Source organism: Channa argus, chromosome 15 (assembly GCF_033026475.1).
Source record: "Channa argus isolate prfri chromosome 15, Channa argus male v1.0, whole genome shotgun sequence".
Taxonomy (NCBI): domain Eukaryota; kingdom Metazoa; phylum Chordata; class Actinopteri; order Anabantiformes; family Channidae; genus Channa; species Channa argus.
The window spans coordinates 9,953,475-10,024,919 of NC_090211.1; the positions used below are offsets into that span (position 1 = coordinate 9,953,475).

At 39.0% G+C, this 71,445-nt stretch overlaps 3 protein-coding genes across 14 annotated transcripts; all 3 read left to right on the forward strand.

The window, feature by feature from the left end:
* Positions 1-2,858: 2,858 nt before the first annotated feature.
* Positions 2,859-28,403, forward strand: ints1 (integrator complex subunit 1). Of its 10 annotated transcripts, XR_010910775.1 has the most exons (51): positions 2,898-3,126; positions 3,505-3,564; positions 3,667-3,957; positions 4,267-4,463; positions 4,620-4,757; positions 4,874-5,033; positions 5,132-5,237; positions 5,421-5,607; positions 6,611-6,756; positions 6,842-6,983; positions 7,122-7,298; positions 7,392-7,500; positions 7,583-7,703; positions 7,813-7,890; positions 7,977-8,134; positions 8,282-8,378; positions 8,459-8,550; positions 8,648-8,708; positions 8,794-8,991; positions 10,021-10,150; positions 10,366-10,545; positions 10,704-10,853; positions 10,930-11,109; positions 11,201-11,305; positions 11,419-11,586; positions 11,819-11,930; positions 12,024-12,182; positions 12,275-12,421; positions 12,519-12,617; positions 12,835-12,959; positions 13,076-13,330; positions 13,428-13,587; positions 13,672-13,803; positions 14,066-14,234; positions 14,864-14,990; positions 15,100-15,215; positions 15,330-15,417; positions 15,546-15,796; positions 17,183-17,312; positions 17,929-18,062; positions 18,179-18,371; positions 18,478-18,602; positions 18,707-18,816; positions 18,977-19,090; positions 19,176-19,246; positions 19,344-19,435; positions 19,621-19,730; positions 21,165-21,312; positions 22,514-22,554; positions 26,413-26,524; positions 26,824-28,403. XR_010910775.1 is itself a non-coding variant. In XM_067476773.1 (49 exons), exons 2-48 carry the CDS (start codon positions 3,510-3,512, stop codon positions 21,278-21,280), a joined length of 6,561 nt encoding a protein of 2,186 aa, XP_067332874.1. In that variant the 5' UTR covers positions 2,859-2,879; positions 3,505-3,509; the 3' UTR covers positions 21,281-21,312; positions 22,514-28,403. The 10 variants fall into 10 exon arrangements, 4 of the variants coding, with proteins under 4 accessions (XP_067332874.1, XP_067332875.1, XP_067332872.1 ...); XR_010910774.1 differs by having other exon boundaries at positions 26,413-28,403; XR_010910776.1 differs by lacking the exon at positions 26,413-26,524 and having other exon boundaries at positions 27,104-28,403.
* Positions 28,404-29,281: 878 nt separating this feature from the next.
* Positions 29,282-31,967, forward strand: si:dkey-43p13.5 (visual system homeobox 2). Its single transcript, XM_067476775.1, has 5 exons — positions 29,282-29,408; positions 29,569-29,625; positions 29,856-30,090; positions 30,380-30,537; positions 31,126-31,967. The coding sequence occupies exons 3-5, from the start codon at positions 29,862-29,864 to the stop codon at positions 31,537-31,539; spliced, it is 801 nt and encodes a 266-aa protein (XP_067332876.1). The 5' UTR covers positions 29,282-29,408; positions 29,569-29,625; positions 29,856-29,861; the 3' UTR covers positions 31,540-31,967.
* A 1,721-nt stretch (positions 31,968-33,688) lies between these two features.
* Positions 33,689-44,576, forward strand: micall2a (mical-like 2a). 3 transcript variants are annotated; one of them, XM_067477918.1, is made up of 17 exons: positions 33,689-33,921; positions 34,139-34,187; positions 35,422-35,578; positions 35,741-35,907; positions 36,047-36,177; positions 36,488-36,997; positions 37,131-37,303; positions 38,050-38,110; positions 38,566-38,738; positions 39,431-39,538; positions 39,730-39,794; positions 39,972-40,095; positions 42,384-42,486; positions 42,766-42,839; positions 42,920-43,034; positions 43,156-43,202; positions 43,299-44,576. In XM_067477918.1, the coding sequence occupies exons 1-17, from the start codon at positions 33,779-33,781 to the stop codon at positions 43,376-43,378; spliced, it is 2,280 nt and encodes a 759-aa protein (XP_067334019.1). In that variant the 5' UTR covers positions 33,689-33,778; the 3' UTR covers positions 43,379-44,576. The 3 variants fall into 3 exon arrangements, with proteins under 3 accessions (XP_067334019.1, XP_067334022.1, XP_067334021.1); XM_067477921.1 differs by having other exon boundaries at positions 35,741-35,886; XM_067477920.1 differs by having other exon boundaries at positions 33,690-33,921; positions 35,422-35,563.
* Positions 44,577-71,445: the final 26,869 nt, after the last annotated feature.

The following is a 71,445-nucleotide window of genomic DNA, read 5'->3' on the forward strand; positions in this document are numbered from 1 at the left end:
TCTACAACAAATGGTGTGGAAATAAATGGTAAAAGGACAGAATTATAAAAACAAAGAGTGAAGATAAGTGTGAGAGCTGTTGCTTGGCTCTTCCATCTATGATATGAGATGGCAGAAAGTATAAAAGAGAACCACAAATAGCAAACATTTTAATTGAATCCCAGCACTGGTATATTGTGTGTATGTTGTCTGTTTCCTGCAGATTCTACCATGAGTCAACACAGAGAAAGAAAAACCTGCAAGGCAAAGTCTCTCCAGGAGGACCACTAGTATTTTAGATCAGTCAGACATCCAGCTGCAGCCAATGACATACCATCTAATTACTGTCCATCTGGCAAACATGTACATAAATGACCTGAAATACACTCTGTTCAACAAAATAAAAACAGTGGACCATGTGCAGTAGAGTTGTCTGCGTGTTCGTCAGATCAGCATGCTGTGGGGTCTGGGTTCTTACAGGCAGTTTTAGATTACAGGAAGCAACACTGAGTCACTGAGTTAGTTCTTTCTGACTCAGAAATCTGATCTGGCACAAAGAGGCCCCCTGTTGTAAGGAGAAATTTTCTTTTCTTCTGAATGCTCCAAAATAGTGAGTAAAACCATGCAGATTGTTTAAAATCTAAACAACATCATGGATATTAAGTCTACAAAAACCAAGAGCTGAAAGTATTTGTAAAAGTAATTGTACATTAGTTTTTCTTCCTTCAAGTGTTTTCATATTGTTCAGGAATAGTGAATGCCTGACATATTAGACAGCCACCTCTGGCACTGCTTGAGCTCTACGTAATTTCAAAAATAAGACAATTGTTTTTGCAGATTTATAAGACTTCCCACATGACAGAAGATTTAATTTGGAACACTGACTGAACATTCCACTGACTTCACCAAAATGTGTTTCATATGAAAACATTTTACATAACCAACTGGCAGGTTAGAGCTGCATGGAAATGAACCTGGTGAAGTTACAGTAGTAGTGGTGGCAGAAGGTGAATCGGGAGATGATGGACTAACATTTATCAGTCATAAGATAAGATTTTCCTACTGTGTCACCATACTGATAACTATTTGATTGCAAAATAAAATCTTGGGGATTTTCAGGACAGCATGCAAATTTAGTTCTGCTTGTTGAACACAGGGGTTGAGCGCTGCACATTTCTATACTTGATAGTCTTGTCAGAGTTGAGCAATGTTCTAGGAATGAACAAATCACTGCTGCTGACCAAGGGTGGGACTAAATATGGACATTATTAATGCTGGGAAAGCTTTGATGGGCCAACTTTACTTCCTTTAAGGCATGGCAAGTTTTAAAGAATGAAAACAGTTGTCAGGTTGAAAAACTGCTTCAAGTACTTGTTCAGAAAACCTTAATTTACATGGCTTTACTGTGAGTCTCACTATCCTGCAGTTCTTAGATTTTCTACTTTGTTAATGATTTAAGAATAAAAAAGTCTGCATCAAGGTCCGTTTGAGATTTCACCTCATCTTATTCTGTGTACTAACATGTCCGCTGTCTGTGTTGCATTGCATTGCTTTATGACAATTAGCTTTTTCTGATTAGGCGAGTGGTCCTTAACAAAGACACCAGTGTAATCATGGAGGACAGTTCTTGGTGGATTGTAGACATCTCCTTGTATATGTTTCATATTTTAAATTCTATTAGGTTATGATGGTAATATACAGTGTAGCATAGAGACTGCTGCCGCCATGTGTTAAATCACTGGAATTTAAAGGCAGCATGCAAGTGTTAAGGTTGTCCACTGTGCCCTATTTTGGCAAGAAACTAGACGTGGATGTGTTGAGATACACTGTTGAGTATCTGCCTGTCATAAAATGACAGTGCCAAAATGTATATTAATTAGGAAATGATAAGTTGTTCATACACGAACACAGACAAGATTTAAAGAATAAGAGTTGAGGTCAAGTAAATGGATCAATTTCTCATTCTTCTCAGTCTGAAGCTGAAGTTCAATACAATGTGTCAAAATTGTAATGACTGTAATGAGTAGGATGATTATAATGATCATGAGGTGACAAAGTATGTGCTGACACTGACACTAGTTGTGGGGAAACTAAGCTCTACCAAGACTGAAGCACTTTAAAACAACAATGCTCTAAATGATTCATTGTTTAGAGGGATTTTGTGCAACTAAACTGATGACATCTGCTGAACAATTAGTATTGCGTGTTTACACATGTAATAGAACAAAAGTGTTCAGTGCTGTGCATTATGTTTTCTTTCACTATAGGTCCAACTTTATTAGTACTTTGAAATAGAGCACTTCACATTTGAAAGCTCTGCTCCTAGACTTTCAGTGCAACTACAGCTCTGTCTGTTTCTAAAGTTGACTTCATCTAAACTTACTATAGTGAATCATCTGTCCATTATACATTTATTGTTAGAAAAAGCTTTTATTTCAGTAGTCTGATATATTAACATTTAACATGAAAATATCTATTTTGTAAACGAGCAGTGCTGTTAAAAAAATAAAACTGGAATCTTCAGGCCCTGAAGCGAGCACAGTGGGTAACCACATCCCTACATGTTTGGGTTTTAAAGGGTCTACGCTTTGAAAGTGTTACCCGGAAGATGTGCTGTGTTATAGGGGCTTCCGTGATAATATTGTATCCACTGTGACCAGCGGCAGATTCAGATTTTATTTTAATGCTAGTAAGTAAATAATTAAATAATAGTCAACATGCATGGAATCAGCAGCTTTTCTGCCCTCTGGTGATCACAGCGATTAACTACAATCTAGACAGAGGGAAACGTTCCGGTTGAGTATTTCAAAGTAAACTGTGACGTAAACGCGGGTCTTGCGCGTCAGCTGTTGTGCCAGCTACTGTGAGGTAAACCCGGAACTCCCATGCGCTAGATGGCGGTGAGCGCTTTTATATTTGTTAGAAGAACTATAAGAAGGAGAAGCCGTCGGTGTACAGTCCGTCTTTTAGGTTTGAGTTGGCTTAAAGTAGCGTTGCAGTTTGTCCGTAGTGGAGCGTTAAGGTTGACAACGGGAGAGTTATTAAACCAATTTAGCGCGTAAGCCGCTTCTAGCGTTAAGTGAATTCAAGTGTGTTAACATGCTGGCCCATTAGCACCAATGCCTGTTTGTACCTGACAGCTTCAAGGTATTACAAGTTGCTAGCACTCACATATTTAGCCTAGCTTAAACGCTAGCGTAATCATTAGGTTAACGTTAGCGCTAACAATATCACAGCTGTACATAACAACATAATACACAGAATGCCATAGGAGGCTGGACACAGGGTTTGGCTGCGTTTAGTTTGTAAAGCTAATACTATGGTCTTCATTTAGTTGTTATTAAATATTTTTAAGTTACTGACCATTGACTAACGTTAGCTAAAGCTAATTAGCGCTGCTAATAATGAGTTTTACGTTTGGCCGTTTTGTGTTTTTCGTTGATTTCTAATACATACTCTATTGTACATATGGTAATGACACCAGCTCGACATGATTTGAATTTTGTTTTCATTTGTGCTCGTTAGACAAGATGAATCGTCCAAAGCCGACCGCTCTCAGACGCCCGAGTGCTGCAAAACCTTCAGGTATGATGCCTACATCTTGGTGTTATTACCTTGGTCTTACATATAGATAACGTTAACTAATAGATCAAACGGAGATCAAACATCTGTAACTGCGTTTTGCAGGTCACCCTCCACCTGGAGATTTTATCGCTCTTGGATCAAAGAGCCAGGGAGGAGAGCCCAAAGCCCCTGCTGTCCTGTTGAAGCCAGCAACCACAGGTTTACCTGCGGACCGTAAGAGAGAGACCTCTTCCGCTTTACCATCATCGTCGGGTCTATCCAGCCTCGCCAAGCGGCCCAAACTGTCCACCACCCCGCCAGTCAGTGCCCTGGGACGCCTCGCTGATGTCGCAGCTGTAGACAAGAGGGCAATATCACCCTCAATAAAGGAGCCATCAGTGGTACCTATAGAAGGTACATAAAGTACTTTTTGACTGACTTTAAAAGACTTAGAAATGGCAACACATAAATGCTTAAGGAGTTCATGATTGGAAGTATTTGAACATGTATCAAAGAGCAAAATAATTTGTGTAGGTTTACCTCACTGTAGATAAAATTGTATAGGCTTGGTAGGACACTCAGTTTCATTACCTCTTTAGATGTGCTGATACACAGAGGACACACAACGTTTGTAACTCTCCAAATGTGTATGTATTATATATTTCACAGAGTCATAGTTTTGAGGAAAAATTACAATTCTTCAATTTTTTTTTAAAATTCTAGTTTCACCTGCGTTGTTGCTGGATGAGATTGAGGCTGCAGAATCAGAAGGAAATGATGATCGCATTGAGGGGCTGCTTTGTGGAGCAGTGAAACAACTCAAAATGAATCGAGCAAAGCCTGACATCACATTGTACCTAAGTCTCATGTTCCTGGCCAAAATCAAGCCCAATGTTTTTGCCACTGAAGGGATTATTGAGGTAAGACTGCTGATGCAGTGATGCTGAATTATGTATGGAATGTGTATGCCCGGGGAATGATTGATGTATACACGTACATATGAGAATGTTTTTGTTTGTTTTATTATTTTGACTGGGTTCATAAAGCTCTCCTACCGTGTCACCCATTGTCATTAGGCTTTGTGTAGCCTCCTGCGTAGGGATGCTTCAATCAACTTTAAGGCAAAGGGAAACAGCCTGGTGTCTGTTCTTGCTTGCAATCTTCTGATGGCAGCATATGAGGAGGATGAGAACTGGCCAGAGATCTTTGTCAAAGTGAGAGTCTCCTAAAAACTCTCACCAATTTTAATAATCTTTTGTTGTAATTTAGTATTTATTATAGATCTTTATTCATCTTTTTTGCACCTTCTTAATCTAAAATGTTCTTACAGGTGTACATTGAGGACTCACTGGGTGAAAGAATCTGGGTGGACAGTTCTCACTGTAAGAATTTTGTTGACAACATCCAGACTGCTTTTGGCACAAAGATGCCCCCAAAGAGTATGCTGCTGCAGGCTGACTCTGGCCGTTCTGGTGGAGATCTCAGTGCAGGTATAGTGCGTTAAAAAGATATACTGGATTGTTAGGAGTTAGGATTTCTAATGCTGTAAACAACTACTACTTGGCTGTACTGGTTTTGGCTCTTCTAGGTAGCAGTCCTCATCCCTCAACCCCAGATGAAGATGACAGCCAGACTGAATTGCTGATAGCAGAGGAGAAACTCAGTCCTGAGGATGAGGGGCAGGTTATGCCCAGGTATAAAAACTCTGCTTAGAGATTTAAAGGCCGCTACAGTGCTCACTGTGTTTGAAGCTTTATACATTGAGGTTATATTTGATTCTAAATGAATTAACTATGTTATTGTGTTATTATGTTAAAAATATAATAGCAAGTTTTGTATAATTTTGTTATTTTGTCCTACCATCTTGTACATGATAGGTATGATGAATTAACAGAGAGTGTGGAGGACTATGTTCTGGACGTCCTTAGAGATCAGTTGAACCGCAGGCAGCCAATGGACAATGTGTCCCGCAACCTGTTGCGTCTGCTCACAGCTACATGCGGTTACAAAGAAGCGCGCCTCATGACTGTGCAGAGGCTAGAGATGTGGCTCCAGAACCCAAAGGTGAGAAGTGTAACACTGATTCATGAGTTACTTCCAAGTTGCTCTAACTATAAAGCATTATGGTGATTTGAATGGTTAAAATGCTACATAAAATTAATAAGGGCTCATAACTAACTACACGCATTGATCTTTTATCTGACAAGTCCCCCCCCCCTTCGATTATCACATCTTTGGAGAGAGAACTGAGTGAACTGAGAGGCGGTTCACTCTCCAAACCATGAAATTGGTCCTTGTTGTGCTTACAGTCTGCTAGTGATAGATGCTAGCATTAGCTGCGTATGTTAGCAGACTGTAACTGGGCGTGCCTTTTAGTTTAGTTTCCACATAGCGTGTTACCATGGCAATTTGATTGTTGATGATGATTGATGATTCACATTCTTATACACACTTATGACAGCAACTGCCATGCGTGGGGCTGACCTGACCCACCCGGAGCAACTTGGGATTCAGTGTCACTCCCAGGGGCATTTTGACATGTTGGGGGGGAGGTTTCGAACTGCCTACGATTGGTGGACAACTGTTCTACCTCCTGAGCTGCTGCTGCCCAATACAGTTGTTCCAAAGTGGGGGGTAATGCTCCAAAAACAAGTGCTCTGGCGATTTGACAGTTGTGCATGCACACACCTCAGTGACTTTGCTGAAACAATCTATCATGCAGCCTTATACTGATATTATATGAGCTGTTTTGCAGTCAAGATTTATAGGTTGTCGTAGTATCTGTCGAATCAGAAATCAAAACATGCCCCAAATAGCAAAATAGGATCCAAAACAGCATAACTTTAACATCACAAGACCGTGTCAGACAGGGACAGTGTTGCTCTCTTTGTACACATGTAAAGAAAAGAAATAGTACAGAGTGAATATATCCGCCAGCATCGTCTTTGTTGTATGTGCGTATTTTGAAAAGCTGAATTATCACTAAGCATGCACAAATGAGCAGATATTTCAAGTACTGTACCCAGTAAGTATCATCATGCTGTTTGATTTGTGTTTGTGCATACAGCTGACTCGACCAGCTCAAGACCTCCTCATGTCTTTGTGTATGAACTGTAACACCCATGGAGCAGATGACATGGAAGTGATCTCCAACTTGATCAAGGTCCGGCTTAAGCCCAAAGTCCTCCTCAATCACTACATGCTGTGTGTCAGGTCAGCTGAGCCTCCTCATCTTATCTCCATCTTTTTATTACACTCAATGATAACACTAACTGGTGTTTTGGATGTAATTCTCCAGGGAGCTGCTTAATGCTCACAGAGACAATCTGGGCACTATGGTGAAGCTGGTGATTTTTAACGAACTGTCTAATGCCAGGAATCCCAACAACATGCAAGTCCTTCACACGGTGCTGCAGCACAGCCCAGAGCAGGCTCCCAAGGTGAAAATGCAGACTCTGGAAACAGGAGTGTTCGCATTAAATAAATGATCAACATCTGATTTATCTTTTTCGAATTGTGTTTTCAACTTCTATTATTTTCTTAAAATCAACATTTCCTGTGTCTCTTTGTATCTGTAGTTCTTGGCAATGGTGTTTCAAGACCTGCTCACCAATAAGGATGATTACCTCAGAGCGTCACGAGCTTTGCTGAGAGAGATCATTAAACAGACCAAGCATGAGATTAATTTCCAGTCCTTTTGCTTTGGTTTAATGCAGGAGAGAAAGGAGACCAGCTATGTGGATATGGAATTTAAAGTGAGTGCACATGAAACCCTGGCAGTAATTTCAGCTCGATCTCTCAGGTATTTATACAGTAATTTCAACTGTTTCTCGTGGTCTCTCCTACAGGAGCGATTTGTTATCCAGGTAACAGATTTGCTGACTGTCTCCATGATGTTGGGCATCACTGCTCAGGTCAAAGAAGCTGGTATTGCATGGGACAAAGGAGAGAAGAAAAGTGAGTGATGTCTACCTGATGTTTTTGTTTATTAACAGTACTGTGGGGGTCTATTTCTGTCTTAAACTTTGTTTTGTTTCAGATCTTGAGGTCTTGAGGTCATTTCAGAATCAGATCGCTGCCATCCAGAGAGATGCTGTGTGGTGGCTTCACACTGTGGTTCCCACTATCAGCAAAGTTGGTGCAAAAGACTATGTCCACTGGTCAGTAATAGTTACAATGTTCCGTATTAGGTGTTTGTGTGTTTTATGCATAAAATGGACTTTTTAACAAGATTAAACAAGAGTGATCTCATCACTTCTATGTCTCCAGCCTTCACAAAGTGCTTTTCACAGAGCAACCTGAGACCTATTACAAGTGGGACAACTGGCCTCCTGAGAGTGATAGAAAGTGAGTCTCCCTCTATGATTTAGCAGTGAACGTTTTTTTATGCATTGTTGCTTTTGTAAACTGTTATTTTTTTTTTCTGTCCTCAGTTTTTTCCTTCGCCTCTGCTCTGAGGTGCCTTTGTTGGAGGACACTCTGATGCGCATTCTGGTGATTGGACTGTCACGTGATTTGCCCCTGGGCCCAGCTGATGCCATGGAGCTTGCAGATCACCTTGTTAAAAGGGCTGCTGGGGTTCAGTCTGATGGTATGTGAAACTGTATTGTACCTCAGTTGTAAATATTAATGTTTTGGTGTGTATTCAAGGGGCAATATTTACTCAAAAAAGTCTGCAAAATATTGCTGGTAATGAATAAAAAAAGGAAATAGAATTTTTGTGTTTGTTGTTTAACAGATCTGGAGGTTTTGAGAGTGGAGAGGATCCAACTCATTGATGCAGTTCTAAATCTCTGTACATACCACCACCCAGAGAACATTCAGCTGCCAGCAGGGTACATCAAATGTCTTATGTAAGCATTTGCACGTTGTATAGTTTATTGTCTAAAATAACAAAGGATTCTTAATGTTTTAGGTACCAGCCTCCGAATTTGGCTATCTCCACACTCTATTGGAAAGCATGGCTCCTGTTGCTTGTGGTGGCTGCATTTAACCCTCAAAGGATAGGTACAATGAAATTTATATTTCAAATATAACATTAAGTGTTTGTACATATTCCAAGTAATTTATATTTTATTTAAATACATGTCATGGTTTGCTTTAGGTCTAGCTGCCTGGGATGGCTATCCTACTCTGAAAATGCTGATGGAGATGGTTATGACAAAGTAGGTAAAGGTTATCATTTTAAATTAAATTATTTTAAGATAATAATGCTAAACAACTAACTTGTCTCTATTTTTGTCTCCATAGTAACTATAGCTACCCCCCTTGCACCATTGCGGATGAGGATACAAAGACCGAGATGATTAACAGAGAGCTGCAGATCTCCAAGAGAGAGAAACAAGAGATTCTGGCCTTTGAGAGCCACTTGGCAGCAGCTTCAACCAAACAGACCATCACGGAGAGCAACAGTTTACTGTTGTCTCAGCTTACAAGTCTGGACCCACAGTAAGTTAATGCTCTAGAAATAACTTTGCAGAAAGTGTAGGAATTAACAGAAATAAAACCTGTGAAATGAATTTATCTTCATAATAAAATGTACTGCTTTCTATGAACAGTCAGTTTAGTTTATCGTTTACCACTAGGACAATATTTATATACAATGGTGTGAAAAAAGTACATTTTTTAGCTATTTGTAACACTGAAATGATTTTGATCATCAAACAAATTATAATACCAACAGATGAAATATAAAAAGCAGTTTTTAAATGATGATTTCATTAAGGGAATGTGAAAAAGCATTTGTCCATTCTTGCTAAATCATAAATTAAATGTGATTCAGAACAGAATAGAACAGATGAGGGAAAAAGTACTTGACATGTATCAGTCTGGAAAGGGTAACAAAGCCATGTTTAAGGCTTTAGGACTCAGGGAACCATGGTGAGAGCTATTATCCACAAATAGAGAAAACTTGGAACAGTGGTGAAAACCTACCAGGAGTGGCCAAATAACTTCTTGATTGTCCCAAAGACCTTGGGGCAAATATTCTGTGGACTGATGAGACAAAAACTGAACATTTTGGAAGGTGTGCGTCCTGTTACATCTGGGGTAAAACTTGCAGAGCATTTCATAAAAGCACATCATAGGATGATGATCCAGGGCTGCTTTGCAGCTTGTCGACCTGGATGACTTGCCATGATTGATGGAACCATGGCTGGATTGCAGTTGTTGCCACCAGGGTGAAACAATCAGTTATTAGGTTTAGGAGGCGATTACTTTTTCGTATAGGTCCATGCAAATTTGGAGACGTTTTTCACTTAATGAATAAAATCATCATTTATCAATCATTTATCATCATTTTGTATTTACTTGGGTTATCTTTGTGTAATATTAAAATTGTCTGATGATCTGAATCATTTAAGTGTTAAAAATATGCAAAGTAACTCCTTTTTCACAGCACTATTTTAAAATCTTGATACAAGTATTTTCAGAATTTTATGACTGGAAGATGAATTTATGGTCTGGGTTTGTGCTCAGGGGCCCTCCACGTCGACCTCCACCACAGGTTCAGGAGCAAGTAAAAAGCCTTAACCAGTCGCTGCACCTGGGACATCTACTCTGCCGCAGCCGCAACCCAGACTTTCTTCTCAACATTATCCAGAGACAGGTAATGTGTCTGCTCATTAATCAAAGCTTTACTGAAAAAGATGGAAAGAATCAGGGGTGTACATTCATTGTCTCATAAACTACATGCCACAGAACTGGTGGCAGCTTAAAACACTGACCAAGCATAGGTGAACTGAGCCAAAAATCACGGAGCCTTGCTTAAAGAGGTAATATTACTTTCTTGTGTCACATAGCACATTTTAAATCTATTTGCAGGCTTCCTCTCAGTCCATGCCATGGTTGGCTGATTTGGTTCAGTCTAGTGAGGGGTCCTTGGATGTGCTTCCAGTGCAGTGCCTGTGTGAATTCCTTTTGCATGATGCTGCTGATGACAGCCTGCCAATAGATGATGACGAAGAAGGAGAGAGCAAAGAGCAAAAGGCTAAGAAGAGACAAGTGTGTTAATTATAACAATATGACCACCATCATTTTAGTCTAATTAAACATGTTTTGGCATATTCTATTACATATTTGCTGAATATTAGATTTTGCTTATTTTCAGTTTAGTTTATTTAGGACCAGTCTTGACTAACATGATAATTTTTTCTTCTTAGAGACAGCAAAAGCAAAGGCAGCTACTTGGACGGCTCCAGGACCTTTTGTTAGGTCCTAAGGCTGATGAACAGACAACGTGTGAAGTGCTGGATTACTTCTTGCGTCGTCTAAGCTCTTCTCAGGTGGCATCAAGAGTTTTAGCAATGAAGGTAACGTACTGGAAAGAGAGAAGAAGTTTAGCAGCATCGTGTTACAGGTAAAAATACATGATGTATTTGTGTGCAGGGATTGTCTTTGGTACTAAGTGAAGGAGGTTTGAAAGATGGAGAGGAGAGAGATCAACCTATGGAGGAAGACTCTGCAGATGCTGAGCTCTTGCCAGGGTACCAGTGGCTGTTACAAGACCTTCCGAAGCTCCCCTTGTTTGACAGTGTCCGAGGCATGACGTCCACTGCTCTGCAGCAGGTCAGTGTCTGTCTGAGCAATGGTGTTTCTATGATTGTCTGAGGGTGTCTGAGTAAGAGTTTATTTGTAATACTTTTTTTGATCTCCCAAGGCCATTCACATGGAGACTGATCCACAGACAATCAGTGCCTATCTCATCTACCTATCCCAGCATGCACCAGTAGAGGAACAAGCTTCTCACAATGACCTCGCTTTGGTAATTTTAGCAAAATGCTCACCTTTCGATATTACATGCTGTTCTTTCACCAGTTTTGTTTTAATGGAGGACTGCTGATATGAAACTGCTCTGGCCTTTGCTGTCTTTGGCAGGACGTTGCCCGACTGATCGTTGAACGTTCAACCATCATGAACAGCCTGTTTTCAAGACACTCCTGCAGGCCTGAGTCTGATGCTGTGCTCTCTGCTTTCCTCAACATTTTCTCTGCCTACATTAGGAGAATGAGAAAGACCAAGGAGGGCGAGGATCTTTACAGCTGGGTAAGCTCTAATAACTGACCCACTTACTATATTGTCATTTATAATACAGGGCACCTGTTGTCCTCACACAAACCTTAAAAATACGCTTGAGCTAACATTTGCTCAAGAATGTTTTTGCTGTCAAATGTACCTGAAAAAATTGTCCCCGAACATTAAACAGTTCTAGCCAAGTGAGAAAAAAATATCTTATTAAACTTGTGTTTAACAAACAATATGCTGTTTATTTTCCCAGTCAGAATCTCAGGATCAGGTGTTTCTGCGTTGGACTACAGGAGAGACTGCTACTATGCACATCCTTGTAGTTCATGCCATGGTTATCCTGCTGACTCTGGGGCCACCCAAAGGTAGTCTTGTACATGTTAAAGCTTAGCATATGTTAAACAGGCTGTTAGAACAGATATACTTCAGTGATTTTTTTTCTTTGTCCAATATTTCAGGAGAGAGTGATTTCTACGCTCTTTTAGACATTTGGTTTCCTGACAAGAAGCCTCTACCCACTGCCTTCCTAGTTGACACCTCAGAGGAAGCATTATTGCTGCCTGATTGGTTGAAACTGAGGATGATTCGATCGGAGGTCTCTCGATTGGTTGACGCAGGTACTGCTTCTTGTAGTGGAAAAAAAAGGTGTTGCTCACCAAGTAAATAAAAGTAAATTTTGAATCAAACAATGCATGCACTTTTTCCTCAGCTTTGCAAGACCTGGAGCCTCAGCAGCTGCTATTGTTTGTTCAGTCATTTGGCATTCCTGTCTCTAGCATGAGTAAACTGCTGCAGTACCTGGATCAGGCTGTCTCTCATGATCCGCAAGCACTTGAGCAGAACATTATGGACAAGCGTAAGATTACTGCCCATTTTTGAAAGTGTTTAAGTTTTCTCATTAAAAATTTTAACAGCACTGCTATTTATGTCATTTCGTATGTATCCTGCAACAGACTACATGGCTCACTTGGTGGAGGTGCAGCATGAACGAGGTGCCACTGGGGGGCACACTTTCCATGCATTACTGAGCTCCTCTCTTCCTTCAGGTAGAGGTCAGTGTCTTGTGCAATTTTAACTTTTATGATACTACATTTTGCATTTAATCAGTGGCTTAATTTTGTTTTCAATCCCACAAATGTTTAAATTTAAACAAAAGTTTTCAACAATATTAAGCTGTACTGAAATCCTTGATGCCATAAGGTGTTAATGTAAATTAGGAGTCAAATGTCTACATACAATATCTAAATGACTATGTCCTGAATCCCTCAGATTCTTCTGAAACAAATAAAGGCAAAGTTACAGTGGAAACACCCCACAGCTCTAAGAAGCTGAGAGCAGCCAGTCAAATTCCTGCAGTTGGGCCTGATGATGATCTAACTGGCATGCTGCTCCAGGTAACATTTATTTGATTCTCATTTGTCTTTTTTTTCAGTATAATTTCCAAGCAGAAGTTCTTCTCCTTTTAGCCACTTCAAAATATAACTGACTATTTTCTTCTTTTCTTCCACAGATATTCCCCCTAAAGGTGGACCCTCGCTGGCATGGACCCCCTCCCAGTCAGGTGTCCCTGGCTCTGCAGCAGGCCCTGGCTAAAGAGCTGATGCGAGCCAAGCAGGGTCAAGTTCAACAGGGTGGGTTTGCATTTAGGCTACTTCAGGCCATTGCTACCCTACTCACCTCTACTCATGCAGGACCCATTATCATGTCAATGCACTGTAGCCACGCTCTCTCTTGTCCTCTCATGCGCCAGCTTCACCTATACCAGGTAAGGCTTTTCAACCAGCATTTAATTCCAAACATTGATTATTAGGTAACTGTAGTGTAACATTTTTCTTTTTTCTTCTTTCTTCTTTTCCCCTCAGCGTCTTGTGTCCCAGGACATTACTTTTTCATCCCTATTCCTTAAGGTCATTGTTGAGATGTTGATCTGGTTAGACAACCCAACAGTGGAGACAGGACCTCTGAAGACTCTGCTTAAATCCTTTGCTGGTCAGAATGCTCACAAGCACAGGCACAGTGATGGTAAGCAAGTTAATTAATTATCTTTTTAAGCACAGGTTCATTAAATTATAAAAGCAATGAGTGATAAGTGCCTTTGTCTTGCAGTGCGCACAGGTTTCCTCCACCTGGCTGATGCTTTGGCATATCGTAGAGATAATGAAGTGCTACTGAGGGCAATCATTGCGATGCTGAAAGCTGGCGAGAGATGTAATGCGGAAGCTGAGCTCATTGGCAAAGGTATCACTGGAATCGTGGTGTAGATGTGAATATGTAGGGAATTTTGCAGTGACCTTTTAAAATAGATGCATTTATTCTAGTCATCATGGGTTTTGTTTTTTTTATACTTGTTTTCATTACGCATTTAATGCAGCTTATTTTCACACCTATAGTTTGCTACTACTAAAGCAGAAAAGCTTCTTCCAAATTTACATTTGGTTTTGATCCATAAAAATAAAATGCAGAGCCTGTAACTAAGCATGCTGTTTTTATTATGTTTCAGTGTTAAAGGGGTTGATGGAGGTGAGGTCACCATATTTGGAGGAGTTACTGTCTCTCTTGATGGCTGTGGGTACACAGAATGGGACAGCTGGCCCTGTTGCCATGGTGATTTCCTTGCTGCTCCAGGAAAGCGAGGAGCAAGCTGTGAAGAACGAAGTCGATTCTAACAAGTGAGTATCACAATTTTATTTTCCTCTCAAGTCATGCAAGAAACCTATAGATTTGACAGAACTAAATTGCAAACACAGTTGCCTGTGACGAAAATGGCAGAAATTGTACATGGTGTCTGTAGCCTGCTACCGTTGGATGTTACAACTACTTTATAGATTCACAGCATGTAAAAATCTCAGAATACTTTTCAGAATATTTTTTTGTGTTAACAGTGAAGCAGGTGCGTGTTAAAAGGTTGTTCATTTTCACATGCAAGGTCGAACAGTACAGGTGGATGGAGTGATAACCTTCCTTTGTACTGCATGTCTGTGTAGTGAAAATGTAGAAATCTTGAATTAATTCAAAAAGCCATTCAACCACAGTGTAAAGCATATTGTTTTATCACAATGCTAAGTGAACATTTAATTTCATTAGATTGTGAATGGCTAACAGAAAAGTGAAAAGCAGTTTTCAGTGGCTTTAAGAAAAAGTCTTTTTGTGACCATCTTGACGGTTTGGATCAATCCATTTTGTTTTATTTTAGACATGGTCAGTTTTTTTGTGGATGTAATGGTAATTTTATGGTGTTGGAATTCAATACATGTCCGGTTACATTTCCATAGACGGTAACACAGTTCACATTTTCTAGCAGCTCCGAGGTGACAAAGTCAGGACTGAGCTCTGGGCTGCTGGTTGATTGGCTGGAGCATCTTGATCCTGAGGTCACTTCAGTGTGTCCAGACCTTCAGCAGAAACTGCTGTTTGCTCTCAACAAAGTAGGATAAGCATTCCCTGCAGATATTGTACTACTCTTGTCTTATCACACAGTAGTAGGTGGTTGCATGGTGTTGCTGATCATTCTTTCTTACGGTTTCTCCTTTCCAGGCACGAGGCACCCCTGCTTACAGACCCTATCTTTTGGCCTTGCTGACACATCAGTCAAACTGGTCCACTCTCCTGCAGTGTATCAGCACTCTTCTCAGCAAGCATAGAGAATACAAGTAAATGGTTATTTTGTATTTTCTTTAGCAGGTTAATGTCATTACTGCAATATCTTTTATTTTGGTTCTAATTAGCAAAATATTTTTAACACTGAGAAATGATGTTCCATTCAGACTGGATCCATCATCAGCCTTGGATTTCCTGTGGGCATGCAGCCACATTCCTCGTATCTGGCAAGGACGTGACCAGAAGATCCCTCAGGTTCAGACTTTGTATCAAAAGCCCACTTACAGTTTATTGTCCTGATGTATTTTTGTGTATTTGTTGTATTTTTGATGACATACAACTCAAAGGCCGTTAAATGTGTGATTTCCTTTTGGCCTCTGCAGAAGAAAACGGAGAAGTTTGTGCTTCGACTCAGCTCGGAGGAACTCATCAGTCTGGTAGACTTGATACTATCAGAGTCAGAGCTTAGCAGTCGCAACTCACCCCACAATGAGAGAAGCAGCACAGAGCAGTCCTCCTGCTCCCTCATCCAGTCAAGGTTGCCCCTCCTTCACTCCTATTGCAGCGGAGATCTGGAAAACATCAAGAAAATCTCAGAGTACCTCATCAACTGCACAAAGAAATGGGATGACAAGTAAGGTTTTCTTTTTTTAAAGGACACACATGCTCATTACATTTTCTCATATAAGGTTCACCAAAGTGCTCAGCTCCTCTATTTTAACACATTGTATTGCTCTTCCTATTTAGCTCAAATATGCATAGTCACTTTTTTTCTTGTTATACTACTGCATACTGATAAACTTGGGATAAATCGCACAAGATTTTCCTTCTCCGTGCAAATGAACTTTTCAGACTTCCTCTGTCAGCCACAATGCTGTGGACCAGGGAAAACTCGATAATTAGGTCTATTGGTGTGAAATTAAAACCAGCAGAAGTCGTCTGTACTGTGATCTCTTTAAAAGCTCAGTGTATTATAATGAAGCCAAGAGGATTAAGGCTGAAGCTCTAAACTTGCCTGTGTTGTGAATTCCTGTTCTGACTTAGCTGTCAGAGATCAGGGTGCAACTCTTTGTGGAGGCAAACCCTCCTTTCATGAATATGTCTCTGGTTATTAAACCACTTTAATGAGGAAACTTTAGCCAAGGTCAAGCAAAATTAGCTTCCGAATTACAGTATTTTAAGTACAGCTAAGCTGTCTGGCAAAATGGTTGCTAGTGAAAACATGACAGGATAAACCCATGTTAAAAGTAAAGGGTTTTGGCCTTGTATTAAATAAACACTTGATTGTATGTTTGGCATTCTTCTTGCTAAAGCTTGCTGTCAGATAAGCTGGTGTTTATTCCAATTACACACCAACTTATGAACAAGGAGTTGACTCTTTGGTCTTGGTCAAGGTTGCTGCGATTTGCTTAATGCATAGCACTGTGATGAGTGCACCAATTGAGCCTGACAAGAGCCTTACTAGTAAGAGGATTTTATGAAACCACAGTCACTTAAATCAAATACCTCAAAAACATACACTATTTACGTGCCTAGTTTGTATTAATGTCCAATAATTATTGTTGCTTGTAAACAGAAACAAAACCCGAGTATCATTGTGCTTTCTAATCTGTGATCTCACATTTGCACTGTTAATACGTTTAAAAAAGAGATGGAAAAACTGAATTGACAAAACTCAAATGTACATCATTTTGTCTGTAACACTTGGAACATTGCATATTAAGGATAATACAGCTTTTCAAGTGAAGTGAGCTTTACTAAATAATTGTAACAAACTTTGGCTGCAACCAGTCGCTGTCAATTAAATAGCTTGAAGCTACACAGCTCAATAACAACCGGGATTACAGGCTTGATTATTTTGTTATTAAGATTGTGGCCTAATGATGGGCAGTGCTGCACTGTACTAATGTCATCACAATATATTTTCCCTAAACTGAATGGCTTAGTCCTTTACCTGGCAGTCTTTTATTTAATTATAACATACAATATACACTTCTTTTTTGTTTATTTTGGCGTTTAGTGCAATGAGTAAGCGTTGCCAGAACTTGCTGCTGCAGATTTATCTGCACTTTCCTGAGGTCATTCAGCACATTACTCTCCCTGAAGGCACCTTCAGCAGTGGTGGAGCTGCAGATGGCAGCAGCTGCAAGGTAAAGATTTCTCTTGGATTCATACCAACCAGTTGCTACCAACTATGCCAAAGCCACTTTTATTGTCACATTTAAATTTTTATCGTATATAATAGTTTCATCTTGATTTTCCTTTTTTAAATATAAAGGTGATGTCTCATTTATTATTATTATTATTATTATTATTATTATTATTATTATTATTATTAAGTAAAATATCTGCTTATGTTCCTAAATAAATTTGTATACTATGGCGCAAAAACAGTTTTTTTGAGTGCTCTTTAATTAGGCCCAATTGCACAAGCAGAAAACCATACACTGAAGTACTGCAGTGTTTATCAGAATAGTTCAAAAGTTATGACCTGCAGCACTCACTGACTATTATTAATGATGTGTGGAGTAGTCTTGAAATCTACCCACAGGAGTTGGCTGGAAATAACTGGAAATTAATCATGTATTCATGAATTATTTTGTCTATTTGTCAAGACAACAGTGCTTTTCGTTGAATAATGTTTGAAATACCATAATTATACCGTAATTAATTCAGTGTGACACTACAAAATATATATATATATATATATATATATATATATATATATATAGATAGTTTTATGGTTACGCTTTTTCTCCCGCTTAGCTTGACGTTCTTGTTCATCGTCTGGTCACGCTGCTTGCTGATGTAGGAGACTCAAAGTCTGTTGAGAGCCGTGTGTCTGATGCTAACCTGGCCTGTAGGAAGCTGGCTGTGTCCCACCCTGTTCTTTTGCTCAGGTAAAAATAAATATAAAATACACTGTTGTAGGTAACTGGTGTTTAGTATACAAGATATCTAGATTATATGCTGCCAACAATAGTGGTTCATTGCTTTTGTTTGTTTTGTTCCCCAGACACCTGCCTATGATTGCAGGCCTCCTACATGGTCGTATTCATTTGAACAAGCAAGAATTTCGTCAACAAAACCACATGACATTTTTCAGCAACGTGCTTGCCATCCTGGAGCTACTTCAGCCGCTTGTTTTCCACAGTGACCACCAGAGGGCGCTTCAAGACTGCCTTCTGTCTTTTATGAAGGTCCTTCAGGTGGGTGGCTGATTCAAGATCAATATCAGACACAACCAATTGATTCAAAGACACAATTTAGAGTTTGACAAAGTTGTTATGTGTTGGTTCATCATTCTTACTGTAGAACTTCCAGAGGACTCGTTCTCCATTAGTCTTTATCAACAAGTTTCTGCAGTTTACACAAACGTACATAACACACGACGCAGCGGCAGCTATTCCTTATCTACAGAAGCACTCAGACATCTTGCAGTAAGAGACCACCACATCTTTTTGAATATTTTTGCAATTAACAGTAAATTTAAATTGTTCTTCTCTACATTGTTTGTCAGTTATTTTGCTGTTTCTCCCGGCAGGGGTCTATGTGCAGAAAACCCAGACCTGGTCCAGCTGAAGTCTTTGTTGGCTGGTCTCACTTTACCCTTTAAGCGCTCTTCTGCAGAGGTTACAAGAGAAGAGAGAGATGGTAAACATAATTTCCATATCAATTTTCAGGAATGATTGGTAACTTCACATGTGAAACATTTATGTAATAAGGTTTCACCTACTCATGTTATGTTCCAAATGAGTTTTTTGGTTGTTTTTTGGATATCATTAGCTAAATAATTCTTGTTACTCTTTACCAGATGACTTGTCCACTGGATCCCTGCCTCTAGTCAATATATCTGCCTCTGTTTCACTGAGTGCAGCTGATATGACAATGTACCTGAAAAAGATGTCGAGAGGAGAGGCAGTCGAGGGTAACTAACAAACTGCTGGAATTGTCACATTGATAAAACCTGCATCGTGAGTAATATGCAGATTTGTTTTTCCTCTTTGCTGTAGATGTGCTGGAAGTGTTGACAGAGGTGGATGAGAAGTCAAGGAGGAGCCCAGAGATCATCCAGTACTTCATTGTGAGTCATAAATAACACACACACGCACACACTACACAAAGTGTCGCACCTGGCAGTGTGCAACACATCAATCAACACTTGGTGTTGTTGCTTGTAGAATGATCTGCAGAGACTCATGGCCTCCTCTGAGGAGTTGTGTCGGAACATGGCTTTCAGTCTGGCCCTGCGCTGCATCCAGAATAATCCCTGGTAAGTTTATAATGCATTGGGATCAAGCAGAAAGCATGTTGGAACTGAAAGGAAAAGTGTGGGGGAAATGTTTATATAATAATGATTTAATGCAACCTGTCTATTAATCATTCTTCCATCCATCTGTCTACATACTTTACTAAGTATTTGTCGCTATTTAAGAGTGGGTGTTTTCTGTTCTGCAGCCTGGCAACAGACTTTCTGCCGACTTTCATGTACTGTATGGGCAGTGGAAACTTTGATGTGGTACAAACTGCTCTCAGGAATCTTCCTGAGTATGTGCTTCTCTGTCAAGGTCAGAAGATACACTTTATCAACATTCATGGTGACAGCATTTATGTTACAACCTTATTCCCAAATGGATTCAATTAATTATTTTCTTCAAATTTCTACAAACGATACCCCATAAAGACAACATGAAAGAAGTTTGTTTGAAATCTTTGCAAATTTACTAAACATATAAAACGAAAGAAATCACATGTACATCAGTATTCACCGACTTTGTCTTGACACTCAAAATTGAGCTTTGGTGCATCCTGTTTTAACTGATCATCCTTGAGATGTTTCTATAACTTAATTGGAGTCCACCTGTGGGACATTCAGTTATTTGGACATGATTTGAAAAAGCACACACCTCTCTATATAAGGTCCCACAGTTAACAGTGCATATCGAAGCTCAAACCAAGCCATGAATCAAAGGGATTGTCTGTAGACCTCTGAGACAGGATTGTATTGAGGCATCGGCCTGAGGAAGGGAACAGAAAAATTTCTGCAGCATTAAAGGTTCTAATGAGCACAATGGCCTCCATCATCCGTGAATGGGAGAAGTTTGGAACCATCAGGACATTTCCTAGAGCAGGCCGGATAGCAAAACTGAGCCATCGAGAGAGCCTTAGTCAGGGAGGTGACCAAGAACCTGATGGTCATTCTGAAGGAGCTCCAGCATTTCTCTGTGGAAAGAGGAGAACCTTCCAGAAGAACAACCATCTCTGCAGCTTTCCAGTGGCCCACCTGAAGGAGTCTCACACCATAAGAAACAAAATTCTCTGGTCTGATGAAACAAAGATTGACTCTTTGGCCTGAATGCCAAGTGTCATGTCTGGTGGAAACCAGGCAGAGCTCACCACCTGGCCAATACCATCCCTACAGTAAAGCATGGTGGTGGCAGCATCATACTGTGGGGTTTTTCAGCAGCAGGAACTGGGAGACTAGTCAGGATTGAGGGAAAGATGAATGACCCTAAGCACACAGGCAAGATAAGAAGTGGCTATATATACATACAACTCTGTGAATGTCCTTGAGTGGCCCAGCCAGAGCCCAGACTTGACACTAATTGAACATCTCTGGAGAGATCTGAAAATGGCCGTGTATCAATGCTCCCCTACAACCTGGCTTGAGAGGAAGTGCCATAAAGAAGAAAACACTGCCCCAAAATTTCCCAAGCTTTTAGCATCATACTCAAAAAGACTTGAGGCTGTAATTAGTGCCAAAGGTGCTTCAGCAAAAAATGATTATTTTATATTTTATTTATTTTTTTTATAAATTTGCAAAAATGTCAAACAAACTTCTTTCACATTGTCATTCAGGGGATGTAGAATGTTTGTAGAATGTTAAGGAATATAATGACTTTAATCAATTTTAAAATAAGGCTGTAACATAACAGTTCATCGGTGGGAATACTTTCTGGATGCACTGTAGCTTTTTGTCTTTGTGCTTTTTTCCCCTTTAGAACACGCAGACATCTTGCTCCACAAGGCATTTTTGGTGGGTATCTACGGACAAATTGACACCAGTTCAATGATAGCAGAGTCTATGAAGGTTCTTCACATGGAAGCAACAACATAACAAGAAATGTATGACGCCACGCCTGAAATAGTGTAATTCACTTTCATCATTCCTTTGCTAGATTTTTTTTTTTTAATTACTTTAGTTGAAATGTTGCTCCAATTTGATCATGACAGATTAACAAACTCTCACTGGTTCAAATGAAAGGATCCTCGGTTGAGCTGCCAGTAATGTCATGAATTAGTGACTTCAAAGAAAGTATTAAATCTCCCCTGAAATTAATAAAAATGTAATGTTTAAAAGTGTAAAATTTCAATTATTGTAATGAAGTTACAATTAATACTTCTTTGGGGATGTAAATTATTTTTAACTGATAATGTAATAATACATTAACCAATAATAAGATGAAGATAATTAAAATTGGAACAATACTAGGTGATATTTTATCATTGGTTAAAAGTCAACACAGACTATATGAAAATGGAAATTATAAGAATGTTGTAATATAACAATATTATATTTAAATTATAGCTCAAATAGCTAAAATGATAATAAAAACAGTTTGGGTTTGGGTTACATTCAGAGGGAGACTTTTACATATCTGCAGTCACTAAATAACCAGCAGTTACATTATTTGGCAGTTCAGCTCTTGAGTATTTATTTTCTTTTTAATGATACAGGGATTTTGTCGTCATATTTTTAATATGAATATGAAATAACAATTACTGCAGTGAAGTTTTTAGTAGGTTTTCAACATCTAAACAAAGAGTTGTAAGGTAGAGCTATTAACAACATCCTATGTCTAAAGTGCCACTCCCCCAAAGTTTTTTTTGTCTGCTAGTAAAGTAATTAAGTAAACATGTAATACACATACTGCCAAATGACTTTCAAATTATTAGAAATAAGAAGCCAAAATATAAAACATGCTTTTGTTAAAACAATTCTGAAATAAATTGATTAAATTCATGATGCTTTACTCTTACTTGAACACCATTTGTAACTTGCCTTGATGTGAAGTGAAAAAAATAACTTTTGTACCATACCTTTCCAAAAATATTCCATACAATTTTGAAAGAATGTCAATAGTGCTGCATATTTCAGCAGCTATTGGGAGAAGCAATTGAAACATTTTACCACTGTTAAATTGGAAAGCAATTTAGTGTTGAAACTGCAGAAACACAAATTTCACAAGAACCAATTGCTACCTTTCAAAATAATATTTTAGCACCTCAAATAAGATTGAGGGGCGAAAAAAATAAATGACGCCTTCTGTGGTCTTTAATTTCATTCCAGTAATTCTTGGATCCTGATAAAAATGGAAACCGCTGTCAAAGGTACGCTTGCTCTTCACTGGGGTGTAACAGACAAATTAAAGGCGTGATGCACATGCTGTATGGAAACCATTTCACCATGAAAGTGTGAGTTGTTTTGCCCAATGCGAACGACTTTACAGGAGAATGTCTCGATGGAGTCAAAGGGAGACACTGAAAAGTGTGTAGGCATGCTGGTAAACCAGGAAAGTGGACATCCCAGTTGATGCTAAATTAACCATGGCAGTAATTGTCCAATCACACAGATCAAAGGTTGCTTTGAAGATGTGATGTGGGTAGGCCATTTTGCAGCACAGCCTGCTGCTGGTGTTTTGTTACATAGGATGTTGAGGTGAGGTTGAGACATGCACAAATTGGTGGATCAGTGGAATTGGTCATTCCCAAATAACAGGCAGATAACTTTCAGTGAGAAACAGGCAGAAAGCAGGTTGTGGGAGACTACATTAATGAAAACCAATTTTTTTAAAATCGCTATTTGGGCATCAAATCTAAAAATAGTCAAATTAAGACATGTTTACACTCATGTATGCCATTCAAATCCAAGATGTGAATAAATTATGTTTATCTGTCTCTGAAACATCATGATCTCCCTAAATCCCTTTTAATGAATATGTATACACACATCCATTTGTATAATTAACTTGTTCACATGTAAACCCAATGGTGTCCAACTCACCAAGCCTCACACCTGTCCTATAACTAGCTGAAAGCTCTGTTTATGGTTATCCATCAACTTGCTACACAAGTCTCTGCAGCCTGGGCTCTTGGTCGGGCGCCAGCATCCTATTGGCTGGACAGCAGTGAGGCGTAACAGAGATGAGTGACAGTTAACGAGGGAGAAGTGGGGCCAACACTGCTGCTAAATAGTCTGACAGACCAGTGACAAGTTAACAACCTCTGCCTTTATTCACCATACCAAACTGGGCAGCTGCAAATTAATCTGCTATTTGTCTAGGATGAGCATATTTATTGAAGTGAGAATGAAAGCACATTTACCCAAGTACAGTTTTATAGTACTGTTAGAAAAACAAATCATTTTTTTAACCCATGTCACCTCTTAGATGCCTGAGCAGTTCCGACAAAGATTTCCCTTCTGAACTTGTTACTCATTTTAGTAAATGTTTGGAGCCTAAAATAGAAAATATTTTTGCCCAAATGATACTAAACAATAAAGAAATGGCTCACATAAGAATTCAGATTTGTGTAACAAAAGTCTTTTTCTTATAATCATCTCAGGATAATCTTGTGACCCTTCGATGGCCTGGCACCGTAGCTTGGAAACCACAGTCTTAAATAGTGAACTATGGCTTCTCAACCAGACACAAAATGTATTGATGCATATATTTGAACAACCTTAAAAATTAGGTAGATTTAGCTGGAAACATCAATATACTATTATGTACCAATTTATATGATGGACTTTTACTGGTAATTGAGTGTTTTATAGTTATTACTACTTAAGCTTGAGTAAAGGACTGGAATACTTTGTTCCAGCACTGTTGGATTGAGAAGTATTATGGCTGTCAGTGGGTCTTCTGTCCATGTGCAAATGGACAGTGAACGAGCAGCGAGCAGGAATGCAACCAGCTGAGGCTTCTTGGTGTCTCTCCCCACGACAGGAGGGGCCCCGATGTGCTGCTACCTGCCCGTGCACATCTGTCCGCTCTCCGTCTTCCTCTCAATGGCACCCTCGCCTTAGATCATCTCCTCTTCCTCCACGCTTGAGTTGCACTTGGCTTGCGTGGCAAAAATGTAGACCGTCTCTCTCCTCTTCTTCTGCCTGGCACTTTGATGTCAGAAGTGTGATTGCTCTTGGATTGTGTCCGCTTTCCCTTGAAGGTTTTGACATGAAAAGCAGGATGGGCTCTCAGGTTTATCCCATGGCCAGTGATCCAGGACTAAAACAATCAGCCTGCTCTCTGTGGGATACTATTACCAGGGAGAGTGAGGCACCAAGCATAGGGGCTTCCTCAGCCATGAAATACACTATTCTTCCAAGTTAAAAACACATTTTGGATGTGTTGATTGAATTATACCAATCCACACACCCATTAATAGATTTTAGTTCAAGGTTTGTGCAGGCATTTCACACTAAAATCCATATGCAAGCAGGTAGAGGATAGATTTTGGTGTTTGCACAGAGGTGGACGACTGAAATGATTCAACATTTGCAATAAATTAAAAAGAAATGAGACCAGTAATTGCAGTTAAGATTGACCCAATCTGATAAGTATGATAATGTGACATGTCATTAGCAGCCAAGGCACAAGTGACAACCCTTGAGCTTCACTTATACGTTCATTAAATATTGATCTTATCTGTGCTCATTGCTGTTCCAGCCTGTAAATTACACCAGATAGATGTATTCCCATGACAGTGCAGCTGAGCGATAATCATCCATCTTTGCATGACATTTGGCAGAACTCTTGTTTTATGAGCTGAAGTGCAATTGTAGTGGATGAGAAAGAGTAATAATGTGCAGCTTTTACAATCTCCATTATGTCACATTGTATCTTATCACACTGAGGACAAAGTGTGATAGTTAATCCACTTCAGCCATGTCTGTCAACGAGGAATGGGAGTAATAGCCTTTTACGTTTGATTCAAACTTTAGCTTACTGAAGATGCTTTGGAGATTTCTACTTCACAGCAAAAGTGAGAGTTTGAAGAAAAAAAAGAGATCTAACATTTATGTGAGCAGACCTGCAATGATTAACTGGTCAGTTGAACAGCAGTAAAGGAATTATTATTATTATTATTATTATTATTATTATTATTATTATTATTATTATTATTTTGATAATAAACAAAACAAAATGCTCTTATTCTGTTAAAGAAATTAATTCACTCGGTTAAACAATAGTACAAAATAATCATTAGTTGCAGCTAGAGATATTTATGACTATAATTTAAAAATATCTTGTGCAAAACAAGTGCTGTGTTTTAACTCCCTTCTAAGTTCCTATAATTGATATTTTCATAATTACAATGTATTAAAGGAAAAAGAAATTTTCCACCTTATTCTGCTCCAAAAAGATTCCACTTGAGGCTTTAAGTTGCACCCGGAATTAAAATTGCAATATTACAAAATTTTGTTGACGTGTACATAATTTAAACTCATTTCATTTTAGCGCATGGAAACGTTCGTCCTTTAGCTCTTAAATGTGTCAACTGTCCTCTAATGTCAAACACTGTTCGTACGTAATCCTGCACAATCAATGTCAAGCATCCAAGTGAAATAAGTAAGAATGCAAAATAATACATTTTCTGAGATCCAATAACTCTTTCCTGGGGATTTTAGAAGTCCCATTTCCTTTAGTTTGCAATGAATACAAGCTCAAACAAGTTAATTTTAAGCCAAAGGATCTCCCATTGGTGGCTTGCTAAACCCAGAAATAATGCACATTCTGTCTCTGCAGTTGAAGGTGTGCACATGATAAGATAATTGCCATTTTGCCTGTGGATCCCCAGTGTTACCTTGTCATCCAGGGAGCTAGAAATACCAGGGAGACCAATAAGGTCTGGCATTATCCATTACTATTGTTGTCTTAATGCCTCCTTCAATTATCCACAAGCAGCTCTTTTGAGCAACTACTGACAGAACCTCCCCCACCGGTTTTTCACCAATTTTGTCCTGATTATCCGGATCAATGAGCATTAAAGGACCCAGGCACAGACAAACAGAAGTTTGGGGGCTGGGAGAAGGGGGGTGTACTTTCGACAAACCAGAAATCCCTGTGACTACCTGTGTGCCACAGAAAGACGAAGCTGGCTATTCAGTCATCAGTCCCACCACACACAGTGTTTATTTAGCCACAGCTCAAACCAGACACCTTTAATCTATTTTCCTTTTCTTTGCAGAACTCCAAAGCCAAGAAATTATTTCTTTCAATCTCTGTCTGTCCACCGGTAAAGGATGTTTTTAATCAGCTGGTTATATCATCCACCATTGATGGGGACCCTCCATGACTAAGTATTGTAGAGGATAATATATTAACATCATTAATTCAACGTACCATTTCAGTAACGTGTATTTTAGGCTAATTTTGTAGTATGGAAAAAGATGCTAAAAGCAGGAGTGTTTTGTCACCTTAGTTTCCCATGATGTTCTAAATGTTTTAGATATTTTCCCACAATGCCAGGAATCACATTATAGTCAAAGCTTTAGAAACATAAACACTTAAATTTAACTAAGTATTAGCTTTCATTCTCGACACGCGGTTTAAAGAAATCCAAACCTTAATCCTGACCTCTTGATTGTCTCCACTAAAGCTTTAATTTAGTGTTTGAACAGGTGCAGATGAAAGGGCCACAGGTGAGGGCGTTGCATTCTTCACTGCTCGCACAGGAATGACCATCCTGTTACTCACCTGAGCTCTGGCCAGCTGCCTCCTGCAGAGGACCCGGGGCTGATCAAAGCTGCCTTAGCGGTGACAGCACTGACAGCTGAATGTTTTTACCACTGTCTGAACCGATGAGCGGTTAGTGAGATGTGTTGTTTGGTGATATGCACCTTCGGATTAATTGACACACCTGTGTTTAATTCACACAGACAGTGCCGACGATCATCTCATCAGAGATCCATCAACACTAAGCTACGCCTGCCTTGCTCAAAAAAAAAAGGAAAAGGTGTTATAATCTTCCCGTCTTGGTTATAAATGTGTTGATGTGTGTGCTTTGATCTGAGGTGGAAAAACCCTGTGTTTGGTAACACAGTGACTACTGTCTGCATGCTTTACAGCTGAGTGCAAATCTCTGTACTTTAAAATGGCAAAAAGAGTAAAACATAATCTTTTAGCGACATAATATTTTAATCGCAATCAGCGAGTACAGATGCTCCCTAATCATCAGAAGTAACAAAAATACTCAAGAAGTGTCTACTATTGTACTTTGCCTTTACAATCTCCTCCGAACACTTTGGCTACCCTCCAAGTAGTGTTTGTATCCTTTCAGATATGATTTTAGCCCATTCTTCTTACCATAATTGTTACAATTGTTATTCATGTTAATGTTTTTTGAACCCTTCCTGAGTTGAGATTGCTTTGTGCTTTGGATCATTGTCTTGTTGAGGGGAATGAGACGGCTTCATTTTTAGCTTTTTGACTGTTGGTAGGAGGCTTTGCTCTAACATCTTCTGATATTGGGCTGCATTTATTCTTCCACCCACTTTATGCAGAGTTCCAGTGTCCCACCAAGTGTGACTGTAGGAATCGTGTTTTTTTTTTCTCTCCTTTTAGGGCGTGTTTCTTTCTTGCCACATTGACTGGTGTGAATTATGATCAAATAATTCAAGTCTGGTCTCATCACACCACATAATCTGGTGGTCTCCAAAACTCCTTTGGTTTGTTCACATGCTCCTTAGCATTCTCCAAGTGTGCTGCCTAATGTCTAGAAATGAACAGTGGTTTCCTGCCTGCTTCTCCCCCAAACAAGTCAGACTTGTGCAGTCTATTCTTGACTGCTTTTTTTGTTTTGGAGTCTTCTGGAGCTTCTGAAGAGTTTTCTGCCTCTTTCAGTTATAGGTTGCATCAGGAAGGGCATCGGGCGTAAAAACTGTGCCAAACGAGTCTTAGTGTGTGCATGTTCAGATTATGGTCTTCACAGTTTCTACTGATGGCCCTAAATGCTATGAAAAACTTTTATATCCCTCTCCCCCTTTTTCCTAATTTGTTGCAAAGTTGCGACTTTTTAATTACCTAGAGAGTTTATCAAGGGGGATGCAAACTTTTGCACTGATGCATTATTCTCAAAACTTTCTTTTGATATACTCCTTGACGATTTTGTTTGCTTCTGGTGATGACAGTATTATATGTACTAGCTGAATATGCATTAAATATTGTTTTTGTTGTCTACTCTTTTTGCCATTTTTCACTCCACTTTAAGATGCACCACCACTATTTAATAAAATATATTGGTACTCATTAATAAACATATGCCATAATGTAAATAAGAATTGCAGTTCTTCACTATCTTGATGTTCAAGGCAAATTTGGTGGGAAAATGCCACAAATAACAAGTTCAGAAGGTTCAGGACTGTTATAGTTTGCAAGATTGTTCTGTGCTCAATTGCTTAAGTTCCAATTCTATTCCTAGTCCAAAACTTTTGATTTTGTAGAGAACAGATTTTGTGAAAAGCGTAGTGAACGCTGAGTTTGAACAAACAATATGATATAAAATGCACTATTCCTCTGATATGTGGCTTGTGGCAGTTGAGATAAGTCTAATAAGGACAAAAGCATGACAGGCAAAATGTACATGAGTACTTTTTGGAGATGTGTAGTATGATAAGTTAAATGTGAATTATTTTTACATATGGCATTTAGTTTTTACTACACCTGCTGGTTTGCTACGGAAATGATGGAATTTTATTATTGTGAAGACAAAAATGGATTTGTGAGTTTTCATTGTGTTAATCATAATGTTATTTGCAATAATGGTTGGCAAACATGAAGATTTTTCTTGTAGATGTGGAGAAAACAATAGAACTTAAAATAAAATATTGAGCAGTTGGAAGGACGGGATAAAGAACATCAGCAAACACGTTTTTTTGTTTGTTTTTTGCCAGAAGGAGTGTGTTTATCCTGGAACCTGCTGTTGTGGGTCTGCTGCCTTGTCATCCCACAGAAATGAGCAACCTGTGGTTTTATTCCGTCTCCTTGGCAATAATTTGTTATTTTTACATTTGACAAATGTTAAACTTGCCAGATAAAAGTTGTGCAGATCTCCAAGGTGTACGTGTTTCCACGCACTAACATTCTGTCCATCTCACTGATTGAAATTTTAGGAGCCAAAGATGTTGCGACTTGTCCTGGGCAGGCAGAAAATCTGAGAGGACCCAATCAGTATAACGCAAAAAGGTAGACTGCGGCACATATAAGGATGGGAAAGTAATACGGAAAAGTAATGACGAATACAGGAAACATTGCCCTTCCTAATACTGATAAACCACTGACAGATGAATCATAGATCAGATTTTCACTCCTTTCTAATAAACCAAGCCCTGCTGTCTGTTTGGAGGTCATGTGACCAGGAAAGGAGGGGGGAAAGGATTGGAGGACAGAGCTGAAAGCTCAGGTGAGACCACCTCCAGTACTCAAGCGTTACCTCTACTCTTTAGGCAACACCTTATACCTATGCTGAGCCACATGCCACAGCTTTAACAACCGACTGGACAGCGTCAGCACAACTCTTTTCCTTTTTTTACTGTACTTGTTGGAATGCATTGCACCATTCAACCAGCATCCCAATAGAAGTGAATGTGGCCCCTTTTACTGGACTAACGCTTAACATTGGACTCTCAACAGCTGGACATGTTTGGCCCAGGGCAACTGGTCTCTACTCTCTTGCCTGCAGTTTTCCATTCACCTGCAGGTCCCTTCTTCTCTGCATTCCCACACAGACTGGGCTCTCAAATCCTAATCCCAGGGCACTTTATCAGCTATGATTCCTTGAGGAGTTATCTGCAGCCAGAGCCATGCAAGGATGCTTTGATCCTGGCCACACAGGCAACTGGGATGAGGCCACTCATTGAGGGCATAGGTGAGTTCGAACCACAGCTGCCGTGGCCAATGCTGGACTGATTGTGGGAAACAGGATTTGTGCAGATAGAGCAGAGTCAAAATGGCACTGTAAGACTGTCAGTGAGCACCATCTGATTGCAGTGTAAATGTTTACAAAAGATTGGCTAACAGCTCGTAACTAACAATCAATTATCAAGCTATGTTAAAGTGGGCCTAATGATTGCTGTGCTAATTATCCAATCTAGAGCCATTAGTTCCTTGTCACCCGTTGGCAATTGTGTAATTGGTGCTTGCGCTGTGCTTTCCAGATGAACAGAGGCCAGTGAAGCAGCGTCGCGCAAGGGCCAACTACAGCAGCTGGCAGCTGGAAGAGCTGGAAAAAGCCTTCGAGACCACTCACTACCCAGATATCTTCATGAGAGAAGCCCTGGCCCTCAGACTGGACCTTATTGAGGCCAGAGTACAGGTAGCTTTCACACTGAAAATATTTTAGGTACAGTTTGCCCACTTCTGGTCATTCCAGGCAAATGCATTATATTTATGCGAATAAGGTGACAGTTATACAAACATGCAGGTATATGCTCGTATTTACAGTGACATACAGGTTACTATCAAAATTACCAACACTTGCTCTATCCAAAAACACATGTCAAAGCTGAGCTGAAACTAATGTAAAGCCTCAGCAGTTAGACTAAATTAAATAAAGTTGAAATCTTCCAAAGTAACAGCCACATGTTAGAAAGTGATTTATATGACAGGATGAATAATAATTATAAGCACAAATCTTTCAAGGAATGATTTCCTCTCAATCTTGTAAGCTTCAGAATATGGCTTGGAAAATATTGTATGATGTTAGGTGCTAACCTTGTTGTTATTTATTATTTATTACAATTTTAGCTGAGTAGCTGTCAACATTTGAAACTTTCTGTGATAGACAAGAGATGTGTCCAGGATGTGCCTCTTCTTTTGCTCAGTGACAGCTGTAGCCCTCTGCAGGGTAAGCAGTATAGATAATAAATGGATATTTACATTTAGATTCCTTTATTGTCTCTAGGTTTGGTTTCAGAATCGCCGTGCCAAGATGAGACGGCAGCTGAAACTCCAGGGCCAGCTTGGAGGTGCTTATGTAAAAAAAGACAATGATGAAACACCAGAGAAAGTGAGCGGGAATTTAAAACAGCCGTCAGAAAGTTCTGACGGCGAGCAATGGGAGAGACGACAGGAAGGAGAGAACTATCCATGGACAAAAGCTGCAGGTACTGCGCTGAGTCTGCGTATGCAGCCTGTAATCCAGTGTTCAGGGAAATGGGAGAGGCCGGAGGGGCTGAGCTCAGAAGAGCTCCGCTCCTGCAGCATCGCCAAGCTAAGGGCCAAAGCCAGAGAGCACGAGGCTGAGATCCATGGCACAGTGAACATGTCAGGAGGTGACACACAGTCACAAACACAGGAAGCCATGCACAATGATTAATCATCATCCAACTTCCTGTTTGTACAAAATATTATACCCAAAACAGAGTGTCCAGTACCCTGACTGTACAGGAATATACTTTCTGACCTTTTCTGGGACGAAGAGCTGAATTATGTAGCAATCTCTAATTAAACATTTTATACTTCTTTTTTTTTAAAGAAACATTTGTTCTCTTTTTGTTTCTGTTCTACATTTTATCTTACATTACAAATACATCATTGTGGGTGTTTTTTTTAATTTAAACTGAACTTTTGAAGTTCTTTTAAATTGTGGGTGGTTTACATATTATCATTTCTGTCAAACTGTTACCCTACATTAACTGGTTTAATAAGTTCCCATCACATGATACTTAAATCTTTTTATATTTTGAATGTAACTCATCTTTAATGTGTTTTCTACTCTGAATTAAAGAAACATATTTCATGGGGGATCTTTAAAAGATAACGGTGACTAGTGGGAAATGTTGCTACCATATAATTTTAGTCTATCAGGACACATCTGAAATGGGATATAGTGAAATACATTTCTAAGTGGTTTCACTAATGACAAGCTCATCTCTGACCTCTCGGGTTTCCTTCACAGACGGGCAGGATGTCTGCTTGCAGCCACACGTCCTCACAAGAAACAATGGAAATAGCTGAAAAATGAAATCACAAAGACTGAGTTCAAGTAGGTTACATGAAAAATGTTGTACAACCTTAAGTATCAAAGACGACATATACACAGTCTCCACAGAACTGTGACTCTAAAGGGATGAAAAGTGCCAATTAAACAAACACAAATGTATAAACTGTAAACTGTGATATAATAATGATGAGGTCATTACACTAGTTCAACTCATAATATATAAACTGCTGATATTAGAAATGGTACAAATACTGTTATCCATACATTGTTTATGTGTTAGACCACGGCTTTGGAGAAGAAACTATCTTTATACAGTACAGTTTGACAGTGCCCCCTTCTGGGCACAAATATGTCCTCAGATAGTATTGATACACTGAGCAGGCAACATAGATTGAGACTTTTAAAAATCCAATTGATATTCAGGGTTTTTTTTTAAATGTAATGTATTAATCTTATCTCTCATTTGTTGTTTGCAATACTATAAAACCTTCTGACTCCTCCCGTTGTGACAATTAATTAACCGTTCACATCTTGCAGTAAGATTTAGTTATCGAGGTCAGTGTGTGTCACTCACATTTTAAAGACTCAAGTTTAACTCACACTAAGTTAAATCCCCATGACAGAGGTCTGAACACTCACTGGTGAGGGGAGAAGATTAATTTTATTTACTTTCAAGGTGGAATGACATCATATAGTAGCCTAATTCGTCACTAAGTTGCTTAGAATTCAAGCTACAAGTTCCTCCAAAGATTTAGTGAGATACATAATAAGGGCTAATGAAGTCAGAATACTTGTGTGACAATAGTTAGCCTCAATTGTAGGCCCCACACAAAAGAAGGGTGGGGTAACAAAAATGCATGGCACAGATTTTGTTGGTGGCTCTCATACTGCTCACTGATTTTGCCAAGCGGGCTGACATAGCAAGCGTTTAATTACACAAAAAGATCCTACAGAATCTTGCTCCCTTAAAAACGGCATTTCATGAAGCATTAAATGAAACTGTTCTCAAACTGTAGCTTCGTTGAAATGAGAGCGGAAAACTTTGCCCTCCAATGAGATTCCCGAGGAGCAAAACACTGAACCCCAACTTAGCTGCTCCCGGTGAGAGTTGAGCCACTGCATAAAAGTGGTGTGTGAGTGTGTGTGTGTGTGAATGAGAAGCAATGTAAAGAGCTTTGAGTGCCAATAGGTAAAAAAGAGAAATGGTCTCTTTTTTATATATAATATAGCTTTAATATTCATTTAGGTCCTTGTCTTGCAGGTTAATCTCACTTTAGATCATTCAGATATTGATCATAACCAGTTCCGAGGGTTCACGTTGTTCGCTTTAAAATACTTTTCTCCTTGAATTTAATTCCACTGTTGTGAATAACGAGTCAGCAGTGGGTGTCAATTAGTGTAATGAGCCGAGAAACACACACCACAACCACTCTGTGGTCATTCAGCAAAAAAAAAAAAAAAAAAGGAAACAGGACGCAGCTGCAGCGCCACAGTTCACGGTCAAACCACAAGCGGAGGCACTTTGTTTTTAGGTCTCTTTCCTCCGGCTCCTCCGAGCTGACACCGCTGCCTGTTGCACACTTCGAGTCTCTGTCGCGCTGGGATTGGACCCATGGCCGCCATCAAAGCTCTGGAGCAGTGGTGTAAAACGCAATGTGAGGGCTACCGAGATGTGGCCATCACCAACATGACGAGCTCCTTCAGGAACGGGATGGCTTTTTGTGCGCTCATACACAAGTACAGACCGGACCTGATGTGAGTGTTTACTCTGAAAAAGTCAAAGGAAAAACCCTGCCTGGGTTTGAGGAAGCACTTTATAAAACAATGTATTTATGTATAAGTCTTGACATAAATTGTTTTATCCTTTTCACCCTTAGGACTTATTTTAGAGGAAAACCAATATGTACAATAGATTTTCACTAACTCATGTATAAATTCTGTGTGTGTTCACTGGATGTCGGTTTTTTCCCAGAGACTATGACTCACTCAGAAAGGAGGATGTGTTCGACAACAACAAACTGGTAAGAAGTCAAGTTGTTCTTTTTCAAAATCTGATGGAGGTTAAAATCTGGCAATTAATTACAGACACAGCAACACACACACATACACACACACACACACACACACACACACACACACACACACACACACACACACACACACACACACACACACACACACACACACTCTATTTGTTCTTGACTTGTCATTTCTTCAGAACGTTAATATTCATCAGTGTCAAAATTGTAATAGTACAACTCTTTAAGCTAAAGTCTCTCAACAAATTTCTTCCACTTCTGAGGCTCAGAATGTACGACTCTTTACTGTGCTTCCAACTACTTGACCTTATTTATGTTGTTAACCCCTCCATGACCTGAGGAGCACAGCTAGGCCTTTTCCATTATTTAGTCTTCTTCCATTTGTTTCCTCTGAAGGGTGCGGAGCCCGCAGAGTTCCCACAGCCTGCACTCCGCACTTCCTTGTTGTATTAGATGAGCCTGGCAGTGTCAGCAGCAAACCTGAGCTCAGGGGAGAGGCTCTCCAGTCTATTCATTTTGAATGAGGTTTGCTGTCATCTGCCACTCGATCCACATGATGATGGTTCGCTTGAAAATGCTGCTACTGTAAACCACTTCATAAAGGAGCACGTATGCAGTAAGAATAAATAGAAGCATAATTTGCAGCCAGAGATTAGTGTGTTTTGATTAAGGTTCAGTTTTTGTCAACTGTTGGAGATGTGACAGTGTGACTAGTGCTGTAATTCACACCCTTGTGTATATTTTATGAATAGTGTCGTGTGTTTACAGGTGGTCATTTCATGAATTGTTGAGTAGCAGTTTGTTTTGGCCTTCACTTGATTCAAACCAACAGATGTCATATCCAGTAAAGCTTTGCGTTAAATTTAATGAACATGTCCAGGCTGATCCCAAACAATGCCCTGATATCCTGCTCCCTCCATCCTCTTTCTTATCCATGCAAGCTCACAGGAAGTGTGCTATTCATTATGCAGTCCCTTTTCAGACCTCTTTGGCCCGAGCCACAAGAAACTGCCCGTCTATTTTAAGTAGATTGTATTGTCTGGCATTTTTACCCATGCTGTAATTGTAGGAGTCTGTCTGCCGAATGAATACCATGTGTTTCTATGGTGAAAATGCTTTGGAGCTCTGTACTTTTGCATTGACCGTCATTACATTTTGTCTTGGCAGGAGTCAGTGGCAGTCGGTTAAACTTCTGTTTTGTTTTTTTCTTTTAAAGGCTTTTCAGATTGCAGAGGAGAAGTTGGGGATCCCAGCTTTGCTAGATGCAGAAGACATGGTGGCTTTAAGGATCCCAGACAGGCTGAGCATTCTTACCTACGTCTCCCAGTACTACAACTACTTTAAAGGGCGGCCTCCTAGTGAGAACATGGCTGGTTCATATCTTTAGATACCGTGCAGCTGAGATTAATTTTCCTGTCCTCGAAATTAATACATCTTTCTACAGCTTTTTCTTGTATATTTCACCTCTTACTTACGTAATTTCTCACCTGCGTTACAGTGAAATGTTCGACACTAATTGTTTTACTTTTCTACAGTTGGAGGTGTAAAAAGGCCAGCAGAGGGCTCCAAGGAGGAACCATCAGAGAAGAAAAATCTCCCAGTTGTTGCCAAAACCTTTGTGTCTAAAACTGCCATTGAGAATTGTCGACCTTCCGGTCATACTGCGCATACTTCCCCCAAGGTGGGCAGAGCTGCTGTTCAGGTGATAATCATTATCAGGCTTTAGCTTTCTTTAGGATTATATTTAAGAATGTGAAGGATTTAGCCCATTTTCAGTGGGCTAGGTAAATGTAATGACTGTTTGGACAGAGGGGTCCCTGAATGTTATTTTTGTTTCACAGAGGCCAGTTTCGGCAGAAAACGGCAACAAAAATGCGACTCTCAATAGCAAATGTGTTGCCTGCAAGAGCCACGTTCATCTGGTTCAGAGGCACATTGTGGAAGGCAGGCTCTATCACAGAAGCTGCTTTAAGTAAGAATTCAATTGGTTCAATTGAAGCATATTTTTGTGAATCAAGCTTCCTTATTTCCTACTATTTTATGCTGTTATGTATAGTATACTTAGTTTGTCTCATTCATATCAAGGAGGTTTTTTTAACAGCCTTTTGAATTGTATGATCATGACATTAACATATGTCTAAAAGAGTTTTAACAAAACTGGTCATTATCACTTTAGTTCACTTATTGTTTTTAGAAGTTTATTAGGTTGTTACTTGGCACACCTACCATATCAAATTTGTAGAAATTGGTAATGTTAATGGATGTTAATAAACTTCCACTAGATGCCACGAATGCTCCAGTGTGCTCCATGCAGGAGGCTACAAACCTGGGAAGAATCCAGACAAGTTTATCTGTACCACCCATCAGAACAGTTGCAAAGCTTCCTCCTTTGAGGTTAATATCAAAAATGGACCCGCCAGTTCAGCTGTCCAACTAAATAGTGCCAGCCAGACCCAACCTGCCCCACGCCCCTCTTCAGTGCTGTCAACTCCACTGAATGTTGTTCAGAAGCCAGTTAGTCCTACTCCACCTAGCCAATCTTGGACGGTGTCAGCCCAGAAGACGCAGGCGGCACGGCAGAGGTTTTTTCAGACTTTGATGCCAAACTCAGAGGTCTCCACCGGCGACAGTAAACCCGTAGAACCAGCGGGTGTTTTAGGAAAGCCAATGGTCCCAGTAAGTCCTGAGGATGAGAACAACAGAGCCAGGACAAACACTGGAACGAAACTATCAGAGGAAAACTGCAACAACAATAACAAGCACCCGTTCACCGTCCGATCAGCAGAGAGACGGTGAGCTTTTGCTCAACTTTATGTACCCATGGATCAGATTTTCAGTACAGTATTTGGATGTTTGTAGTATTTTCCATTGCTTGTACAGATTTGTGTTATTGAGGCTGACACTGACTGATTTCTCTTTCTGCAGATTTGGAGATGACCCACGTTCAGTTGACAGCCCTGGTTTGAGAAAGGATAAATGCAGCCAAGGCCCAGCAGAAAACTGGGCAGGACACCTCTCCACCAGCCGGACAAACAATAAGCAATCGCCACATCTGAAGGCCATCTACAAAGACAACACAAGACCGACAACTGCCATAGGCGAGACTACTACACTTATTTCAGCCGTTCTTAATCTGTTATTTCCCATGTAGCCGACATAAACCCTCCCCTCTCCATTCTGTGTCATTCTCAGAATGCATTCATGACAAACAAAGCCCTTTTGTCATTTTTGCCCTATTTATGCAGCCAGTGCATCTAGCATGCTGTTAGCTGACATTTTAATTTTTGCCTCACTTTTTATATTAAACTTTCAGAGTTAAGCTGTCATTCTCTTGGGATGGATATGCATTTGTGGCTGCAACATCCTGACAGTCAGAAGCCTTGTAGACAGAAACACAATTACTGTGACTGATTGTGAATAGTATTTTAGCATTGATAGGAGTCTAACTTATATGGAAATTAATTATGCTGCCTGCTAATATGGACCACACATTAACAACAGACATTAATCCAACCGTGTTAGAAATAAAGGTAATTTCACAGCATTACAGATTTGGAAGTTTGTCGTGCGCAGGTTGGAAAAATATTTAGATCTTTAACACAGATGTGCATGTGAACATCAGTGAGTGTGACACGAGTCAAGTAATATTATGTTTGGGAAGTTGAGCTTCTCTATGAGTGCACATCTCATTGCTAAAAGAGGTGTCAGAAACGAAGGAAAAACATTTATGGATGAGTAGACAATTGACCGATTTATTGATTATAGGGAAAACTAAATTATTATTTTCAATATTATGTTAATGTGGTTTTTACATTAGCTTTTGTTTCTAATCATTTGTCTGCAGATCCTGTCAGCCAAGAGGGGCAATTAGAGCTCAAGCCTGTGAAAACCGAGCTCGGGCTAAAGTAAGTAGACTCATCCTCTTAATAAACACTGTTAGTTCATAACTCACTCAACTGGAAGCATCGGGGTCACACAGGTGTCGAAAAATGTCTTAAAAGATTTGTCTTTAAGCATCCCTGACCATCCAGCTTATTCACTCTCCAGAATGCAGAATCATCGAGCTGTTATTGTTCACTGGCTCAGACTGCAGCCACTAGCTCTGTCCCCCATCCTAACGAGCCCTAAGGAGTGCCGGGCCTGAACTTTTCCCGCTCTTAACACTAGACTCTGTCATTTCTAATCCCTGCTGATGGTTCCCACCTTGTTATCCCTTCCTTTAACTTTTCATAATGAAAGGTGAGGCTTCTTCTTTTATTTTGCATTGCATTTGTGTCAGATAAATGCTGTACTGTTACACCATATGAAAAAGGTCACAAACTTACACTAAAGGCTGACTTCATTTTTGACTTTCTTACAGAGAAGCTGAAGCGAAGCAGCAGAAGCCTGAATTTAAGTCTATGGCTTCCTCTAATGTCTCCTTCATAACAAATCCAGCACCTGCAGTATCTCCAGTTAGCTTTACTCTGTTTGATCCTGTACACCATAGTAAAGTCTTTTCCCAGAAACCTCAGCCTACCTCTGGAAACCTGGGTGAGTTAGAGTACTGTAAAATATATTTGCCCATTAGAAAAGTGAATTTGTATTGAGTGTTGGGTTTTAAAAAAATCTGTATTTTTAGATTTTTCTTTTTCAGTACTATGTGATATAGTTGATAATTTGCATAAAAATAGTATTTGAAATTATTATTTGTGCTTGCTCCAGCAAACCCCTTTCTCCCAGTGTGCAAGGACACTAAGTGGAATAAAAGACCGAATTATGTAAAAAGAAGCACAAAATATTTCTAGAATTTTATTTGTCAACTTTTGAAGTGAAACATTACTTACCATCAGCCAGACCAGAGCCACCAGGCTGCTCTGTAGTGGCGTTTCCATCAAGACAGTTTTCTAGCACGATGACATTTATTCATTAGTAAAGCTGAAGCAGATGGGAATATCATTAGTTTTGCGTGTATTTAGAATTATATACATTTTTCACCTAATGGTGTAAAGTCAGGTGAACATGGACATTACTACAATTGATGCGGCGAGAGAAATAAAAATTTATCACATTTTATGTAACAAACGAGGACCTCATGGTGGCGCTATAGGAAAAGGCCAAGGCCTGGGGGTTAATGAATGTCTGTCTATACAACATTTGGTGATTACTTGGTAGAACTTGATGTATTTCAGTCTAGACAGACATTGCACGTCTTAAGCATGAACACCTTCATATGTTTATTTTAGTCCTTGAACACGGGAGTCCTCTGCCTGTGAAATCCCCACCCAGACGACCAGCTGTGGAGTCTATCAGCCCTTCAGCTACTGTTTTAGCCAATCATGGAAATCAATCAGGTTGGTTCCCAGCTTTTCAAATCTGTCACTATCATAGCCACACATACTGTACATTGCCTTGGCCATGTTGCTGTTTTTATGTAAACAGTCATTGTTTGCTCAAAGTAAATAAGATTAAGTCGTATGTGACTGTGCTTGTCTGAAAAGCTGCCATGAAAGGACTATCTAATCCTATTTTATCTACCTCTTAGGTGCTAAAAAGGGAAAGTATTTGTCACCCACCAACACCTCCAAGACTGAAATGAGGTCACTCTCTGTAAGTTCCCTCTATTAAGTCTCTTAAGAGATTAATTAACAGCTCTACAAATATGCTTTCATTACATTGCCAAGGAAAAAAATGACCTTCTTTACATTTAAGTGGCCAAAGTTGGAATTGTGAAATTAAAGTTCTCTTTACTTGATTTTGACTCTTAAGTTCTTTGTTGTATATCAGGTGAAGTCTTATCATATTCCAGTAGAGCAGATTGAGAGGGAGCTGAATGAAATTGAGAGCAGTTTGGCTCAGTTGGAGAAGGAGGGTGTAGAGCTGGAAAAGAAACTGCGCAGCTGTGAGGAAGGTACTTTTCCCCCCTGCTTCTTTTCTACCCCTCTCTTCCTTTGCCTTGTTTATACTGTACCTACAAATCAAAGCTTGATGGAAACAAGCTTGGCAGTTGTGAAAATAAACACTCCACAAACAACTCACTTATTCCAAGGGTGGAAGTTTTGCCATAGTGAATGGCCTCCACACAATCTTTGATATTTTATTGTATTTGTGCAAACTGCTGCTTCAGTATCTTATGCAGAGCTTGCTGCTTCACACACACACACACACACACACACACACACACACACACACACACACACACACACACACACACACACACACACACACACACACACACACACACACTGCCTGTGTGTGTGTGTGTGTTTCTATTGCATTTCTATTACTGTTTCTCCAGCCAAATGAGGTGAGAGGCACCGACAGCCCACAGGGATGTTGCTTCTTTTTTGAGGTAGTGGGAGTAGGGGGGGCCTGATTGCTTCGCTCAAGGTCAACATGACTTGGGTATAGTAATATGTATTCTGGTCGATTGCATACCTTTTTTTTTTTTTCCTTTTTCTCCTACACGCCACCCAGGAAGCCTGAGCATGCAATTGCTTGGTCAGAATTTGACATCAATTGCACACAACCCAGGAGATCATTTACCTCTCAATTGGAATTTTGTCTGCGCAAAAACTAAAGCCTGGCGCGCCGTTCAATTCAGACCAAAATCATGTTTGTTCTGGTGATGGCTGCATTTTCCACAGTCCCTGTCCAGAGGAGTCTTTATTGTTAATACGGCTCTGGTTGTGTGCTTTGATGGAGTACTCACTAATTGAGAATGGGGAAAATATTCTGAGGATACAGATTGATCCAAGTAATCACTTATTCCTGTTTGAATTGGTGAAACAGGACATGTAAGTTGTTGACATTGCTACACAAAGTTATGTTGTGGTGCACACAGTCTCACTATACTGTGGTGAGTTACATTAGTCACTCAAGCCTGAACATTGAGTTAGGAAAATACTTAAACAGCCTTTATATATATCATTTATATTGGATCTTAACAAAGCACTTCACTTTAGATTCACTAGAATTTAGAAAGGAATTCTTGATGATTGAGTGTAAAATATTAATTAGTTCATTGTATTTTTCCTCTGTGTGGCTCTGCATGTTAAAATGTGCATATCAGACTGTGTTTACAGCGAGAATTTTATAGCATTTAAAACATGCTTGCTTCTGGGTATTTAATGCAGGGCAGCTATGTCTTGTCAATTTCTTCGCTGATTTTATTTTTTAAAATAAAATGTTGGTTATGATTTTCAAACTAATAATATTTAAAAAGCTTGTTTTGTGACCAAACGTCTAAAATCCTCAAATATATTTTACTTTGTTTTCATAGTGTAGCTATTCAAAGAAAAACCAGAAGGTATTTGGCACTTTTGTGTAAAACCTGTCTAAAGTACAGAAATGACCAACCATTTTGATGGCTGATTATTTGCAATAGTCACATTATGAGCGAAATAAAATGAATGTCTAGTTGAATATGTGTACACAATACACAGGGACAATTTTAGTCTAAACTGTGAAATATAAGTTTGTGCACTGCAGTCATACTGACGATTACCCACAGCTTTACAGAGCTCCATTTTAAAGAGCTGAGTAGTGTATTATTAGCAACTACAGGGCCTTAAGAAAAGTGTTGACATGGTCCCAGGAGGTGAGTCACCCTCCATCTCGCCTCCACCAGCCAAATTATCTAAAAACCTAATTTGTTATTGCACTTAATTTTATTATTGTGTAACTAATACATTCTTGTGGAAACAAAGAGCTGATTTGGTGGAAATAAAATGAGCTGTGTTTCTGGATGAGTGGAAAGATTCTTGATTGTTATACTCATTGAGGTGATGTAAAATGTGTGATTTTTGAAATAGTCCAAAAAAGTATAATGTGAAAGAAAACAGAATTATTCCATAGCCTTCTGTTTAACTCCAATCACTGCAGTATGAGACATCAAGAAAAGCATAAAACAGCATTTAAATGCTGATGTCTGAACACTGTCTTTGAGCTTAATTTATTCCTGCAGGATTCCGAAGCACGTAGCTGGGCGGCATTAAAACGTATAAGTTGAGAAGACAGAAGTAGATGATGAACAGGCATTTTAGGTGTTGTTTAATACTTTAAATTAACTGATCACATTTGAATCATGAATCTCTTTATACACCAGTGCTTCTGCATTGCTGAAGATTATTAGGGGTCGCAATTTTTGTATTGGTGATATCCAGTGTTTTACTGAACCCTTTTTGTTTTGCTTTTCAGAGGGTGAGGGGGACATACTGATGGACCCACTGATGGTTGACTGGTTCAACCTGATTCGACAAAAGCAGATGTACATTAGAAAGGAATCCGAGCTTGTATACATGTGAGTGCTCACGGTTTTGGTATTTTACACAAGTCTGTCTCAGAGGTATTTTTAATTGCACACTTATCTTGAAGTGTTTCCAATGGTTTTACTTAATGAGAATTTTTCTTATTACTCTACACATATAGCGCCAGAAAGAATTTAGACTTATTAAGAATTAAAGCAAATGTTTGCTTTGGATTTGTTTGTTTTTGAAGATAGTTTTGGGATGGAGACATAATGTGCACAATGAATGAGATTAACTTTTTTTTGTCTGTAATTAATGACTGCACCTCTCAGAGCCAGGACTCAGGAGCTGGAGCAGCAGCAGCCAGATATAGAGGGGGAACTTCGCAGGCTGATGGAGAAGCCAGGTAACGTATCACACAGTTTAAGTACTTCTGTTACTTCCTTTTTACACTGGACACTGAAGGTTTTCAACATGGTATCGCAGATCATTTAAAGTCCAGAGACGAGCAGCAACAGGAGAAGAAGTTGATGCAGAGACTGATGGATATTGTGGAGGGCCGAAATGCGATTGTGGAGGGTCTGGATGAAGACAGGCTGAGGTAAAATGCCAAGCTAATGATCCCTGTTTACATCACAGGAATGATCACTAATGAAGAGCAACACTGGTTGTACTATGAGTTGTTATGGTGACTAACTAGTGTTTTACTTTTGATCAACCAGGGAAGTGGAGGAAGATCAGCAGTTAAATGAAATGATGAAAAATCTTGGTAAGTGTGGAACAGATGATCTTTATTTTTTAAATATAATTTAAATTCCTGAATTGATGATTCAATTTAAGACATTTTGTGTTTTTTGGTGAATAGGGGTAAAGAAAGCAAAACACAAAAGGAAATCCTCTATCTCAAATCTGTTCCGGCGAAGAAGCAAAAGACGAGTGGAATGATTGTCAAGGAAACTGCCTTGATTTTAATTTTCTATTACGTGTGGCAGTATAGTGTGCACAGAAGGTAAAAAATGCAGTTAAATTAGGTTGCATTAGGGATCAAATAGTATGATTCAACTTGTTTCAAGAAATTTCGATGTAAATGTTGAGGTAAAATATTTAGGTCAAGGCTGACGATATGTTTTTTTATTGTATCACTTCCAATGATACATTTTTCACAATGGGTGTCACATGTTTTCTCACAGTTGTTTCACCATTTAAAAAAATGTCCGGTAAATTTTTGTTCAAACTGTTTCACTTGTATTGCTTAAACGGAAATCATTCACATGTATCGTAGTCACACACACAAAATCCCACAATTTATGGATTTGCATGTTATGTAAAATACTGTGTTTATTTAATTATTGGAGTCTTTATTTATAATTTTAGCAAATTAAAATGCACTTGGTCAGAATTGGATGGGCATAAAACCATCAACTATCAGAGTGTGTAAATTGCACAGTGAAAACTGGCTCCTCACATGCAAATAGGAGTAAGAATTAATGTGTAATCCTTCAACATTCTTGATCCAAAATGAAATAATTTCAGTATTTATTTAATAAAGGATTTTTAACAAATTTCCTGTAAGGACGTTAGTGGGGGGGGGGGGGGGGAGCGGAGCTCGGAGCCTTGAGAATTAAGTTTGAATGGCTGTGGAGTGTAAAATGGAGAGCCACACATGTTGAACTGCTTTGTTGCAGAGTCTAGCGCTCTCTCACACTGTACTGTAGGTGGCAGCCTGGGTATGTTGTATCAGTAGGCAAGAACTTAGAAATCCAATTTACCACAGTACAGACAGTTAATTTCTTTGCTAATTTTATAACCGCTGCAAAAATGTTCAGCTGTGCTGATGCAATGTTATGTGAAAGAAGATTAGGAAGAGCAGAAGCTTATGGCCTGGGAAGGTTTTCAAACTATAGGTTGTATTGAGCTCCTTATCTTCAGACCTGGTTTAATTAAACATTACTCTTTACTAATATCTATACCTGAGCTATTAAAATTTTCAAATGACATGTGCAGTCTCTTGTGAGAAAATGACATTTAAAGTGCTTAATAATGTTGCATTTTAAAAGTGTTATTTAATGGTATTCACTCTATTTATAGTACTTTTAAACTTGAAATCTGTTGTCCAATAAATCCTTTGGAGATCTGTGTGTATGAGAGACTGAATTATTGACTTAATAACAGCTTCTTCTTTTTTTTTTGTTGTTGCCACAAATCTTTCTCTTTAAACACATCTTAAACTTTTTTTAGTGCCACACTTCACATGTTACAAACCATTGCCAAGGACTGCCAAGATCAGACATGTGTTCTGTAAGAAACCACAATGCTGCAGCTCCTTTGCATTAAAGCTCTGTGGTGATCACAGCTGCATGAATGTATGCCCTTAATAAGGCTTTTTTTTTTTTTTTTAAAGGGACATCAAGATAGTTCAAGGGGCGTCAATATATTGCAGCTACTTAGAAACCACATATCTCTCATTTTGAGATGCATGAAATCGTGACCATGAACTTGGAACACAATCTTTCTAGCTGAGCGGAGTTGGGGATGATATTGGTACAAAATGCCACGCGTGATGTGGATGACAGTCAAGACTGAATGTGTGATATTAGAGTTAATTAAAGCTTTGCGCCCCATCTACTGCAAATGCTTGCACTTCTGCAATTAAGAATCAAAGGCGAGGGCTTAGTGTCAGGGGGGTGTCTAATACATGGTTTTAACAGGAATGGGACCTGATTTGCCAAGCTCCTAGCGACAAGCATTAACAACAGCCTCAAATTAGAGGAACATTAATATTCATAAGTAAAACAATTCATCCTGTGAATGTGTGATGAAATGGAATCCTCTGAGGTGAGCTCTTGTGTCCAGGCTGCCATCGTTCATTAAAATATGCCATTACCCATGAAGTGCTTAATCTTTATGAAAGGGTGGTAAAATCTGTTTGAAATGCTCTGACGGGAAGGTGGAAATTGTAATATTGTTCGGCACCTTACATTCTCTTAATCGTGTACATCATTTTTAAATGTGATGTCAAACAAAATTGGATTCTCATTAGTAGATTTGTTTAGACTTCATGTAAGAATTCTACAATGTATAGTCTCTGCTTGCGCACAATGAGTTTTGTTGAGAATTTGTTATTGTGTTAATAAGACGAGGGTACTTTGTGATGGTTTAGGTTAGCTGCTGTACACTGTCACTTGGAACACAATCTAAATTCTGTGTGTGTGTGTGTGTGTGTGTCGTCTTATTCCATTCCCTGCCAGAGTCGCTGCCACTAGCCTGTAATTATGATCCTCGAGGTAATTTTATCAGGCTCATTAGCTCTGATGAGTAAACGAGAACTGTGCCTCTAATTTATTGGCCATCTAGGCTGGAGACTTAATTCTCATCAGGGAGATCATAATATTTGTATAGAGAGACACATATACAGTATATGTACTCTGTTATAAGATGCCTAGACCAACAATGATGCTGGGACTTTTGTTACTTAAAACCAGTAATTACACTCATAACATGAAGTCTGTTTGGATAATTGGGCATGTGCTAAAATTATTTCCATAGATGTCATTCTGATGAGCAGGGCACAAAACACTGTCTCTTTTTGATTTCGGCATGATTTCAAATGAAAGCCATTGTTTGTATTCTACCGAGTCTTGTGACTTTATCTTCCTGCACAAAATTAGATTCTCACACCTCTGCAAACAAAATTGCATTGTTTTGCTCCCTGTTCAATAGAGATGATCCGTTTTCTGTGTCAGAGAATGTGTTAAGGGAGCGGGGTAAATATGCTCACAATTTCCAGTGTGTAGAAATTTGCATTGAGGGGAAATTATGCATGCTGGCTAGTGGAAATGAAATGTATAAAGTGCATGACTGGTAGACTTGACAAGTGCAGCTTTCATCCATCTCAAATGAATAATTTTCACTTCCCTTAAACATCCTTAATCCAACCATGTTATCAGCGGGCATGCAGGATTCTGCCAGACTTTCTCCTTAACGGCACAGCAACTTTCAACTTGCCTGAGATTCTGCACTGCAGTTGCTTACCACATGGTCTTAGGGACTCACTCTTATCCTTTCCTGCTGGTTTTGTGGATCAGTAAAATTCCTTCAAAACACAATGTATACATAACGTAAGTCTTAATAGATAGCAGAATGTCTCACTCTACCCTCCTCTGTGCTGCCCCAGAGGTCGACTTAATGCACTGTATTTTACCTCTGATTCACATTGGCAGAGAACTCAGAGGATGGTGTCTGAAAAACCTATTTGCTCGGTGGCCCTTTGTCCCCTATTTCAAATTTCACTGACATCCCCTCCCATGCTAGCATAACGTGGTTTGGAAATGCATATGGCCGTAAAGGAATAGAGAATAATATTCATAGTAAATTACTCATTTACAGCCAAGCATTCAGCAGTTTAACCTGTTTTGGGCACATATTCTTGTCTTCTACAGTGAAATACATACTTAAGATGATACTATATTGTGGCAAATTCCTCCACCACAGCCCAATCCCTTCAGTTTATCCATTGTAGCATGTTTTCTAAATATTACTGACAATAAACAATTAAATGTGTAATTGGTGTTTATGCGGCTAATCCTTGTGATAGCCTCTAATATGAAGGGTTACCTGGCTATTTTAAATATCCACTTTCACAGAAGCTTCAGTTTGTGATAAGAATATTAACCTCATCAATTTCAGGTAACTTTCAACGCTTTAACATCTTGTCTTAAAGACCTACGTGTTAGCAGGAGTCTCAGCCTTGGCATTTAGTGACATTTTAAGCCTTTTAACAGAATCCAGACAGGGATTTGCAGTTTCCACCAAAGGAAAATAATTTATATCCTTCTTTCTGAGAAACTGTGGGTAGAGGGATTAAATGCACCAGAGAGATTTGTATGTGGTGCAAGTAAAACAATATTGTGACTCAGTTAATACATTTCCTACCATCTACTTTCATGCTTTGAGGAAGTCAGGAGTTGTTACTCATTGGGCTGAAGTTGTCTTTGATGCTTTTCTTGTTTAATTTTCTAATTTTCGAGGTTTTAAGTGTACAGGTCATAGTGCTGACAGCAATGGGTACCTGAACTCCTCTTATTACAGTGCTATGAGACACCATAAATAAGTGAAGCTGTGAGACTCTGACCCAGACCAATTATTTTGCATTCCTTCCCAATCAAACTCCCTTAAAGCCCTTGGAACAAGCAGATGTTTCCACCCCACTTAGAATTATATTTTAAAGCAAAAATGATGTCCTGCGCACAAAAAACCCATTTCTGAATGACAGTTTGGAACACAAAGGTCTTTCCGGCGCGTTGGATGGGTTGTGGACTGTGTATTTGCCAGTGCGTGTGATGGCTGCTGTGTTGTGGAGACATGCAGGGCTCTGTTCTCTCTGTGGGCAGGCAGCTTTGATGCACTGCCTTTCTTATCTCATGCCTGGCAAGGTTAATGAAGTGGTGGCACTTTTGGAGGAAGTAGAAATGGGATGAGTAGCAAAGACCAGAGGAAGCTTGGAGATGAAACATCCTCCTTTTAGCAGTTGTAAGTGGCAATTTTGGTGAATTACATAGACAATAAGAAAAGGGGTTGTCATCCTCTTAAACACAACAATCATCTGAATCAGGAATGGTTGATTGCATCTCTTTCAGCCTGGTCCATATGAAATTACATTAGCATTTAGGCATCACTTGTAACCTGATCTGAAAAACAGCTCCTTATAAGGCCATGTTAGTGTTTCTATGCAACATGTGAGTTGGTTTTAGCGCTTTGCGATGTTGTGAACTGTATTCTGATGCACAAAAGAACATCATGGTACCTTAAACCCAGAACTCAACTTGCAAAATGCTAAACAGCCTAAGTCATTTTCCACCCTTGAGCATCAAATGTTTCTTCAGTAGAATGAGCAGAACTCATATGGTTTTCAGCAGGGTTTAATCTGCTCAAGTCTTTGAAGGACTGAAGGAAAACCTGCTGTGCTTTCGTTGGGGCCAACAAGTTTCACTTAAGTGAAAGAGTTGGCTTATTGTATTTGTAGTAAGGTGGTGGAAGTTGGCTCATGGTTGCAGCTTAAACAAAGGGCAGAAATGCCACCCTAATACAAATATAATCACAGGTGATGTACTGCTAATGCTCTGTATTCCTTTGCTTTTCGGTTTTAATATTCCAATTCCCTTTGCATCTATAAGAGCTAATAGGTAAACAGTCCTGAATGAAAGAAATGAAGCAGGTCTACATACCAATGAATTAGCATATAGATGAGTTCATCTCATACAAATAGTGCTCTTTTACTCCCTGTGCTGAGCAGAGATCATGTATGTAAAGTATGCATGCAGAAAATGTAAATTAATCCATTTCAATCATCATTCAATCTAATATGATTTTTTTTCCTCCCTTCTCTCATTTGTCCCTTGTTACTCAAATGTCCAAAAATATTGAGAGGTCGGCCAAACCGTTCCCCTTAGAAGCTTAATTGTTTAACTGGGGGGAAAAAAGGAGAGGGGAGGCAGCTAAGTAGACAGAAAAACGGGTGTAAGAATTTGGGCCACTTAAGAACAAGCAGCATCATTAGAACACATATCAGACAAAAGCAGGATTCAGTTTAACATAAATAAAAAAACACCTCGGCATTGCTGAGTTAAAACAATGCTTAGATCCCATAAAAGGAGTGCCATTGACCGTATGTTGTGGATTTGATCCTCATTATTGTAATTCCATAGACAAACAACACCTCTGTGAAATATTACTATTTGTTACATAGCTCTTGTTAATATGCTAAAAGAAGCTTATAAAATTGGGTCAGCTAATTAAGCAATTAGCTTATTTCAGCTCTGTGGTCAGGCTCTTACTAATCTATGGCATTGTGAGCCCAGATCTGCCAAAACCGAGAAGCTTGTGTGTCTATGTCTCCCATCCCGTCTGACAAAGGATCATGTTTGAAGCCATCCTTCCCCTCAGCAGAAAGGCAGAAGACTTGTCTCTGTTCACTAATGCTTGAATTTCTCATGCAAATCCCTGGAATTGAATAGCTTGTTTATTGTCTACTTAATATATTGAGACATTTATGTAGTGTTGTTGCAGTGTTTTCTTTCTGCATTTGTAGCTGTGTTAACACACATGAAATCCCAGACAGATTAGAGTTTGATAGCATTAAAGCCGCGATGGATGTTGGTGGCTTTTAGCAGAGCCCACCATGTGACTTCTTACAGATGTCTGACGAGGGCAGAGTTAAGCAGCATAGCTGTGGAACGTTAAATACATCAATGGTGTCATTTGATTAAACTTTTTTCACCAGCAACTGAGTTAAATATGCCGGAACTTCTCAGTCCAGAAGAAGCTGCTCTTTCTTCCACTCCTGATACATTTTTGTTTTATTGTTTTGTAGTTGGGAAACATTTTCTAATTCAAATAAATTATGGTTGTTTTTGTGTTTAAGTTTTAAGCTATAGTGTCATTAAGCTATTGTATGTCTGTCAGTGACAGTGAAATGAAGACACTTTGTGTTCATATTCATTGGGATATATATTAAATTGAAATTATTAGCGTGTTTTTTTGACTTTTAACAATGGTAAAAAAGGCAAAAATGTATGTAAATGTAAGTATTGTGGGAGTTAGCTGATTATTTGCAGCCTGCTAGTTAAGCTAACAAGTTGACTTCTGGACACATTAAGCTGCTCTGCTAACTTAGTTTGATAGGATAGGTCATGTTAAATGTCAGAGTAAACAAAAGAAACAATGTGATACGTAAGTTTTGTTATCCAACTGTCTATCTAACTATCCAACTTCACCACAATTACAGCTACACTAGCAGCATTTAGCTGACGCTTTTTAGTTTATTATATTTAATTGTTAATTCGCCTCTGGGTTAAACCGAATATCGAAATCAATAATGTCTTTTCTGAGATGTAAGTAGTAAGAGCTTGTGATTAAACCCACAATAACTTATTGTCAGACCACTTAGGGGTATCGGAAACAAGCCGTACCATTCGAATTGATATAGTGAGCAAACAGTGGACAAGACATCCAGTTTATCTAGAACAACATTAGTATTTCCATTTGCAGGCGTTTGTGTAAGAAGATATTCTATCTTCTTGCAGTTTTGCTTTTGATCTCAGTCCAAACATTACAATTTTCTGGTTCATTCCCTGTTAAATGCTTTATTTGGGCAGAATGTGTGCAGAAGGTTTCTGAAAGATTTCTCACTGGGAATGAAACAAAACAGAAGTGACTTTTAATCCAGAAAATGACAGAGTTAATGACAAATCTCAGAGTGGCTTTGTCACTAGCAGTGACTTTCACATGGTACTGAGTCATATTGTCTATGTTGCTAACATAAATATTTTTAATTACATCTGCTTTAAACTTTAATGTATAATAAATGTGAGTTTCTGAATAGACATCTACACATGGGGCACATCACAACAACACAATAACGGTCTATGGGGGTAATGTGCTGCTCTTTGTGATTATCATCTGCTCTGCTGAATGAATAATAATTCTCTCATTTACAACAGAATAAAGGATTGTGATTCTATATAAGTCTAGTATATTTTTATAATATACTATGCTAATAGCGTTTTGATGAGAGAAATCTGAGTGAGAAGTGTACCTAATTGAAGGAAAAGGCTTGAAATGCATTGGTAACGGGTCAGAGAGACACCACTTATGGTCATGATGATGATATGCAAGGTGTGGAAATGCATTTCTAGTCTTCCTGGCTTGAGCCCATCAGTTTCCATTCAGAAGTGTGTGCACTTGTTCATTAAGCTTATGCATATCATCAACTGGTGCACTCATTCTATCAGGCAGATATGGCAGGGATAAAACGATGTGAAGGATGGAAATTCAAACAACCATTCTCATTTGCAAAGGTCATTAAAGCCTGGCATACATTAGAAAATCTGCTAATTATGAAATGGCTTAACTCCACATTCAGTGGGATTATGTCTGCTCATTTAGAATATGTTGATCCCCTCCCTTACTCGTCGCAAGACAGCTGATATATGGGACTTGTGGCACAGAACTAATGTTCCCAGTGCTTGTCGGTCATCTTAACTGACTGTAAAAAGTCCATAAAAGTGACCGTCTTGTGCGGAATGAATATCTGCCACAACACAAGAAGGCAGACAAGTTGTAGAGCTGCTGTGGAAATGTAATGTACTGATGATATTTGGCTCACCCACTTCATTTTCTTTATTTTACATTTGACTTATTGAGTAAATAAACTGTGTATCAACAAATAATCACTGATCACATCACTGATCATTAAATCTTGATCAAGTTTTTCTTTCCCTGCAACTTAAGATGAGTCTTCTCTGTGCTAATAAAAGTCAGTCTAAATACAGAGTAATTCACATAGTAATTTGCTCTGAGGTGACACCTGGAGTTTTACTATTTGCATATCAGAAACAAACACTGGTGCTACAATGTATATAAAGTGATGCAGATTCAAATAATACAATATGTGACTTTTGAAAGGTAACCCATTAATCTCCACTGGGTGGAATTATGCTCAGTTGCTGATTCCACAACCCTTTAATAGTAGAGAAAAACTTGGATCAAACTGTTTTATGAAAAGTGTTCAAGTCTAAAATATGAGATTTTGGCTTCTTTTCTTTAGTGTGAAGACGATATACTACTTATAAATCACCCTTTCCCTGAAATAAAATGTAAACTATTCTTGGAATAAAATATGAACTGTGGTAAAATATTGGCAGTATGAAAGAGTATCGTAAAAGCTGGCCAAGTTTTTAACAAAGAAATTTGAGAGTCTAGAACAACTATGAAATATTTGAGACTGGAAAGATATACTGTACAATATAAAATAGAGGTAATTTAATTTTTACTACTATTGCTAAATACTTAATACTAAAATTCTCAGTAGAATCGCAAAGATTCAAAATTTCTCTTTCTTTTCAAATTTAGATCATTTTTGCAAATTAGCTGGTGACCTCATATCCTGCACATGGTCTTCACCCTTCAACACCGCAGGGCAGGTGGCAGTATCCAAAATAATATTTTTCTGTACATAAGTAATTAATTAAGAGCTTTTAAAATGTTAATACAAAATAAAAACATTATTTTGAAAGTGATACTTATGATGATAAATTAAATCAGCACATTAAGACAAATAGAGATTTATTGCTCTGTTTATCTGTGTATCTATGTGTGTGTGTGTGTGTGTGTGTGTGTGTGTGTGTGTGTGTGTGTGTGTGTGTGTGTGTATGAACATTTTATCCATAGTATTATTACATAGATTAGTTACTGTAAAACTGATGGAAACTGATGGGCTCAAGTTACTGTAATTAATCCTAACTGGAGTAAAGAATAATAAAGGTGTTTGAAAAAGACGTGCACTGCAAAGAAGATCTAAATGAGGATTCAGTTTTATATGGCAAATACAGTTTTCCCTATACTGATTGAACCCCTGTACCCTTGACACACTTAATATAATGTAATACTTGTTGCATGCCTGTAATTGACTGATGATCTTTACAGCAGCTTTACTGTAGAAGCTCTTACTTAGATGTGATGCACACATTGTGACAGACTGGAACTTTCAAAATAGCCTCTGCATTGTAGACCTTGTTCGATCAAATCACCCTGAATTTGGACTATTTAATAATCCATTTGCCAATTAAGACAGGCGGCAGTGCTTAGATCTATAAAAGGTTAATAAGCCTCAGTGTGTTTCTCTTGGGTAAATGTCACTTAGACGAGGGCCACCATGGGTCAAGATCTCCTTCCAGATCTAAATTTAATCACATTGCATGGCCTGGCCCCATCCTCACCCTCATTAGTCCCTGGCTTGTGCAGGAGTATGATCTGCCCTGTTTTCGCCCTGGCACTCTACCTTTGTCTCCCCCCCCCCCCCCCCCCCCCAACCTCTATAACTCTGTCCCACATGTGGTTTCAGCCAAAAGCACCCATACAGCCACAAAGTCAAAGCTGAGATCAAGTCCAACAATTCAGTAGATTTGCACGAAATGTTTGCACGAAATGTGGGTCTGCACGAGTTCCTGGTACCAGGGGATGCTATGAAATTTGCCCATACTATCATATGGTGTGATCCATTGGATGAGTTGTCACCTGATGCAGGCCTGTGCCACCTGTCGGCCTGCCCCAGATAATGGCAGAATGACCGCAGTGATTCAAGCAGCCGTCTCATCTTAATTATCTCCTCAGAGTTTAATTAACTAGCTGATATTGGCCAAAAGAAAAAAATTAATAAATAAATGAAACACAGACTTGAATCACTTCAAATCACAACCACCGAGACAGAACGGCTCATCGTAAGATTATTGTTTTGTTTAAAGCTGTTCAAACGCACGAGGTGCATCATGACGGATAAATCCTGAGAGGCTATGTATGATTAGAATGGATACATTTCCATATTGTTTGAGGGAGCACCGGAGGGAAAGCGCTGTCATGCGCTCTGTATGAGTGTTATAAATGTGTCCCTTATTTTACTACTGTATGCTGAGAAGTTGTCATGGTGCAAGGAGTCCATATGGAGCAGAATGCAAAATCATTTAGTTCTGAATGGTAATGTGAATTACGCACAAAATGGGTAATAATTCTTCTGCCCTGCAGAAATGATTAACATAATTCTGATAAATAGGCAGATGGCAGAATGTGTGAATTGAGGTGGATTTATCTTAATTAATATCTCGAACCTACTTGGAGAAAGGTAAATGCCTCCACCGAGGCCAGAGATGTTCCTCTGTCTTGTGTGCGTATCTTTCTCATGGCCTGACATGTAGTAGTGGCCTGAGGATATTAAGTTGCTCTCCAGGTATGCATCAAACCCAAGCAGCCTGCTGATAATGATACATACACTCAGGCAAGCAAGCAAGAACGCACGCACACGCACAAACTCACGCTCAGAGAGACAGATACACACCCCATAGCATCCTCCACTTTAACTCAAAAAACAAAACTGTAATCGGCTGCATGTGGCTGTCATTCATCATGGCTTTCTACAGACATGTTACTGTGGGCTCAAATATTGTGCTTTATTGCTGCTGTCGAATAAAGTGTAAATTTCTTTTACTCATCACAAATTAAGGCAATTAAAATGTTAATTATTACAAGTAGAAAAGGGACAAAGGAATTCAAATAAATTGATGTATTGACATTTTTTAATTAATTCATTTGGGTTCCTACTGTGTTGGATAATTATGCTTAAGTGTTTAATTACATATTTTGATGGGATTCTCAATTACTCAGGCTTAATAAAATATCATTAGCTTGTCTCCCAGGTTCTAAGCTGTGGAGACGTACAGTATTAGTCAATGTATTTAAATAAAATATTAGATTACAGGGTGGTTAGGATATGTGGCGGGTCTCCAGTCCTCAATCTCCACTAAATCTCTGTTAACCTGGAAGCCGCTCCTCACATCAAAGTTTGACACAGCAGCAAACAAACAATGTTAAATTTACATATTAATTAGTGGCAGGCTATCAGCACGGGTGATGAATTCAAATGTGGGGCCCTTTGCTGGTGCTTCGCAGCAATCCACAGCCACAGTGCCGCCTTGCGGGAGGCTCAGCACTCAAACCAGCAGAACAATGAGAAATTACCTAGACCTGAAGGCCACCACAACCCTCCTCATCCCAGACATGATAGGTTTTATTACGTGGCGACTGTAAATATTCAATATCCTTTTACTCACTGAGTGTCTTACAAATCAATTTGCAGAGTCATGACATCCAATGCAAAATATGCAAAGCACAGATAAGCACCCAGTTGTCAGCCATCCAGTGTTGCGCAGTCAACCTCCTCTGTCAAAATGCACATAAGGAACGATGGCTGCCATCTGGTTGCTGTATGAAATGATCTCATTTAAATCCTCTAAAGGTTATTGCAGCTACACAAGTGATCCGTCAGTTTTGCAGCTCGTTGTTACAGAGCTATGGGAGCACAGAACATGTTTCTGCTCTGTATTCTGTAGGCTTTATCACTTTCAACATGCATTTAAAAAAACATGTTTTACATCTTCTTGCTAGGAACAAGGATCGTTGGCAATGGCTCAGAGGCAAGATCCTATAATTAGAACACAGTTCAGTTGGTTAGCAGGTAATTTACCTTTAGGGGGAGAAGTCTAATTATTGTCTTTGAAAAGCTAATTTAGCATCAAACACTTCAGGTGTCTTTTCCCCTCTCTTCAGCAAAGGGAAAGGTATCCTGGAGCACTGCAGGGTCTTAGCCATCTCTTTTACTGCTTTATGTTTACATGGCTGATTCCTCAAGAAGAAATGAGGAGCCTTAAAATCTGAGTACATCACAGTCTCCCTTTTGTTTCCTTCAGCAGGTGTGTGGTGCCTTTCTTTTTTTTTTAGGAGAAGGCACCACACTCCTTGACCTGCTGATAAATGCTCTTAGCAGGCAGACCTGTTTAATGGCAGATGGTGTTTGTGAGTGACACCGGTTCCCAGCAGAAGCAGGTCCAGGGAAACGATCACAGTGGAGTCTCTGTAGAGCAAACCAGCCTGGTTACCTGACGGCATATGCTCTGCTGTGGCCTACACCTGCTGAAGGATGGCGTTCACACCACAGTCCCTGGACTCCCCCTATGAGAAGGCTGTTAATCACAGCTCACCACTCATTCAGGCACTTTTAAATCCAGAAAATAACTGAGCGGCTGGGATGGGGGTTTCTCACTTATTTTTCGCTAGTCAGATATGAGATTGTGTTTTTTCTTGGAACAGTTATTTTGGAGACTCTGAAAGCTTTTACTCTTCACTGGAACAAAATGAACCAAGCATATGGACACCCCAGGAAAACTGCTGCCCAAGCACTGATGATATATGAGATATCTCCCAATTTCATAGTTCCTTTTTAAATTTAAAGCATTTTTTTAAAATCCAAATAGGGGAATTCATTTATATTTAAAATCTAAACAAAAAAACTTGCTTCTGGGCACTACTGCTGCACAGTGCAATGCACAAAGTAAAGAAAAACATCTCACAGTTGCAAAAAAATGAAAGTAATTGGCGCTAGCGGTATGACCGCTTCAGAAAGATATGACACTAAAAATAATGATTAGCTTTATCATTAAGTTTAATGGAAAAAGGCTTCCCAAAGTTGCAGTTTGACTGATCTTCACTGATATGTGTTCTTCATCATTACTAGTATAAAACAGTACAGATTTCTTGTATACACACTTTAACATTCACCCCCTGTGCTCACATGTAGTTTTGAAATGACTACAAAAAGTATCCTGTGGGTTAGAACGTGGGAACTCTTTCTTTTTTTGTCTTTATTTAAGCGTGATGTTCATTAACTATGGGTTGCATATATAATATACAGCAGTTTGCTTTTTTTTTTGAGTAATTGTATAATGAATATATGAGAATTGTTTAAGTTGGGATATGGCACTGGAAGTCTCAGTTAAATGATTCATACTGATTTTACGTAGAGACTCTTGCCATTACATGTCTCATAATAAACTCTTTTATCTGCCATATAAAGGAAAATTCAGTCCTTAATTGGCTCACAGTTTTCCAATTAGACACCTACTGATGATAAATGAACCCTATTTACGTCCATTTAAACTAAACGTAAATATTAAGTTATGGCCACTGTCCTTTGGCTCTGAGATTGTTTATGCCTCACTATGATATATTCCAGCCACACCAGCAGGGACTGAAGGACAACAGTGTCCATAGCCACAGGGATCAGTAACAGGTCCACTGCTGAAATATGTGCAAAGTGTCAATAGTCTGGAGCTCCTCTGTCCAACTGGAAGCCATTGAGCTGCTAAAACAGGACTGGTGATTAGGACACAGTCACCCCAGTCAGTGCCAATTCAGATGTCTTAGCAACCCTGGGCACGGCAGTTTGATCTGCCTCACTGTCATTGATTCACAAGGCTTCCAGCTGGAGCAAAGATCCCCATTGAAGCGTGAGATAGAAACCTCTCCATCTTGGCACATCTTGGCCGGCTCAATCCCCTGCAGGCCATTAGGGATAGAATATGTTGTTTTTTTATTTATTTATTTTTTCATCCAGAAGAAAAATACAGTCTGTCTTCATGCTATAACAGCCATTACTTAATTGTGCCGGATTTTCCGAGCAGAGTGTTGCTTTAATTAAGCAGCTAATTGCAATGTAGCTCTTGATTAGCTTTGGGGGATGGGAATGTTCAGACAGGCTGATATGTTGTGCACACTTCAGAATCATTTACAGAAATTGAAGCTAATTTCGCTCTCTGTCTATTGCTGCATTAATTTAATTTGGGTTGCTTTTAGCTCATTAACACTTCTAATTAATACGTTGACATCACTATTAAGATGTCTCTTTGAAATTGGTGTCTCCTGATAATCAGGATGGAAGAGGCTGACGGATGGAGTGAGAAGCTAACTGGAGAAAATGTGGAAAACCGCTCCAGACTGAAGGGGAGGAAAGCACCATCCTCATTTATAAACCTCTAATACTGTATCATAGTGGACACTAATAGGAGGCTGTGGCAGGTGACTAAATTGGAAATGAAAGGAATGCTGATTGTTTTAAAATTTGATTGGGGTTATTATTGTGTGTGTGTGTGTTTATATTTTTGTGTGTGTGTGCGTGAGTGTGTGTGTGTGTGATGCTCTGGGGAGTTGGGGGCGGAGGTGCGTCAGGGCCAGATGCCATACACAGCTGAAGATCACGCCTGAGTAACTGTGTGTTTGGGTTTGTCATTTTAATGAGCAGAATTTAGTGACTATGGGCTGGTAACGCTGCATGAGAAGCCCCATTACATTACCATCACTTTAACCAACCTCCACCGACTAGTACACATTATGCACAATAATCTTCCTCTTGTGTAAGTTAAGAAATAAAAATGTGGTTTTTAGTATTAAATTTTATGTATGGATTTTGTTATGGCCTGTTTAATTTTTTTCCCTTTTTCCCTAATCACTATGCTGTAAATCTTACCTCAAAGCCTCTGTCATAACAACAAAGCACATATCCTATAAATTATCATTATTAAAGTGACCTTTTTTAAAATTTAAAACAATATTCTGCCTCAGGATTAACCTTATATGATGACATTCACTAATGACACTGCAGCCTGCGAGTGAAATTACAGCTGAATTACTGGGACCATTACCATCAAGAGGTTAAACTCTATGGTGGTTTTTCTCTACATGACAACTACACACTCATTCGTGCGCACTAAGAAACAAAACACCTCTCTGATTGACTTTCTCTCACATTGTCTCCTATTAGGTTCCATAAGTTGAGAAATAAGCATTGATTGGAAAAGGATTCAGTTATTTGGCGTGGCAATCAATAGGGCTACTTGTTTTCCTGTGAAGTGCTTTCTTTGGCTATTCTCGAGTATTCCTGAGGACAGGCCACACTGTAGGAAAGCCTTCTGTTTAGCACTTCATTAAAACTGCCTCTAATAGGAGCCACCGGGGAGATGCTCCCTGCATCGTGTGTAAAAGCGATCAACATCTGCATCAATTAACCCCTTCGTCCCCTCGGGGCCCATTAGGAAGAGGAACACCCTCTAAAGCTGCATATGGTTTTAGTTCACAATAGAGAGTGAACAAATGTAATTGCTTGTTTGCTTTACTTGTTTGTGTATTACAAAAATATATTAATCAAATATTTTTAGACAAAGACTTCAAGTAGAATTTTTAAGAATTAGTCTGTAAACTAAATAAAGAGCAATTGATGTAAGTTGAATAAATAGAAGCAGCAAAGCTTAATAAAACAACATATATATTTAGCCACTAGTTGAACAAATTGTTGTTTGTTATTATAAGCCACAGCCACATATCACAAATTGTTAATAAGTTAACTTTTTCCAACAGGTTCACAAGGTGTTTTATACATATATATATATATATATATATATATATATATATATATATATATATATATATATATATATATATATATATATATATATATATATATATATACTCACACACACACACATATGTGTATATATGTATATATATGTATACATATATACATATATGTGTATATATATATATATATATATATATATAAACAATCACAAAATTATGCTGTGTGTGGATATGTTTTATTTCTGAATTTCCTTGTGCTGCTGTAACTTACCTATATTTTGAGGCATGATATTTTATAGAACCGATATAAATAAAGCATTTTTTCATTTACAGAAAGTTGTTATAGCAGTGCATTATTTCATAGAGGACTTCAGCACAGAAAGATTTGAGCAAGAAGATCTGCTTAATTAGAGACACTCGTTTAATTCTGAGCGCAATATACAGTAATATATTTAAACTTGGAGTGAGTGTGATGAGTGACATTAGACGGCAGCCAGCTGCTGTATCTGCATGATTAAATGTAAATGATTTTTTTTTCTTTTACTGAAGGAATACAGTTGTATTTTTTATAATTGATTGAGAATCCGTGATGTTGCTCTCATCACCTGTCCGCATCTGCCAAAAGTGTTTATCCCCCAGTAAACAAGGACAGCTGAGCCTTGATAACAAACCCCAAACCAAATCAGGAGTAATAAAATCACTCATTTTGGTTAATGAGCATATTAACAGCAGAGGTAGTGTTTAAGCACAAACACGATCAACAACATTAATAATTGCAACTCTCTAGTGCCTGGCTGATGTAAGCTTTAATAATTAACAAGTCTTTGTCTCATTCCCCAGAGGCTGTATTCCTATTATCCAACTAAGTTACAAACGAGTAATTACTATGTCACTGAATGGCCACAACTGTTTACCTCAGAACATCCCCTGGTCCACATTTAATACCTGCTTTCAATCTAAGCATATCTAGCTTACCTGACAGGTGCCTCAGTTAAAGGCATGGCATTTCAACTTATTTATTTCACTTTTTCTCCTCTCATTAGAGGATTACTCCTCTTACCTCCTGTGTTTACATATTAGTGCTAATCCAATTGAGTCAACAAGGGCACTTAGTGCAGGCTATGAACTGAGTCTGAGGGACTTAAAACGGGAGGGGAGGGGATATTAATTTACTTCTTCAGATTTTAGGCTTCCAGGGAAAATAGTTTTGAACATCTGCTATGACAAATGAAGCATTGCGAGAGAGCATGTTGTCAGTAAGAGACTGAGCTGCCTGCTGTTTGAGTTGGCAGTCGGCCTGTAGAGGGAGCCCCTGGTTATGAGTCTGTCTATGAACTCCACTGGCACTGCTATATAATGCAAACTGGATAGGGTATATTTTATGGATTTTATAATAGCCTTTAGGGAAGCATTCAGTAGATGTATTTTATTTGATGTAATTCTTTTTCTGTCTCCCTACCAAAGAACACACGCAAGGACACAACCCAAACAGCCCAAAGTTCAGGCTTTTAAAACTCTAATACCACTGATTAGAATAAGAAATGTGTTCGTTTAAGTTTAAGGGACTTGACGTAAGAGCAACAATTTCTGGTTAATGAGGATTCTGCTCCCTTGGCTCTCGCCTGCTTCTCCCTCTCTCCAGCATCATCTCCATAACATCAGTCATGATCTTTGACCCGAGGGCCATCCCCAGTGTCAGCTGAAACTAATTAGCCTTTGATCGCTGGTGACTGCACACAACACGAGTCACACCGGAGAAGTAGTTTTACCATGGGGTCTGGTTGCTACACTGGTGTAAAGGCTTAAAATACACTGGTTTGAAAATCAAACATCTTTTTAAAAGTTGAAAAATACTAAAATTATTTTGTTTCCAATGTTGTTCTGGGTTGGGCTATCTGCAGAGTAACATCAGTCACATTAGTTGTTGAACACCATGCGCAGTATTATATACAGTAGAGGAATAGCCTCATATTATGCAGAACTCAATTAATATGTCTTGCAGTGTATTGGCTCATTATAGAGCCTGTATTTGTGTAGTTGTGCCATTTATCTTCCCCTAATTAGTAATGGATCAATAACACAATTGATTTTGCAGTGTGCTCAGAGATTCAGTAGAGGAGTTAAAGCATAAAAAATGCAATACACACAGACAGAAACATGACAGCTGGTACAAGTGTGTCCAAAACTTTTATCAAACTGCTGATTGTGCTGAAACAGCATCATTTACAAATGCAAACCTAAAATTCCATGGGTGTGTGAAAAGCAGAAAAAGACATTCTGAGCTTGATTAGTTTTGTGAGCATAAATAATCTTCTTCAGCTTCAAGGAGGGTAAATCACAGCAGTAGTTTAAGTCTGAAGAGGACATAGAATGACATGTTGTGTTTATCAAAGTTTTTTTTTTTTCCCAGGTATTTTTTCTTATCATTAATCATTAGCCTGTCCCTCTTTCTCCGGGGCTCAGAGATGATGGCAGCTAATTAAGTAGTGGCTGGTGTCAAGTATGCTAAGAGACCATGTTAGGCAGGGAGCTGCTCTCGCAAACCACTGACTTGAAAAGCATTTATTTTCTAGTCTTTTTTTTTTTTTTTTTATAAATGTGCCTTTTTTCAACCAATTTCTTTGAAATGTAGCAATCTACATTTCCTCTTTCCAAATTCTCCTGCTGCAAAATAAAGAGCGGTAAATTGTACAGCATGAAGGGTTCAGACATGCAGGCATGCAAAATGGTTTGGCTTTGTTCACAGTAAGCTGGTGGAAGACAAAATTTGGCAGTATGAGTCGAAGCATTTCAAGTGTGAAGGGAAAAGAGTCAGAACATAGTGTCACACATAGTGTCATAACAGAATGAATAAGCATTTTTTTTTCCCTTGGAGAAGTTGAACTACTAGTATTTGTATTTTATTTTGGCATTACTGAATGTCTCCAAATTGTAATTGTTTCTTTAATAAAAAAGGTGCAGGAGGAACACTGAGTGAAAGGACTTTGTGTGTGGTAGAATCAAGCTAGTAAAGTAACACCCATTAAAACCTAATTTGCACCTTTAGGCAGTTCATTAATATAGCGAATGGTAGAATCACACCAATATAGTCTGTCCTCACCTTAGGGCACCATCTCTATTCATCAAAACACACACAGATACACACACACGCACGCACACACGTTTCTCATTTTCACTAACATTAGTCACCATTGCTGAGCTAAGAAGCAGCACTTGTGAGACAATAGGCGCATGTGTGTGTGTAATGGCCTACAGTGGCTGTCAGCCACCCTGAAAGGCCTGTCCAATGTCATTATTTCTAATGTGGATGCTAAACAAGGTTTGATGTGATCTGTGTCTTAAAAAGAGACGCATGCGACTCTTTTCAACATAAATCCTGCCCGGGCACACAATCTCTGCCAAGAGGTGACATAAAGAAAACACAAGTATTTATTAGATGTCACCATTAATGTCATTTTATCAACATGCTGCAGGCATGTAATATTTATTGAATGGTTCACATTATCATTTACTTAAATATCTATTTCTGTGAGGTTATCACTTGAGCAACTGCCAAAGGCTGCAGTGATCCAATCAATCAGCGTGACTGAACTTCATACACTTCAGTGTTCTGAACTCTCAAACCCAGTAATTCTCCACAATGAGGGCCACGCATAAACAAAAATGACTTGTACCCACACACCCTGAGGCCAGACCACAATGGCTGCAGTTCCGCTCTCCACCAGCAGACGACCAGTTCTCCGGCTTTCCCCCAGTGGACCGTTCTGTCTGGGTTCTCCGTGAATTTCCCTTTCTTTTCATCACTCTCTGATGTCCAGCTGCTCCTGTCAACACCTTCTTACAGCAAGCAATTCATTGCAACATACTGGCAGCTGAGACCCCTGTGATGAACTTCAATCTGCCGTTTGCAGAGGGGGCTTCACCCTGAGTCAGGCTAATCAAGGGAAACACCCCCTTCCAAGAGGGAGGGCGTCTACAGACAGATTGAGCCCAAGTTACCCCGTAATTACCCAGCCACTGCCCCTCAGCTGCAAGCTGCTGCATCTGAACCCAGTCAGGAGAGGAACAGACACTTTGGTGATTACTTTCCAATCTGTTTAACAGTGAACAACAACAACATACTATGTGCTTCCATTGCGCTCATAAACCACAACATTTTTTTTCTCTCCTAAAACATTTTTTATGGGTTCAGAGGACCAGGCATTTTGTTATGCTTCCTATGGTAACACAGTGCAAATGTCTCTTGCCGCGGGTTTCGATTATTTCCAACTTGGTACAGTCCCTGGGGGGAAGTTCTCGGGGCTTTCTGAATTTTATTAAAGCCTCTACAGCTGATTACTTGGAGTGAGGTGCACAGGTTGGCGCATTTTAGGAGTGGAGTGGAGGCCTGACAGGGTCATGTTTAACATGTCCACAGGCAATCAATTCACCTTAACCCCTCCTGGTACTCCAGCCTTCTCCACCTAAGCTGTCCTTAATAACCAGGCAATGGCGAATTACTGATAAGGCACTGGGGTCTCTGACCTATATATCCCTCCCTGTATGTATTGGAAAAAAGCCACCCTGAAAGAAATGTACATTTAAAATGCACAGAAATGGTGAAATTGAACAATGACACATTGGATGACTGTGAAATTCAGTTTATTCTTTGGTCTGTCGTACATGGAGGATTTGTTTGGTGTTAGATAAGTGAAACACTGGGCCAAATTGTCTAAATGGAAATATATCAGACAGATGCAGCACATGAAAGGTTGAGTGAAAATCTGTAAACTCCTACAAAAACACTAAGAGAAACAATAATATTAAGGAGCAGTGTTCAAGTTCTGCCAGAGGGCTGCTTTGTCTGCAGCTTCTTTATGCACATGTCTAAGAGTGCGTGACATGACTGATGACTTAATCGTGATGTGAACAAAGGTACATCCAATAATGTTATAAAGAAATGGAAAAACAACAACTTTTGTTAATTTCGTGTTTAACAAACAATTGTTTGGAGGCTTATGTGTTTGGCCACTGACAACACATGGTTTGTCCGATATGAATGACAGTAGGTCCCTATTTTACATGTGGTTAATTAGACAAAGTTAAATTATATTTTAAATCACACAAATTTATTGTAATAGTGGAGTTTTGTCTGGCTGATTTTACTCCGGAAATTTTCTATAGCTCACTAGTTACACTGCATTTCTCTTACATGTCAGTGACCTCTGTGTAAGTTTTTACTTAACAAGCATGCAAAGGGTTCTACATTTGCCCTCATGTGACAGTAACTAATTGCCCTGAGGATGCGAGCTGCTTGTTAGGCTAAGGGAGGATTCTCTTGCTCTTCACCCGGCTAAATTCATTATTTCTCCTTTTCAATTCACTCTACCTTATTTTATAAAGGTTAGGAAGCAGATATAAAGATTTTCTTTCTCTAATTGTATGTTGCTAATTTTATATGTGAACTTGCTCCCAGTTGTGCTTTTCAGCATGGATACCTCAGACACTGTAACTGTTAGAGGCCGATTTATTGTATGGCAGCAATTTGACATAGCATTCATTTGTACATAGCTGTTACAAAGTAAACGCTTATTAATGTTGCGCAGTAAAATTTCACAATAAAATTTATTTTCGTGGGTTTTCAAAATGTTGCAAGTAAATATTATATTAGAATTAATGATCCTCTCTTACTTGTTTAGTTTTGTTTTCTTTCTATCATTATCACGCCACATTTTTTAACAAAACAAATCTTCACTTATTTCGGCTCGCTGTTTTAAATATGAGTTTTCCATATTTTTGTTCAAAATTTGTACAAACAACAGATTTATGATTTGAAATTGCCAAACAAAAAAAAAAAAAAAACTTTCCAAAGTCGGATTTTTAGCTGTCTCTCTTAGTCTGGTGCCAGCTGTCTTCCTCTTTCCAACTCAGTGGTCAAATACTTGTCTTTTTGTCCCTTCGTGGAGGTACCTGTGCAGCTGTCAGGGTCGCGGCTGTTTAGACAATTAGGAACGTTAGACGGAGGGGGTTAGTGAATGACTAAAGAACATCAATCTGGCTGGACGTTGTGCTCTCAGATTACCGCCCTGCTGTTTTGGTATTTATGCCCACTGTTTACACAGAACACACAGAGGGGGTCCTCCAATCAATGCCATTATCTTTGCTAATACTACTGCTGCAGGTCTATCAGACTCTCGTCTCGTAATGATCAAAATTAAGGTGTGCTGCATCCCAGGAACAGCAATCTACTGCCCCTCTTTCCTTTGTGTTGTGTTATATAACAGTTGGGTTTCTGCATTTATCCATCTTCTTCAGGATCTCCTCTCCTCTCCACATATACATCATCAGCCACCTTCCCTTGTGTTCAGCACCATTTCACCCCACCTTCCCCCAACCTTTACCGCCCCATGTCTGTCCCTGGACAGGTTTCAGCATATAAATTTGAAAATGATTTGTCCTGCCCTCTTAATAATAGATGAGAGAGCAGAGTCAGGGTCCCTTCAATAAACTCCATCCTCGCTTTAATTAGTGAACAAAAAAACGCCAGGCCTGCTGAGGACTCTGGCTTTGGCTCTGTGTTAGTAATTAAAACTGAAACCACCAAAAGGAGAGGAGAGGAGAAGGCTCTATTTTTAACGGGCAGGCTGTTTGGTGCTGAGTGCCCGTATAAGGTTCTGCAATAAAGAGTGATAATGAAGGTGTGAGACCTCTGGGGGCTGACTGGGCGCTCGCTACAATGGCTGCTCTCACACCAGACTGAAATACAGGGAGCAATTAGAGAAGGCAGTGCATAGACTGGCCACCAGAGATTAGTTAACACCTCAAGAGCTCCGCTTCAGGACAGGCACATGCTTGTTTTCTTTTTCTCTCTTTTGCTTTCAAGGCAACGCACTAAGGCCTTAATGATGAGATTTATTTTATTCAATTGTCATCTCACACACATAAGGTTTCAAGCGGTCTTGTTGCAGGTTGTGTTGGTATAGAAGGGGTCATTGATCTTTTTTCAGAGTTGTAGTTTTCCTTATAAATTATTCAAACACGTATAAAATCTCTTACTGTCACAAGCTTTTTCTCCCCATATGTTTAAACACTATGAGAAGTGCTGCCTGAGTTGGAGGAGACCTTAAGCCCAAGAACCAATCAAGAGGACATTGTTAATGGAGGCCACATATAAGCCGTTAAGCCACTATATGCATAATGTTATTTAATTGGAGTCATAAAAAGCCAATTAACCCCCCCCCACCAACCTCACCACCACCACCACTCTCATTCTCTGTCTCTTTCTCAGTCGAATCACTGTGAATGTGTGAGCATGTGTGACAGAAATTCAAGTATGTGATTCTATTGCACGTTGCGTTGTTACATAAAACACAGACTGACACGATATTATTTCAATGTATTTTTTAAAGCAAATTCAAGACATCTGGAATAATTCCTGCAACATTCGGAAGTGTATTGGTTTGTTTAAATTTAGTCGTATTGAAGTATTTGAAAAAGGAGAAGACACAAAGGTGTAAGGCTCCATGTGATCACTCTTTTTTGCCTCCTCATTCTCTGAGAATATAAGGATTTTGACAATATATTTGCTCCCAGGAAAATAGCAACAGTGGGTCGCAATATTGGATCTGTCAGGCTCAGGCCATTTAAATTTCAATGCCAGTAAAGTGGGGGAAGCAGACACTGTTAAATATGATGCTTGAATGAAAATCTAAACCCTCCAATACCTCTAAGCAATGTAACTCAATGAGATGAATTAACTGTAAATGCCTCATTCTCTGTGTGAGTGTCTTCCAATTTAAAATCTCATTATTCATATAAGATCCTGAACAAGGTGACTCTTAGGATAGATCGAATAAGTGAAGATAATCTTAGCGGACAGTTTTATGCAAATAGGAAATGTATTGAATCAACTATGAGGAGAATGGGGAATCAAATAAGCTAATAAAGTAGAGTTAGGATGAAAAACACCATGAATAATGTTTCCTCCCTATCTCAGCTCAGTGCTTATGCCACTGCCTGCTAAGTTACAAAGTGTATTAATTCAAAGGGTGCTGTCACTTAATGTGCATTCTCTTTAGTATTTTGTGAAAAGCATTAATACTCCTCTTCAATAAGCTTTGCATTGGTGCGAAATCAGTAAACTGCTTAATCTCTGTTACCACAATCTTTATATCATCATCAGTCACAATATTTTAATATTTTTCTCAAATTACAGGCAATGAATTTTCTGTGAGTAGAAGTGTAATTTATACCTTGAGTGTAAGTAATAGCTCAAACTATTGGAGCAGTTAGTCGGGTTTTCCCTTTAAGACTTGAGACAGAGTAGCCACCAATAACTGTTTGTTGGAGAGGTCCATCAGAACAGAATTGATTACAAGCCATCCTATTCTAGGGCTGCACAGGTCTCCACAAGTTCATCCATAATTCATAGTATAAATAATGTAACATTCATTACAGAGAAAATATGAACTTTTGTTATGGTTTGTGTTGCAGACATTCTGCTTATAAAGCTAACATACTCAGTGCTTTAATTTGTTCCTCACCCCAAGGGTGAACGCAAATGACAAATGCAATGATATAATTATATAACAGCCTCACAGACAAAGCTTGTAGATAAAGAAACTCTTGACAAGGCCATGCTTGCTATTAAGAGGGGGATGCATTGTATTTATTAACCTGCAGGATAAGCCTTGTCCAGTAACTATACATTAGAAGTTAAATTACTTATTTAGTACATTTGGTCACGCACACATTATTTAAGCATATTGGTCCATGTTATTGGAGCTGCTGCTGTATGTGTGTGTCCACTGAACTAAAAAGATTTGCTCAGTGGTGGTGCACACATGAAGATTCTTACTCTAACATTCAGAGCTGCAGCAATTTACCATTCAAAGAAATCTCAAGAGAGTTTCCCCCCCCTTTTTTTTTTGTGAGTGGATTTGTAAGATTTATGGCACAGACAGCTGTGTGTCAGCGGCTCTGAGGCTACTGTGGGCCTACCCATCACTCCACATTAGGAGTTCCTTTGAACATAAGTATATTTCACTTTGAGCTGGTGACATGCCATGTGAATCTGTGGATGTGAAATTATACACATTTGAGCACAACAGTGGTTAGAGGAAGATAAGGGTGGAGGAGAAAGCTGGGAATTATAAATAAGATCACAAAAAATGTGTGCAATGTATTTTAAAGGCTTGAACTAATTTCTTAACAAAAATGTACATGGTTTGCTTCAGTTTTAACAGCTAATACTCCCTCTGTGTGTTCACTCCAAATGAGATGCAGCACGTTTGTGAATGTTGTATGTTGTTCCATAACTTACAATACTTTCTCTGCAGCTTTTCAGAAAGAAAATGATCATTTTACTCAACCTCATAAGTAACCAATTTCATTATTCTTCAGAGGGATGTGACAAAGTTGGGATATAGTGAAAGTGAGTGTGGAGAAACACTATAAATGTGAGGCAGTGTGTGTGGCACACCATGATGTATTAGTGGAAAAAAAAGATATGACAGATTGAGGGAGGATCTAAATATGTCAAAATAAAAGTAAACCTGTGGTGAGAACATCAAACCTCTCCTTCCACATCCCTCATCTGTCTCCACTGCACTGACCAGCTCCATCTGGGTCAAAGCAACTCATACAGGTTTGTTTTCTCTAAATGCTTCCACACATATTAATCCATCATCAGGGATCACATTCTAAAAAATATTTACCACAAAGCTTCCTGGCATAAATCTGTCCCAGTGCTTAGTATGTTTTACTAAAATTAATTTACAGAAATGTCAGCATCATGAGTTCAAGCATCACACAGTACACTTTGAACTGAAAAGTATGCAGTTTGAATGGACCCCCACTTCCTGGCTCACCACGCTGTTTGATTTGATGGGTTATTAAACACCTCTGTCAATAAAAAGCATGGTGAATGCTAATTTCTGAACCCTCCATCGATAAATGACCATGAAACCAATGCAAATTAACCTCTAAATGTCATGGGAAAAGCTGGTGCCACAGCCATTACTATTAGTTCTGCAGGTAGGAAGAGCATAGTGACAGAGTACACTGAACATATTCAACACATGCATTAAAGTATGCATTGGTAAATGACTGAAATAATAAAAATGATACAGCTGGTCTGTTTACAGGCTACTCATAGCATATATTGGATGAAATCAGCTTTATCAAAAGACCACAAAGACTTTGGTGGCAGAAATCATATCCACAGCTGCTGGTTGATGGTTAAACCTTCTCATAAGAGTCAGAATTGTCCTAATGCCATAATGGGAGTCTGTGAGTTAGATGGAGAGTTAATAGTGGTACTTTACTGATACTGCAGTTAGTGGAGTGTAATGGAGGTAAGAGTATAAGTTTAACTCTCTTTTCTATTGTTTCTACTGTCACCAACTACCATTAAACCCCCAAACCAACAATAAATCGGTCCTTCAACAAATAATCATCTGTTTATTATTTATTATTTATTACTTAGTTATTTCGCTTAACCAAATCTGAAGTCCTAATCTTATTTCTATGCGCCTATGTTAGCTAACCATGTCTCCGTGTCTAAGAAAAACATTTTCTGGGACATTTATTCACTTGTTGGATTATGTTCAGGTGCTAAAAATCAAACAAGTTTTGTTTATGAATATTAGTTGTAAAAAAGATGATGGAGTAGATGGCAGGTGAATGCCTATCACTCTATAGATTTATACAGTAAAAAGTACTTTGGTTAAGGTGCGAGCAAGATCAAGTTTTGTTTATTTAATAAACGAAACTTAACACATTGTGTTAATTTAACACATTGTGTCAAGTGACCTTGTGAGTTGAGTGAGTCAGATTTTTAGGACAGTAAAAATCCAGACCACTAGGGGCAGCTGTAGGTCAGTTGGTAAGGCAGTCGTCCACCGACCACGGGGTCAGTGATTTGATCCCCGGTCCTGGCTGTACAATGTCCAACTGTCTCTGGGCAAGATGTTGGATTCCCATCCCCAGCTGTGCAGCGCCGTTCCAAGCATGGTAGAAATTAGGGAGGGCTGCGTCAGGAATGGCATCCGACGTAAAAACTGTGCCAAATCAACATGCGGACAATGATCCGCTGTGGCAACCCTGAACTCATGGGATAAGCCAAAACGACAAAAAAAAATAAAATATAAAAATTAAATAAAATAGGCCAGACCACCATACAATTATGTAGGTTGTTTGTAAAAATACAAGCATGAAAAAAGGACCACTAGAAGTGTATTACTGCAGGTTGAGATGAGGCAGCTGTAGCAAACACAACACTGTTACCCACTATTTAGACTCTTTGCCAGGCTGAGATAGACTGACAAGCTGTTCAGGGTGTACCCTGCCTCTCACCCAATGACAGCTGGGACAGGCTCCAGCCCCCAGCGACCCTGAACAAGATAAGTGGTAAAAGATAATGAGTGGGTTGAAAACTTTGCCAGGTGTTGTAGTGGTTGGACTGGTCAGCAGAGCAGATGACCAGAGTTTGACTACAGTGTGAAACTACTGCTTGTTGCTTTGGTGTCACAAGTCACGTGATGTGAATCAAGGGATGAACGTGATCTGACTTTGTTTACTTTGTGAACTGAAGCAAAACCCAAACTTTTTAACAAAATCTAACCTTGTTTATTTAGACTGAATCCCTACCATGCCCCAATGTGTTTGTGCCTTTGTGCCTCTTATAAAACTACTATGTAGTTGTAAAAAGGGATGGTAGAAAAAGTACAAGAGATCAAATGCAACGGTGTTTTAACAATGGCAAACAATGCCATAATATTATCTAGCGAGTGTAAATGGCAAGTCACAAATATATTCATATTGAAAATATTGGTAAAATTTAAACATTTTCTTTGCCGCCAAAATATCCAGTCTTGCAGTACATCCATGTTTTTTATCCAGACATCGGGACCACTGCAAAATTTAACTTTAATGTTTCTGTTTAGATCAAACATGTTTCGTGCAACATTTAATTATTGAGATATGAACAGTATTTGTAGAACTATTTTTGTAGATGTAGTAATTTATCTAATGGATTTTACCACATGTCCACCCTGCATACATACTGTACTGATACTTCAAAATTACCATTATGCATTATTAAACTCAGTATCTTTCACAAGGACTGCAGAACAAAAACCAAAAAGTTATATATAGAGATATAATACAGTATATCTTCTATGACACAATGCAGGAGGGTATGAAAACTCTTTTTAATTGTGTATTTTTCATTTTCAGTA

Excerpts from the sequence above, each read along its gene's own strand:
- ints1 (XM_067476773.1), top strand. The coding sequence starts at position 3,510 with ATGAATCGTCCAAAGCCGACCGCTCTCAGACGCCCGAGTGCTGCAAAA. Across the intron at positions 8,379-8,458 it reads AACATTCAGCTGCCAGCAGG|GTACCAGCCTCCGAATTTGG; the intron begins GTACATCAAATG and ends TTAATGTTTTAG. Across the intron at positions 13,331-13,427 it reads GCCAGCTTCACCTATACCAG|CGTCTTGTGTCCCAGGACAT; the intron begins GTAAGGCTTTTC and ends TTTTCCCCTCAG.
- micall2a (XM_067477918.1), top strand. The coding sequence starts at position 33,779 with ATGGCCGCCATCAAAGCTCTGGAGCAGTGGTGTAAAACGCAATGTGAG. Across the intron at positions 33,922-34,138 it reads AAGTACAGACCGGACCTGAT|AGACTATGACTCACTCAGAA; the intron begins GTGAGTGTTTAC and ends GTTTTTTCCCAG. Across the intron at positions 38,111-38,565 it reads AAAACCGAGCTCGGGCTAAA|AGAAGCTGAAGCGAAGCAGC; the intron begins GTAAGTAGACTC and ends ACTTTCTTACAG.
- si:dkey-43p13.5 (XM_067476775.1), top strand. The coding sequence starts at position 29,862 with ATGTTTGGCCCAGGGCAACTGGTCTCTACTCTCTTGCCTGCAGTTTTC. Across the intron at positions 30,091-30,379 it reads GCCACTCATTGAGGGCATAG|ATGAACAGAGGCCAGTGAAG; the intron begins GTGAGTTCGAAC and ends TGTGCTTTCCAG. Across the intron at positions 30,538-31,125 it reads TTATTGAGGCCAGAGTACAG|GTTTGGTTTCAGAATCGCCG; the intron begins GTAGCTTTCACA and ends TATTGTCTCTAG.